A 72089-nucleotide genomic window follows, 5' to 3' on the forward strand; every position below is an offset into this window, starting at 1 on the left:
CACTGAAGATTGCATTGTGGTCTACTATGCTTTCATTGAAGCTTGCACTGTGCTGTATGTACTATGCTTTCACTGAAACATGCACTGGGCAATACTACAGTTTCACTGACGCTCATACTGTGCTGTACTAAGGTTTCACTAAAGCTTACACTATGCTGTACTGTGCTTTCACTGATACTCGCACTGTACTGTACCATGGTTTCACTGAAGATTGTACTGTGCTCTACTATGCTTTCATTCAAGCTTGCACTGTGCTGTATGTACTATGCTTTCACTGAAACTTGCACTGGGCAATACTACAGTTTCACTGACGCTCATACTGTGCTGTACTTCGGTTTCACTGGAGCTTACACTATGCTGTACTGTGCTTTCACTGATACTCGCACTGTACTGTACTATGGTTTCACTGAAGATTACACTGTGCAATACTACGGTTTTACTGATGCTCGCACTGTGCTTTACTATGGTTTCATTGAAGCTTACACTATGCTGTACTATGCTTTCACTGAAGCTCGCACTGTGCTGTGCTATCCTTTCACTGCAGGTCACGCTGTGCTGTACTATACTTTCACTGAAGCTTACACTGTGCTGAACTATGCTTTCACTGAAGCTCATGCTGTGCTGTACTATGCTTTGATTGGAGCTCACACTGTTGTACTATGCTTTCACTAAAGCACGCACTGTGCTATGCTATGCTTTCAGTGTGTTGTGCTTTAACTGAAATGTGCGCTGTGCTGTACTATGCTTTCATTGAAAGTTGCACTGTTCTGTTCTACACTTTCACTGAAGCTTACACTGTGCTGCATTATGTTTCACAGAAGCTTGGACTGTGCTGTACTTTGCTTTCATTGAAGCTTGCACTGTGCTTTATGTACTATGCTTTCACTGGAAGTTGCACTGTGCAATACTACAGTTTCCCTGACGCTCACACTGTGCTGTACTATGGTTTCACTGAAGCATACACTATGCTGTACTATGCTTTCACTGAAACTTGCACTGTGCTGTACTATGGTTTTAATGAAGCTCGCACTGGGCTGTACTGTGCTTTCACTGAAGCTTGCACTGTGCTGTACTATGCTTTCACTGAAACTTACACTGTGCTGTACAATGGTTTCACTGAAGCTCACACTGTGCTGTACTATGCTTTCACTGAAGCTCGTATTGTGCTGTCCTATGCTTTCACTGAAGCTTGCACTGTGCTGTACTATGCTTTCACTGAAGGTCGCACAGTGCTGTACTATGCTTTCACTAAAGCACGCACTGTGCTATGCTTTCACTGCGCTGTACTGTGCTTTAACTGAAATTTGCACTATGTTGTACTATGCTTTCATTGAAGCTTGCACTGTTCTGTACTACACTTTCACTGAAACTTACACTGTGCTGTATTATGTTTCGCAGAAGCTTGGACTGTGCTGTACTTTGCTTTCATTGAAGCTCACATGGTGTTGCACTATGCTTTCACTGAAGATTGTACTGTGCTCTACTATGTTTTCATTCAAGCTTGCACTGTGCTGTATGTACTATGCTTTCACTGAAAGTTGCACTGTGCAATACTACGATTTCACTGACGCTCACACTGTCCTGTACTATGGTTTCACTGAAGCTTACACTATGCTGTACTATGCTTTCACTGAAGCTTGCACTGTGCTGTACGATAGTTTCACTGAAGCTTATACTGTGCTGTATTATGGTATCACTGAAGCTCACAATGTGCTGTGCTATGGTTTCACTGAAGCTCATGTTGTGCTGTACTATGGTTTTGCTGAAGCTTACACTGTGCTGTACTATGCTTTGCTGAAACTTGGACTGTGCTGTATTATGGTTTCACTGAAGCTTACACTGTACTGTGCTTTCACTGACGCTTGCACTGTGCTGTACTATGCTTTAACTGAAACTCATGCTGTACTGTGCTTTCACTGAAGCTCGCACTGTGCTGGAATATGCTTTCAATGAAGTTCTCACTGTGCTTTACTAAGCTTTTAATGAACCTCGCATTGTGCTGTACTATGGTTTCAATGAAGCTCGCGCTGTGCTGTACTGTGCTTTCTGCTTTCACTGAAGCTCGCACTGTGCTGTACTATGTTTTCACTGAAGCTTGCACTGTGCTGTACTATGCTTTCACTGACGGTCGCACTGTGCTGAACTATGCTTTGACTGAAGCTTGCACTCTGCTGTACTATGGTTTCACTGAATCTCGCACTGTGCTGTACTATGGTTTCAATAAAGCTCATGCTGTGCTGTACTATGCTTTTACTGAAGCTCGCACTGTGCTGTACTATGCTTTCACTAAAGCACGCACTGTGCTGTGCTATGCTTTCACTGTGCTGTACTGTGCTTTAACTGAAATTTGCACTGTACTGTTCTATGCTTTCATTGAAGCTTGCACTGTTCTGTACTACACTTTCACTGAAGCTTACACTGTGCTGTATTATGTTTCTCAGAAGCTTGGATTGTGCTGTACTGTGCTTTCATTCAAGCTCACACGGTGTTGCACTATGCTTTCACTGAAGATTGCATTGTGGTCTACTATGCTTTCATTGAAGCTTGCACTGTGCTGTATGTACTATGCTTTCACTGAAACATGCACTGGGCAATACTACAGTTTCACTGACGCTCATACTGTGCTGTACTAAGGTTTCACTAAAGCTTACACTATGCTGTACTGTGCTTTCACTGATACTCGCACTGTACTGTACTATGGTTTCACTGAAGATTGTACTGTGCTCTACTATGCTTTCATTCAAGCTTGCACTGTGCTGTATGTACTATGCTTTCACTGAAACTTGCACTGGGCAATACTACAGTTTCACTGACGCTCATACTGTGCTGTACTACGGTTTCACTGGAGCTTACACTATGCTGTACTGTGCTTTCACTGATACTCGCACTGTACTGTACTATGGTTTCACTGAAGATTACACTGTGCAATACTACGGTTTCACTGATGCTCGCACTGTGCTTTACTATGGTTTCATTGAAGCTTACACTATGCTGTACTATGCTTTCACTGAAGCTCGCACTGTGCTGTGCTATGCTTTCACTGCAGGTCGCGCTGTGCTGTACTATGCTTTCACTGAAGCTCGTACTGTGCTGTAGTAAGCTTTCACTGAAAGTCTCACTGTGCTCTACTATGGCTTAACTGAAGCTTGTACTGTGCTGGACTATGCTTTCAATGGAGGTCACACTATGTTGTACTCTTGTTTCACTGAAGCTTGCACTGTGCTCTACTATGCTTTCACTGAAGCTCGCACTGTACTGTATTATGTTTTTACTGAAGCTCGCGCTGTGCTGTACTATACTTTCACTGAAGCTTACACTGTGCTGAACTATGCTTTCACTGAAGCTCATGCTGTGCTGTACAATGGTTTCACTGAAGCTCACACTGTGCTGTACTATGCTTTCACTGAAGCTCGTATTGTGCTGTCCTATGCTTTCACTGAAACTTACACTGTGCTGTACAATGGTTTCACTGAAGCTCACACTGTGCTGAACTATGCTTTCACTGAAGCTTGCACTCTGCTGTACTATGGTTTCACTGAATCTCGCACTGTGCTGTACTATGCTTTCAATTAAGCTCATGCTGTTCTGTACTATGCTTACACTGAAGCTCACACTGTTCTGTACTGTGATTTCACTAAAGCACACACTGTGCTGTGCTATGCTTTCACTGCGCTTTAACTGAAATTTGCACTATGTTGTACTATGCTTTCATTGAAGCTTGAACTGTTCTGTACTACACTTTCACTGAAACTTACACTGTGCTGTATTATGTTTCGCAGAAGCTTGGACTGTGCTGTACTGTGCTTTCATTGAAGCTCACACGGTGTTGCACTATGCTTTCACTGAAGATTGTACTGTGCTCTATTATGCTTTCATTCAAGCTTGCACTGTGCTGTATGTACTATGCTTTCACTGAAAGTTGCACTGTGCAATACTACGATTTCACTGACGCTCACACTGTCCTGTACTATGGTTTCACTGAAGCTTACACTATGCTGTACTATGCTTTCACTGAAGCTCGCACTGTGCTGTACCATGGTTTCACTGAAGCTTATACTGTGCTGTATTATGGTATCACTGAAGCTCACAATGTGCTGTGCTATGGTTTCACTGAAGCTCATGTTGTGCTGTACTATGGTTTTGCTGAAGCTTACACTGTGCTGTACTATGCTTTGCTGAAACTTGGACTGTGCTGTATTATGGTTTCACTGAAGCTTACACTGTACTGTGCTTTCACTGAAGCTTGCACTGTGCTGTACTATGCTTTAACTGAAACTCATGCTGTACTGTGCTTTCACTGAAGCTCGCACTGTGCTTTACTAAGCTTTTAATGAACCTCGCATTGTGCTGTACTATGGTTTCAATGAAGCTCGCGCTGTGCTGTACTGTGCTTTCACTGAAGCTCGCACTGTGCAGTACTATGCTTTCATTGAAGCTTGCACTGTGCTGTACTACGGTTTCACTGTGCTGTACTGTGCTTTAACTGAAACTTGCACTCTGCTGTACTATACTTTCAAGAAAGCTTACACTGTGCTATATTATGCTTTTGTAGAAGCTTGAGCTGTGCTGTACTATGCTTTTACTGAAGCTTACACTGTCCTGTACTATGCTTTCACTGTAGCTCACACTGTGCAATACTACGGTTTAATGACGCTCACTCTGTGCTGTACTATGCTTTCACTGAAGCTCGCACTGTGCTGTACTATACTTTCACTGAAGCTTACACTGTGCTGTACTATACTTTCACTGAAGCTTACACTGTGCTGTGCTATGGTTTCACTGAAGCTCAGGCGATGCTGTGCTATGGTTATACAGAAGCTTACACTGTGCTGTACTAGGATTTCGCTGAAGCTTGGACTGTGCTGTAGTGTGGTTTCACTGAAGCTTATGTTGTGCTGTACTATGCTTTCACCAAAGCTTGGAATGTGCTGTACAATGCTTCCATTGAGGCTTACGCTATACTGTGCTTCCACTGAAGCTCATGTGCTGTACCATGGTTTCACTGAAGCTCGCACTGTGCTCTTCTATGCCTTCATTGAAGCGTGTACTGTTTTGTACTATGCTTTCACTGAAGCTCGCACTGTGCTGTACTATACTTTCACTGAAGCTTACACTGTGGTGTGCTATGGCTTCACTGAAGCTCAGGCGATGCTGTGCTATGGTTATGCAGAAGCTTACACTGTTCTGTACTAGGATTTCGCTGAAGCTTGGACTGTGCTGTAGTGTGTTTCACTGAAGCTCGCACTGTGCTGTACTATGCTTTCACTGAAGCTTACACTGTGGTGTGCTATGGCTTCACTGAAGCTCAGGCGATGCTGTGCTATGGTTATGCAGAAGCTTACACTGTTCTGTACTAGGATTTCGCTGAAGCTTGGACTGTGCTGTAGTGTGTTTCACTGAAGCTTATGCTGTGCTGTACTATGGTTTCACCAAAGCTTGGAATGTGCTGTACAATGCTTCCATTGAGGCTTGCGCTATACTGTGCTTTCATTGAAGCTCATGTTGTGCTGTACTATGGTTTCGCTGAAGCTTACACTGTGCTGTACTATGCATTGCTGAGGCTTGGACTGTGCTGTATTATGGTTTCACTAAAGCTTATGCTGTGCTGTACAATGCTTTGCTAAAGCTTGGACTGTGCTGTACTATGCTTTCAATGACATTTTCACTGTGCTGTACTATGCTTTTAATAAAGCTCGCACTGTGCTGTACTATAGTTTCAATGAAGCTCGCACTGTGCTGTACTATGCTTTCACTGAAGGTCGCACTGTGCTGAATTAGGTTTTGCCTGAAGCTTGCACTGTGCTGTACTATGCTTTCACTGAATCTCGCACAGTGCTGTACTATGCTTTCAGTAAAGCTCACTCTGTGCTGTACTATGTTTTCACTGAAGCTCACTCTGTGCCGTACTATGATTTCACTGACGGTTGCGCTGTGCTGTACTATGCTTCCACTAAATCTGGCACTTTGCTGTAGCATGCTTTCAATGGAGCTCGCACTGTGCTGTACTATTGTTTCACTGAAGCTCGCACTGTGCTGTACTATGCTTTCACTGAAGCTCGCACTATGTTGTACTATGCTTTCACTTAAGCTTACACTGTGCTGTACTATGCTTTCACTGAAGTTCACGCTGTGCTGTACTATTCTTTTGTTGGAACTCGCACTGTGTTGTAATATTCTTTCACTGAAGCACGCACTGTGCTTTGCTATGCTTTCACTGAAGCCTACATTGTGCTGTATGTACTATGCTTTCACTGAAGCTTACACTGTGTAGTACTATGTTCTCACTAAAGATTACACTGTGCTGTACTATGCTTTCATTGAAGCTCGCACTGTGCTGTACTATGGTGTCACTGAAGCTTACACTGTGCTGTTCTATGGTTTCACCGAAGCTCACACTGTGCTGTGCTATGGTTTCACAGAAGCTCATGTTGTGCTGTACTATCCTTTCGCTGAAGCTTGCACTGTGCCGTGCCATGCGTCCAATGAAGCTCGCACTGTGCTCTTCTATGGTTTCACTGAAGCTCGCACTCTGTTGTACTCTGCTTTCAATGGAGCTCTCACTGTGCTGTACCATGGTTTCACTAAACCTTGCACTGTGCTGTTATGTTTTCACTGAAGCTCGCACTGTGCTGAACTTTGGTTTCACTGAAGCTCACACTGTGCTGTGCTATGCTTAAATGAAACTAGTACTGTGATGTACTATGGTTTTGCTAAAGCTCACCCTGTGCTGTGCTGTGCTATGCTTAAATGAAGCTCGCACTGTGCTGTACTATGCTTTCACTGAAGCTCGCACTGCGCTGTTGTCATGTAGTTCCTATAAACCTATACAGGATTTGCGCGTTTAGACAACATACACCATAGGATTGGTATCAGACTGATTCTAGACATCGCTACCAGGTAGGTTAGCCTGGATACCAGCTAGCTCACAGTGCCACTAGAAACCCCTCTTTATCAAGGAGAGAATAGTTTTTGGCAACTATCAAACATGACAACTCTGACCCCTCAAGATCGTGGAAACAGTGCACTACTTTTCGCTCAGTCGCTCGTGCTCACTTTGTCTCAGAGAGATACACAAAATAAATGGTGGGGACGTTTTCCAATAAGAATTTATTGAACCAGCGTCATTGTAGTGTAAATTAGGTGTGCTGAAACAACCATTAGACAATAACAGATATAAATGATTATAAGCAGCAACAATGTAAAAGGGTGATAGATTTCTACCAAAGTGCGAAATCAAAAATACAGTCAAGTATATAAAATACATGACAGTAGAATGCGTACTCCTACGATACGTCCCTAAATATATGTACCTAAGTGTACCTTGCATGCATGTGGGTGTAAAAGCCAAGAATCCCTCTAAGATAAAGTCAAACCCATTACCTTAAGTGAGAGACTGTGGGACCCCATCTTGATCTTGAGATGGACACCCCGCAAGGGATGTCAGACCACTGCGATCTGGAGTGTCTGCGCGCAGGAACCACAGGGTCTCACGTCAGTGTGTCGGCATGGAAGTCCTTATTCTCCTCTTTCTAACTTCAGCAATATATGGTGTATATATACCCAAAGTGGTACCCCCTGAGGATATACCTTGCTGTGTCATGTTGGACTAGGATGATGGAAGAAATGACCCTTGTACATAGTTATCATGTAGGAGATGGTAGGCCTGCTGTCCTGTTGTGATTCTGAGAATCCTCATGCATAATGAATGAGGCTTAAGCTTTTCGAAGAAAACCCCACGTCATCTCTGGACATTACCGTAACTAGGTAAAAGGTCAGTACTAAGAACCGTTATGTAGTGTAATATCAGGGGAATGTAGGTGAAAGGTGTATTCAGTACTTGAGCTGATATTGGGGTACCTATATGGAACATAACACCCACTCCTGATCCAACTGGACAACATACTAAAAATTCTAATGTACGGTTACATTTTTGTACACAAACTATTTAAAAAGTTCATTAAAAATAGTACTTAAAAATTTTACATTTCCAAAAAATGCTAATAAGGGAGAAGTATTGCACTGTACTAAATAGGTTCGTATATATGGTCCGAACACTGAGTGACTGAAAGCCATGCAGTTTAGCAAAAGTATTTCTTGTTTAAAATTCCAAATTTGGTTGTTTTTGAAAAAAGGCAAAATTTTCCCAGCACATGATGAGCCAAATGTTTATATGTCCTGGCTGGGATAAGCAACATCTCTGTTGCCTGCAATCGCAGACAACGGTCCCTGCAACACCTCGCAGATCAGGTTAATCGAGCACAGATGTTCCTCTGTATTCACCACAGCCGTTGCTGGGTATGTACTAGTGTCATCCAAGGCCTGAGTATTTGTTGAGGAGCCGGGATCCTTCCCGACAAGAGCTGAAAGCCTCCTGTGGTGGCTCTAAGAATTCAGATATCAACATTGGAATACGCTGAGGACACTGCAGATCATGGGCCGTTATCGGGTCCAGTAAAGTATCAATGTCCGGTGGCGCAATTGTCAGAAAGGCTAGACAGAGATCCAACAAGCGTTCTTGTCCGCAGAACAGGCATCAGAGGACAGGCAGAATACAGTCGATCCAGACTGGTCTAAATGACAAGAACCAAAACTCGCACAGTTCCCGAACACAAGGTGTGCCCAGATGGATTACCATGCGATCACGGTATTGGCGCTCCAAGAGTGTTTTTTTAATCTCCCTGGTGACTGGGACATCCATTGCGTAGCAGAAAAATGACAATCAGTATACCTGCTATTAGAAACAGGATCAGCGTAAACCCTCAAAAAATGCTTTCGAATACGGAGTGTATGTAATGTAATGTAAACAGAATTTCTAAAGCGTACTATCACCCCACGGGTATCCTGGTGCTGACTGACAGTGATTCCTCTACATGCACTTATTTACCCACCAGCTGAAAAACCTACACTACCTCCTAGGGAAAAGATACGTTTTATTTTTTTTCCTAAACTGAAGGTATTCTTCTATTTGTCTAATATCGGGCGGGAGTTTATTCCACAGGTGGGCAGCCGCCCAGCTGAAGGCTCTCCCCCCAACCATGGAGGTTCTTATTCCGGCGGAACAAACCAGGTGAGCCGTGGAAGAGCGAAGATTACGTGATGGAGCGTGCCAGGCAAACTTTTTCTTCAATGGCAGAGGTCCAGATCCATGAAGGGCCTTAAAAACAATACATAGTGATTTAAACTGTATTCTCTGAACTAGAGGGAGCCGGTGAAGATCACTAAGGGCCGCAGAGGCAGAATCGCCTCGAGTTCTCTTTAAAGCCAACTTAGCGGCGATTGTCTGTATTCTTTGTAGTTTCAGAATAAGGAAGTTGGCTGAACCGAGGAGCAGGGCGTTGCAGTAGTCCGACCGGTTTAAAATAACACTTCTGACTACTAGTGCCCTAGCTGCCAAAGGAAGCATGGGGAGAATTTTACGCAGGGCTTTTATGAGTGAGAAGCAGGTCCCAACTGTCTTATTCACGTCTTTCCAGGCTTAACTTATAGTCAGAAACTACCTCCAAATTGTGCACTGCAGCCGCTGGTATGGGAGGCGTGTCTGCCTGAATGGGCCAGAAGTTGTCTGGAAGCGGGCGAGGAATTTTCTTCACAGTGCAGTGTAAGAGTTCTGTTTTCCCACCATTAAACTGCAGAGAGTTGTCCATCAACCATCTAGCTGTCTTCTGCATGCATTCATGGAAGTTACTAAGTGAAGTCAGCTCTCTGCCTTCTAGCGACAAGTTAAGCTGTGTGTCGTCTGCATAGTTCACCAGCTTGATGTTGTATGATTTAATAATGGGAATCAATGGTCCCAAATAAATATTAAAAAGGATCGGGCTAATAGATGAACCTTGAGGAACCCCATGTTTGCCCGTTCTAAATTTAGATCGAAAATGGGGAGGGCCACAGCTTGTTGCCTATTCTCCAGGTAAGACTGAAGCCAGTTAAAGGCCGTGCCTTCCAGCCCCAGGTCAGCAAGCCGCCTCAGTAATATTTTATGATTAACCGTGTTGAATGCGGCCGACATATCTAAAAGAATCAGGACGGTCGACTGGCCGTTGTCTGCCCGCATTCTAAGCTCATCTAAGACGACTACTGGAGCTGTCTCCGTCCCATGGCCAGGTCTAAAACCAAATTGCTCATCTTCCAGTCCCCTGTTGGTTTCCAGAAACTGGGATAGGGTTTTACTGACCATGCGTTCAAGAATTTTTACCGGGTATGGGAGGAGGGAAATAGGTCGATAATTATTAGGGCATTGAGGGTCGAGGGTGGGTTTTTTCAGCAAACGTGTCACCATCGCCTGTTTCCAGCAGGAAGGAACTATCCCGCTGTTCAAAGATTGGCTACATATCTGATGAAGCTGAGGTAATAACTCCCTGCCATACTCTTTCCAGACCTTGTGGGGGAGGGGGTCCATCGGGCACCCAGATTTAGTACTCATGGCAAGCTTGAAAAACGCTTCTTCTGAAGGTATACTAAACTGACTAAGAGTAGCGAGTCTAGTCTCATGTGTCCCATTCTCTGTATAATAGGCTAATGGCTGTGTACATGCCTCAGATACAGAGTCACATGAGTTTTCCTTACTTTCCGATAACCCGATGATTATTTTTGAAATTTTCTTCTCAAAGAAAGTGGCTAGGCTTTCACATAGTTCTTGGGTCGCGATAGTTTTATTTTTAGAACAATCAGGATTGATTAATTCATCTACTATCTTAAAGACCCTCCAGATTTTGATGGGAGCCTCAAGAATTGAGTTGGCAAAAAACTCTGCTTTGGCTTTTGAGATTTCATTTTTATATTTACTCATTGTAGTCTTAAGAGCATCTTTATTAGCTGTATCATAGCCCTTCCTTCATTTCATTTCTGCCAACTTACAGGTCTTTTTAAGAATTTTTAGCTTCTCATTAAACCAAGGGGCAGAAGGCTTGAGCTTAATCTTCAAACTTTTTACCGGAATGGTTGAAGAAAGGGCCTTAATGATCTGTTTACAGAATTCCAGATAGTTTGTTTCCACAGCTTTGTTTACATCAAACATATTAGTACCAGTAAATATAGGCGCTACTTTGGCAATACCAGGCAGTTTACTCCATTCTCTGCCTTGGTGAAAGTTAGGCATGGTAGCATGGTCTGGGTTTTTTCTAAAGATGGCCAGTGTAAAAGTAACAAGAAAATGGTCCGTCCAGCAAAGAGGTAAGATGGCCTCTATTTTGGAAGTGTTATCCTTGGCGAAAATAAGATCCAAAATGTGACCACCCTGGTGAGTAGGATCCAGTACCAATTGCTGTAGGTTCAAACTCTCGCAAGATTGCAGGAGATCATTAAGTGTCGACCCCGTATTCCCATTGGCCCAGAGATTAAAATCTCCCACAATAACCATACGTGAATGGGTAAGAGCAACATTAAACAGGATATTAATAAAATTCTGAAAAGAAGTTGGGTACAACTCCGAGGATTGTCTGAAAGGTGCTTAACAGCCCAGAACCTATGGCCTTACATAGCTGGACAATACCCGACGTATCAGACATGTTAAAGATACGTTGTACTAATTCTGTGAAATGGAAGGGCAGTTTATTCGTATTAGTGCCCGTATCTCAGCCGATGACCTTGCAACCTGGCGATCATAAGTTTTTCGGGCGGAGGTTAAGGGCACGGTTTGCTGTAGAAGCATGGCTTTTATTCAGCTCAGAGTATCAAACTGTATAAAGGAAACATTCAAGGAAGGCCATAACAGTGCCTCCCATACTGCACTGTGCTCTACTATGCTTTCACTGAAGCTCGCACTGTACTGTACTATGTTTTTACTGAAGCTCGCGCTGTGCTGTACTATACTTTCACTGAAGCTTACACTGTGCTGAACTATGCTTTCACTGAAGCTCATGCTGTGCTGTACTATGCTTTGATTGGAGCTCACACTGTTGTACTATGATTTCACTAAAGCACGCACTGTGCTATGCTATGCTTTCAGCGTGCTGTGCTTTAACTGAAATGTGCGCTGTGCTGTACTATGCTTTCATTGAAAGTTGCACTGTTCTGTTCTACACTTTCACTGAAGCTTACACTGTGCTGCATTATGTTTCACAGAAGCTTGGACTGTGCTGTACTTTGCTTTCATTGAAGCTTGCACTGTGCTTTATGTACTATGCTTTCACTGGAAGTTGCACTGTGCAATACTACAGTTTCCCTGACGGTCACACTGTGCTGTACTATGGTTTCACTGAAGCATACACTATGCTGTACTATGCTTTCACTGAAACTTGCACTGTGCTGTACTATGGTTTTAATGAAGCTCGCACTGGGCTGTACTGTGCTTTCACTGAAGCTTGCACTGTGCTGTACTATGTGTTGTATATGTATGAATTGCATTGTCAGTGTAGCGTGACCTTCACGAGCGTGTTGTTTGTGCTCGTGGAGATCACGCGGGGTTGTATTGATTCAAGTATGGAGGGTTGGTGTAGAAAACGTTGGAATCAGTTGGGGGCATTGATGCGATGCACTGGAGGAGTAAAGACTGGAAATAAACTACTCCGTTATTACAACTCTGTCGTCTCTCTTTTGATTACTTCCGTGGGTGGATAAATGAGCACTTCTCAACACTGGCGACGATTGGGGAAGAACAGAAGCAATATCGGAAGATCTTCGGAAAAAAAGATTAAAAGATAATTTTTTTTTTTTTTTTTTTTTTAAAAAGAGAAGAAGCTATTTTCAAATCCACCCATCGACGCTGTAAGGGCGAGATTGAGTAAGCGAAGACGGATACAATTTAAAAAAAAAAAGAAGAGAGAAATTTACTTGGAACGGAGGATAAGTAGTAAACATTTTTGTCAAAGTACAGCTGCAAGTAACAACGGTACCGTAAAGGAGTTGATCATTGTTCAATCCAGCATAAATTTGAAATCGGCGTGTCCTTCGAGACTTCGGTGATTTTCAGCTACGGAGGGGTGTTGTGGTCACGTGAAGTCTCGCGTAGACGTCATTCCGTGTTACCATCACAACACGCTGTAAACATCACCGTGAAGCGTGTTGTAAACATCACCGTGATTGGAGGGTCAGATTTCTGACGTCCTTGTTTTTTTTTCCTGTTCTGGTGATTGCGATTAAATTTAGTTATGCGCAAGGTCATCTCGCGTTATCTGCAACATCGGAAAAACGAGGAGTAAAAGAAGGAAACCACCGCTTTGCTTAGGACAAACGTGGAGCAATCTTCACACTTCAAGAAACGAGGTAAAATACAATTGAAGTGATTGTGAAGCGTGTGAGAGGAAAGTGACTTGATTTAAAAATGTCAGGAATTGTTCCGCCCCCTTCCTTTCTATCATCATCAGGTGATCCCCCTATGCCATGGGAGGTTTGGGAGCCTGTGTTTTTGGCTTATGTAGAAGTCCTTGAAGGAGATGACTGTGAACCAGAAAGGAAATTGTCATTGTTAAAACATTGTCTTGGGGGTTTTGGTTTGAAAGAGTTTGCAACACTTCCAGCCTTAATAAATCCTGGCAGAATAAATGCATACCAGTATGCTTCATCGCAATTGAATATTCGTTTTGGGAAGAAAAAGAATGTAGTAATGGAAAGATTCATCTTTTATTCACGGAAACAACGCCAAGATGAGACAATTGAAGATTATGTATCTGCTTTAAGGTCATTGGCGAGTTCGTGTGCTTTTGAACGAATCTCATATGAGCAAGTTTTAAGAGACCAAATATTAATGCGAACAAACAGTAAAAAAGTCCAAGAGAAGTTATGGTCTACCTCTGACTTATCATTGAATGCTGCCATTGACATTGCGAAATCTATTGAACATTCAGAAGAATTTGTTAAAGAGATCAGAGGCAATGAAAAGGGAGATGTATTCAGCATAAACAAAAATGAAAAAGAACATGTCAGAGAAAAAAAAGAAATAAGTCAGAGGCCAGTTAATACAAGTAAATATGAGAACAAGAATAAGAGTCAAGGCACCGGCCAAGAAAAAAGGAGCTATTCATTACTATGTTTTAGGTGTGGTAGCTCAAACCATTTAGCGAATTTCAAGGGGTGTCCAGCTTTTGACAAAGTGTGTTCAAAGTGTAATAAGAAGGGACATTTTAGTAAATATTGTAAAACTGTCATGAAGAAAGTAAACCATATACAGTGGTTAGACGATGAGTACAATAGTGATGAAAATGAAAAGGAGATAAATACTGTGATTAATATGTGTAATGAGGTTGGGAAATCAACATTTCCATCAGGTATAATTAAGGTTGATGGGAAAGATTTGAGATTTCTTGTGGACTCATGTGCGCTGTATTCTATTATTTCAGCTAAGGTTTTCAATGAGAATTGGCCCAACAGACCACTAACTAATCCTGATGTATCTCCAGGAGGTTACACCGGCCATAAAATTGACCTAATAGGTTACTTTAATGCTGACTTAGCGTTCTCTGGCCAAGTTACTGTAGGGAAGATTTATGTAGCAAAGTCAGGAGAGTCTTTACTAGGGTGGCCACATCAATATGAATTGGGCATTAAACTTGACCCGAGAGCAAACCCTCCCGTGTTTGCAATAGACATTAGTCCCAGGCAAGGGGCAAATTTTGTAGATAAATTGATTAGTGAATTTCCAGGGGTTTTTAGTGGAAAACTGGGGAAATACGTGGGGTTTGAACATGTGATCAAACTCCATGAGAATACAGTTCCCATTCGACATAAGGTAAGGAATGTTCCTCTTTCTTACAGGAATAAATTGAGTGACATGTTGAAAAATTTATGTAATGAGGGTATTATAGAACCCATAGAGTCTTCCCCATGGGTTTCTCCCATAGTTATTTCGCTAAAATCTTCAGGAGAACTTCGTTTATGTGTTGACTTACGCAGTCTGAATCGTGTAATCTGGGTAGACGCTCATCCTCTTCCCAATTTACATGAAATGGTATCCAGCCTAGGCAATGCACAGGTTTTTTCATGTATTGACTTAGCAAGCGCGTACCATCAGGTAGTTCTGGCAGAGGACTCTAAGAATTTCACAGCTTTTATAACTCCTGATGGGTTATTTAGATACTGTCGCATGCCATTTGGACTTGCTAGTGCAGCCTCTGTATTTCAGAGATTAATGAAGGAAACCTTGGAGGGATTATCTGGGGCAATAGCCTTTCAGGACGATATCTTGGTTTATGGGAAGGACGATGAGGAGCATGATAGAAATCTTTACAATGTGATAGCAGCATTAGCTAAGAAGGGTCTTACTCTGCGATTGGACAAATGCAAATTGAAAGCCAAGGAAGTAGAGTACTTAGGGCATACGATTAGCGGTAAAGGGATTAAACCAAAGCAAAAACATATTCAAAGTGTTGTTAAGGCTCCAGTACCATCATCAAAAGAACAGTTAGTTGCTTTTCTGGGGCTCACCGAATTTTATGCAAAGTTCATTCCAAATTACTCAGTCAAGGTTGATCCTTTTAGATGTTTAATGAAAAAGAATGCAAAATTTGTGTGGACAGAGAACATGACTCAGGCTTTTGAGAATCTTAAAGAATTCATAGTAAATGCACCCTGTTTGAAACCGTTTGTTCCAGGGGCAAAGTGCATAGTCATGGTGGATGCTAGCAATCTGGGATTAGGAGGTGTGTTGATACAAAAGGACGATTGCAATGAGTGGATTGTAGCGTATGCATCTAGGGCATTAAGGGATGCTGAAAAAAACTATTCGGTGATTGAGAGAGAACTTCTTGCCTGCGTATGGGGTGCAGAACATTTCAGAAGTTTTCTATGGGGGAACGAATTTATCATCAAAACTGACCATAAACCTCTCGTGTACTTAATGTCTCCTGGGGGTGGAAGATCAATGTCAGCACGATTAGCAAGATTATCATCAAGATTACAATCATTTAGATTCAGCATTGAGTATGTTCAAGGTAAAGCAAACATGCATGCGGACTGTATGTCAAGGCTACCCATCGTTGGTGAGGAACATTACCAATGTGATGACTGTGAGGTAGCTTTCACTACACATGATTTGAATGTAATACACGGTTCGGGGAAACATCTAAGAGAGGAAGATTGGATGATGGAAATGGGGAAAGATAACGAATTGAAGGTGTTAAAGGAATACATTGTACAAGGTTGGCCAGAGATAAGGAAGGTGTCGGGTGATATGATGAGTTTTGCGAAAATTCAAGAAGACTTAGCGCTTGAAAACGGATTGGTTATGAGGGGTGACAAAATAGTTCCACCTTTTGGCCTCAGGAATGTAATTATGGAGATTGCTCATGAGGGACATCTTGGAATTTCATTCACTAGAAGAAGGGTTAGGGAAGCATTTTGGTGGCCTGGAATAGACTCTGCCATTGAGCAATATGTGAGTAAATGTAGTATTTGTGCTAGCAGTGATAAGTCTGCTGTACCGTTACGGGTGGAGTCACATCCTGTTCCTTATCCCAGTGGTCCGTGGAGGAAATTGGGTATTGATATCATTGGGCCTTTTCAAGTGTTGCCAAAGGATAAATGTTTTGGTATTGTACTCATTGATTATTTTTCTAAGTGGCCAGAAGTTAAGATGGTTAAGGAAGTCACCTCACAAAGTGTCATTGAATTTTTAGATGAGACATTCTGTCGGGAAGGTATTCCGCAGGAAATAGTCACAGACAATGGACCACAATTTGTTAGTAAGGAGATGGAAGCATTTTTACAGAAATGTAATGTAAAACACAGAAGAATTGCTGTTTTCCATCCAGAGGCAAATGGTCAGGTGGAACGATTTAATCGTGTCGTGAAGGAAGCTATACAGTTGTCCCTTAAAGGGGGGTTGAATTGGAGCAATGCATTACAATCTATGCTTTTATCTTATAGGACGTCACCAAATTCAGTAACTCTTGTCAGTCCTTTTGAATTGTTGAGGGGACGAAAACCAAGCACTAGTTTGGTACCATGGTGGTTAAAGAAAAATTGGAGTGATAAGGAATTTAATGCTGTTGATTATGATGTTGTTAAGCAAAGAGTTAGTGAGCAGAAAGGGAAAATGAAATCTATAATGGACAAGAAAAGAGGCACTTGTAGCAAAGTAAGGATTATTGTTGGTGATTTTGTTCGGGTGAAGAGGAAGGAATGTGTTTCCAAAGGTTCACAGTGCTGGTCGGATCCTAAGAGGGTAATAGAAGTGTTAAGTAATGCTGTACGTGTTGAGGGAGGAAGTGTTTGGAATTTGAACAGGATTTCATTGTTTAAAGGGAGTGCTCATTTAGAAAAGAGTGTTGAGGTGAGTCCAAGTTCAGTTGAAGATCACAATGGACAGCAACCCCACTGCTCAAAATGGGGTGGTGAATCAAGGGGGAAACGTGAACATCATTATCCAGGGAGTTTCAAGGACTATGCTATGTGTTAAAAAAAAAAAAAAAAAAAAAAAAGGGGGGAGATGTGTTGTATATGTATGAATTGCATTGTCAGTGTAGCGTGACCTTCACGAGCGTGTTGTTTGTGCTCGTGGAGATCACGCGGGGTTGTATTGATTCAAGTATGGAGGGTTGGTGTAGAAAACGTTGGAATCAGTTGGGGGCATTGATGCGATGCACTGGAGGAGTAAAGACTGGAAATAAACTACTCCGTTATTACAACTCTGTCGTCTCTCTTTTGATTACTTCCGTGGGTGGATAAATGAGCACTTCTCAACACTATGCTTTCACTGAAACTTACACTGTGCTGTACAATGGTTTCACTGAAGCTCACACTGTGCTGTACTATGCTTTCACTGAAGCTCGTATTGTGCTGTCCTATGCTTTCACTGAAACTTACACTGTGCTGTACAATGGTTTCACTGAAGCTCACACTGTGCTGAACTATGCTTTCACTGAAGCTTGCACTCTGCTGTACTATGGTTTCACTGAATCTCGCACTGTGCTGTACTATGCTTTCAATTAAGCTCATGCTGTTCTGTACTATGCTTACACTGAAGCTCACACTGTTCTGTACTGTGATTTCACTAAAGCACACACTGTGCTGTGCTATGCTTTCACTGCGCTTTAACTGAAATTTGCACTATGTTGTACTATGCTTTCATTGAAGCTTGAACTGTTCTGTACTACACTTTCACTGAAACTTACACTGTGCTGTATTATGTTTCGCAGAAGCTTGGACTGTGCTGTACTGTGCTTTCATTGAAGCTCACACGGTGTTGCACTATGCTTTCACTGAAGATTGTACTGTGCTCTATTATGCTTTCATTCAAGCTTGCACTGTGCTGTATGTACTATGCTTTCACTGAAAGTTGCACTGTGCAATACTACGATTTCACTGACGCTCACACTGTCCTGTACTATGGTTTCACTGAAGCTTACACTATGCTGTACTATGCTTTCACTGAAGCTCGCACTGTGCTGTACCATGGTTTCACTGAAGCTTATACTGTGCTGTATTATGGTATCACTGAAGCTCACAATGTGCTGTGCTATGGTTTCACTGAAGCTCATGTTGTGCTGTACTATGGTTTTGCTGAAGCTTACACTGTGCTGTACTATGCTTTGCTGAAACTTGGACTGTGCTGTATTATGGTTTCACTGAAGCTTACACTGTACTGTGCTTTCACTGAAGCTTGCACTGTGCTGTACTATGCTTTAACTGAAACTCATGCTGTACTGTGCTTTCACTGAAGCTCGCACTGTGCTTTACTAAGCTTTTAATGAACCTCGCATTGTGCTGTACTATGGTTTCAATGAAGCTCGCGCTGTGCTGTACTGTGCTTTCACTGAAGCTCGCACTGTGCAGTACTATGCTTTCATTGAAGCTTGCACTGTGCTGTACTACGGTTTCACTGTGCTGTACTGTGCTTTAACTGAAACTTGCACTCTGCTGTACTATACTTTCAAGAAAGCTTACACTGTGCTATATTATGCTTTTGTAGAAGCTTGAGCTGTGCTGTACTATGCTTTTACTGAAGCTTACACTGTCCTGTACTATGCTTTCACTGTAGCTCCCACTGTGCAATACTACGGTTTAATGACGCTCACTCTGTGCTGTACTATGCTTTCACTGAAGCTCGCACTGTGCTGTACTATACTTTCACTGAAGCTTACACTGTGCTGTACTATACTTTCACTGAAGCTTACACTGTGCTGTGCTATGGTTTCACTGAAGCTCAGGCGATGCTGTGCTATGGTTATACAGAAGCTTACACTGTGCTGTACTAGGATTTCGCTGAAGCTTGGACTGTGCTGTAGTGTGGTTTCACTGAAGCTTATGTTGTGCTGTACTATGCTTTCACCAAAGCTTGGAATGTGCTGTACAATGCTTCCATTGAGGCTTACGCTATACTGTGCTTCCACTGAAGCTCATGTGCTGTACCATGGTTTCACTGAAGCTCGCACTGTGCTCTTCTATGCCTTCATTGAAGCGTGTACTGTTTTGTACTATGCTTTCACTGAAGCTCGCACTGTGCTGTACTATACTTTCACTGAAGCTTACACTGTGGTGTGCTATGGCTTCACTGAAGCTCAGGCGATGCTGTGCTATGGTTATGCAGAAGCTTACACTGTTCTGTACTAGGATTTCGCTGAAGCTTGGACTGTGCTGTAGTGTGTTTCACTGAAGCTCGCACTGTGCTGTACTATGCTTTCACTGAAGCTTACACTGTGGTGTGCTATGGCTTCACTGAAGCTCAGGCGATGCTGTGCTATGGTTATGCAGAAGCTTACACTGTTCTGTACTAGGATTTCGCTGAAGCTTGGACTGTGCTGTAGTGTGTTTCACTGAAGCTTATGCTGTGCTGTACTATGGTTTCACCAAAGCTTGGAATGTGCTGTACAATGCTTCCATTGAGGCTTGCGCTATACTGTGCTTTCATTGAAGCTCATGTTGTGCTGTACTATGGTTTCGCTGAAGCTTACACTGTGCTGTACTATGCATTGCTGAGGCTTGGACTGTGCTGTATTATGGTTTCACTAAAGCTTATGCTGTGCTGTACAATGCTTTGCTAAAGCTTGGACTGTGCTGTACTATGCTTTCAATGACATTTTCACTGTGCTGTACTATGCTTTTAATAAAGCTCGCACTGTGCTGTACTATAGTTTCAATGAAGCTCGCACTGTGCTGTACTATGCTTTCACTGAAGGTCGCACTGTGCTGAATTAGGTTTTGCCTGAAGCTTGCACTGTGCTGTACTATGCTTTCACTGAATCTCGCACAGTGCTGTACTATGCTTTCAGTAAAGCTCACTCTGTGCTGTACTATGTTTTCACTGAAGCTCACTCTGTGCCGTACTATGATTTCACTGACGGTTGCGCTGTGCTGTACTATGCTTCCACTAAATCTGGCACTTTGCTGTAGCATGCTTTCAATGGAGCTCGCACTGTGCTGTACTATTGTTTCACTGAAGCTCGCACTGTGCTGTACTATGCTTTCACTGAAGCTCGCACTATGTTGTACTATGCTTTCACTTAAGCTTACACTGTGCTGTACTATGCTTTCACTGAAGTTCACGCTGTGCTGTACTATTCTTTTGTTGGAACTCGCACTGTGTTGTAATATTCTTTCACTGAAGCACGCACTGTGCTTTGCTATGCTTTCACTGAAGCCTACATTGTGCTGTATGTACTATGCTTTCACTGAAGCTTACACTGTGTAGTACTATGTTCTCACTAAAGATTACACTGTGCTGTACTATGCTTTCATTGAAGCTCGCACTGTGCTGTACTATGGTGTCACTGAAGCTTACACTGTGCTGTTCTATGGTTTCACCGAAGCTCACACTGTGCTGTGCTATGGTTTCACAGAAGCTCATGTTGTGCTGTACTATCCTTTCGCTGAAGCTTGCACTGTGCCGTGCCATGCGTCCAATGAAGCTCGCACTGTGCTCTTCTATGGTTTCACTGAAGCTCGCACTCTGTTGTACTCTGCTTTCAATGGAGCTCTCACTGTGCTGTACCATGGTTTCACTAAACCTTGCACTGTGCTGTTATGTTTTCACTGAAGCTCGCACTGTGCTGAACTTTGGTTTCACTGAAGCTCACACTGTGCTGTGCTATGCTTAAATGAAACTAGTACTGTGATGTACTATGGTTTTGCTAAAGCTCACCCTGTGCTGTGCTGTGCTATGCTTAAATGAAGCTCGCACTGTGCTGTACTATGCTTTCACTGAAGCTCGCACTGCGCTGTTGTCATGTAGTTCCTATAAACCTATACAGGATTTGCGCGTTTAGACAACATACACCATAGGATTGGTATCAGACTGATTCTAGACATCGCTACCAGGTAGGTTAGCCTGGATACCAGCTAGCTCACAGTGCCACTAGAAACCCCTCTTTATCAAGGAGAGAATAGTTTTTGGCAACTATCAAACATGACAACTCTGACCCCTCAAGATCGTGGAAACAGTGCACTACTTTTCGCTCAGTCGCTCGTGCTCACTTTGTCTCAGAGAGATACACAAAATAAATGGTGGGGACGTTTTCCAATAAGAATTTATTGAACCAGCGTCATTGTAGTGTAAATTAGGTGTGCTGAAACAACCATTAGACAATAACAGATATAAATGATTATAAGCAGCAACAATGTAAAAGGGTGATAGATTTCTACCAAAGTGCGAAATCAAAAATACAGTCAAGTATATAAAATACATGACAGTAGAATGCGTACTCCTACGATACGTCCCTAAATATATGTACCTAAGTGTACCTTGCATGCATGTGGGTGTAAAAGCCAAGAATCCCTCTAAGATAAAGTCAAACCCATTACCTTAAGTGAGAGACTGTGGGACCCCATCTTGATCTTGAGATGGACACCCCGCAAGGGATGTCAGACCACTGCGATCTGGAGTGTCTGCGCGCAGGAACCACAGGGTCTCACGTCAGTGTGTCGGCATGGAAGTCCTTATTCTCCTCTTTCTAACTTCAGCAATATATGGTGTATATATACCCAAAGTGGTACCCCCTGAGGATATACCTTGCTGTGTCATGTTGGACTAGGATGATGGAAGAAATGACCCTTGTACATAGTTATCATGTAGGAGATGGTAGGCCTGCTGTCCTGTTGTGATTCTGAGAATCCTCATGCATAATGAATGAGGCTTAAGCTTTTCGAAGAAAACCCCACGTCATCTCTGGACATTACCGTAACTAGGTAAAAGGTCAGTACTAAGAACCGTTATGTAGTGTAATATCAGGGGAATGTAGGTGAAAGGTGTATTCAGTACTTGAGCTGATATTGGGGTACCTATATGGAACATAACACCCACTCCTGATCCAACTGGACAACATACTAAAAATTCTAATGTACGGTTACATTTTTGTACACAAACTATTTAAAAAGTTCATTAAAAATAGTACTTAAAAATTTTACATTTCCAAAAAATGCTAATAAGGGAGAAGTATTGCACTGTACTAAATAGGTTCGTATATATGGTCCGAACACTGAGTGACTGAAAGCCATGCAGTTTAGCAAAAGTATTTCTTGTTTAAAATTCCAAATTTGGTTGTTTTTGAAAAAAGGCAAAATTTTCCCAGCACATGATGAGCCAAATGTTTATATGTCCTGGCTGGGATAAGCAACATCTCTGTTGCCTGCAATCGCAGACAACGGTCCCTGCAACACCTCGCAGATCAGGTTAATCGAGCACAGATGTTCCTCTGTATTCACCACAGCCGTTGCTGGGTATGTACTAGTGTCATCCAAGGCCTGAGTATTTGTTGAGGAGCCGGGATCCTTCCCGACAAGAGCTGAAAGCCTCCTGTGGTGGCTCTAAGAATTCAGATATCAACATTGGAATACGCTGAGGACACTGCAGATCATGGGCCGTTATCGGGTCCAGTAAAGTATCAATGTCCGGTGGCGCAATTGTCAGAAAGGCTAGACAGAGATCCAACAAGCGTTCTTGTCCGCAGAACAGGCATCAGAGGACAGGCAGAATACAGTCGATCCAGACTGGTCTAAATGACAAGAACCAAAACTCGCACAGTTCCCGAACACAAGGTGTGCCCAGATGGATTACCATGCGATCACGGTATTGGCGCTCCAAGAGTGTTTTTTTAATCTCCCTGGTGACTGGGACATCCATTGCGTAGCAGAAAAATGACAATCAGTATACCTGCTATTAGAAACAGGATCAGCGTAAACCCTCAAAAAATGCTTTCGAATACGGAGTGTATGTAATGTAATGTAAACAGAATTTCTAAAGCGTACTATCACCCCACGGGTATCCTGGTGCTGACTGACAGTGATTCCTCTACATGCACTTATTTACCCACCAGCTGAAAAACCTACACTACCTCCTAGGGAAAAGATACGTTTTATTTTTTTTCCTAAACTGAAGGTATTCTTCTATTTGTCTAATATCGGGCGGGAGTTTATTCCACAGGTGGGCAGCCGCCCAGCTGAAGGCTCTCCCCCCAACCATGGAGGTTCTTATTCCGGCGGAACAAACCAGGTGAGCCGTGGAAGAGCGAAGATTACGTGATGGAGCGTGCCAGGCAAACTTTTTCTTCAATGGCAGAGGTCCAGATCCATGAAGGGCCTTAAAAACAATACATAGTGATTTAAACTGTATTCTCTGAACTAGAGGGAGCCGGTGAAGATCACTAAGGGCCGCAGAGGCAGAATCGCCTCGAGTTCTCTTTAAAGCCAACTTAGCGGCGATTGTCTGTATTCTTTGTAGTTTCAGAATAAGGAAGTTGGCTGAACCGAGGAGCAGGGCGTTGCAGTAGTCCGACCGGTTTAAAATAACACTTCTGACTACTAGTGCCCTAGCTGCCAAAGGAAGCATGGGGAGAATTTTACGCAGGGCTTTTATGAGTGAGAAGCAGGTCCCAACTGTCTTATTCACGTCTTTCCAGGCTTAACTTATAGTCAGAAACTACCTCCAAATTGTGCACTGCAGCCGCTGGTATGGGAGGCGTGTCTGCCTGAATGGGCCAGAAGTTGTCTGGAAGCGGGCGAGGAATTTTCTTCACAGTGCAGTGTAAGAGTTCTGTTTTCCCACCATTAAACTGCAGAGAGTTGTCCATCAACCATCTAGCTGTCTTCTGCATGCATTCATGGAAGTTACTAAGTGAAGTCAGCTCTCTGCCTTCTAGCGACAAGTTAAGCTGTGTGTCGTCTGCATAGTTCACCAGCTTGATGTTGTATGATTTAATAATGGGAATCAATGGTCCCAAATAAATATTAAAAAGGATCGGGCTAATAGATGAACCTTGAGGAACCCCATGTTTGCCCGTTCTAAATTTAGATCGAAAATGGGGAGGGCCACAGCTTGTTGCCTATTCTCCAGGTAAGACTGAAGCCAGTTAAAGGCCGTGCCTTCCAGCCCCAGGTCAGCAAGCCGCCTCAGTAATATTTTATGATTAACCGTGTTGAATGCGGCCGACATATCTAAAAGAATCAGGACGGTCGACTGGCCGTTGTCTGCCCGCATTCTAAGCTCATCTAAGACGACTACTGGAGCTGTCTCCGTCCCATGGCCAGGTCTAAAACCAAATTGCTCATCTTCCAGTCCCCTGTTGGTTTCCAGAAACTGGGATAGGGTTTTACTGACCATGCGTTCAAGAATTTTTACCGGGTATGGGAGGAGGGAAATAGGTCGATAATTATTAGGGCATTGAGGGTCGAGGGTGGGTTTTTTCAGCAAACGTGTCACCATCGCCTGTTTCCAGCAGGAAGGAACTATCCCGCTGTTCAAAGATTGGCTACATATCTGATGAAGCTGAGGTAATAACTCCCTGCCATACTCTTTCCAGACCTTGTGGGGGAGGGGGTCCATCGGGCACCCAGATTTAGTACTCATGGCAAGCTTGAAAAACGCTTCTTCTGAAGGTATACTAAACTGACTAAGAGTAGCGAGTCTAGTCTCATGTGTCCCATTCTCTGTATAATAGGCTAATGGCTGTGTACATGCCTCAGATACAGAGTCACATGAGTTTTCCTTACTTTCCGATAACCCGATGATTATTTTTGAAATTTTCTTCTCAAAGAAAGTGGCTAGGCTTTCACATAGTTCTTGGGTCGCGATAGTTTTATTTTTAGAACAATCAGGATTGATTAATTCATCTACTATCTTAAAGACCCTCCAGATTTTGATGGGAGCCTCAAGAATTGAGTTGGCAAAAAACTCTGCTTTGGCTTTTGAGATTTCATTTTTATATTTACTCATTGTAGTCTTAAGAGCATCTTTATTAGCTGTATCATAGCCCTTCCTTCATTTCATTTCTGCCAACTTACAGGTCTTTTTAAGAATTTTTAGCTTCTCATTAAACCAAGGGGCAGAAGGCTTGAGCTTAATCTTCAAACTTTTTACCGGAATGGTTGAAGAAAGGGCCTTAATGATCTGTTTACAGAATTCCAGATAGTTTGTTTCCACAGCTTTGTTTACATCAAACATATTAGTACCAGTAAATATAGGCGCTACTTTGGCAATACCAGGCAGTTTACTCCATTCTCTGCCTTGGTGAAAGTTAGGCATGGTAGCATGGTCTGGGTTTTTTCTAAAGATGGCCAGTGTAAAAGTAACAAGAAAATGGTCCGTCCAGCAAAGAGGTAAGATGGCCTCTATTTTGGAAGTGTTATCCTTGGCGAAAATAAGATCCAAAATGTGACCACCCTGGTGAGTAGGATCCAGTACCAATTGCTGTAGGTTCAAACTCTCGCAAGATTGCAGGAGATCATTAAGTGTCGACCCCGTATTCCCATTGGCCCAGAGATTAAAATCTCCCACAATAACCATACGTGAATGGGTAAGAGCAACATTAAACAGGATATTAATAAAATTCTGAAAAGAAGTTGGGTACAACTCCGAGGATTGTCTGAAAGGTGCTTAACAGCCCAGAACCTATGGCCTTACATAGCTGGACAATACCCGACGTATCAGACATGTTAAAGATACGTTGTACTAATTCTGTGAAATGGAAGGGCAGTTTATTCGTATTAGTGCCCGTATCTCAGCCGATGACCTTGCAACCTGGCGATCATAAGTTTTTCGGGCGGAGGTTAAGGGCACGGTTTGCTGTAGAAGCATGGCTTTTATTCAGCTCAGAGTATCAAACTGTATAAAGGAAACATTCAAGGAAGGCCATAACAGTGCCTCCCATACTGCACTGTGCTCTACTATGCTTTCACTGAAGCTCGCACTGTACTGTACTATGTTTTTACTGAAGCTCGCGCTGTGCTGTACTATACTTTCACTGAAGCTTACACTGTGCTGAACTATGCTTTCACTGAAGCTCATGCTGTGCTGTACTATGCTTTGATTGGAGCTCACACTGTTGTACTATGATTTCACTAAAGCACGCACTGTGCTATGCTATGCTTTCAGCGTGCTGTGCTTTAACTGAAATGTGCGCTGTGCTGTACTATGCTTTCATTGAAAGTTGCACTGTTCTGTTCTACACTTTCACTGAAGCTTACACTGTGCTGCATTATGTTTCACAGAAGCTTGGACTGTGCTGTACTTTGCTTTCATTGAAGCTTGCACTGTGCTTTATGTACTATGCTTTCACTGGAAGTTGCACTGTGCAATACTACAGTTTCCCTGACGGTCACACTGTGCTGTACTATGGTTTCACTGAAGCATACACTATGCTGTACTATGCTTTCACTGAAACTTGCACTGTGCTGTACTATGGTTTTAATGAAGCTCGCACTGGGCTGTACTGTGCTTTCACTGAAGCTTGCACTGTGCTGTACTATGTGTTGTATATGTATGAATTGCATTGTCAGTGTAGCGTGACCTTCACGAGCGTGTTGTTTGTGCTCGTGGAGATCACGCGGGGTTGTATTGATTCAAGTATGGAGGGTTGGTGTAGAAAACGTTGGAATCAGTTGGGGGCATTGATGCGATGCACTGGAGGAGTAAAGACTGGAAATAAACTACTCCGTTATTACAACTCTGTCGTCTCTCTTTTGATTACTTCCGTGGGTGGATAAATGAGCACTTCTCAACACTGGCGACGATTGGGGAAGAACAGAAGCAATATCGGAAGATCTTCGGAAAAAAAGATTAAAAGATAATTTTTTTTTTTTTTTTTTTTTTAAAAAGAGAAGAAGCTATTTTCAAATCCACCCATCGACGCTGTAAGGGCGAGATTGAGTAAGCGAAGACGGATACAATTTAAAAAAAAAAAGAAGAGAGAAATTTACTTGGAACGGAGGATAAGTAGTAAACATTTTTGTCAAAGTACAGCTGCAAGTAACAACGGTACCGTAAAGGAGTTGATCATTGTTCAATCCAGCATAAATTTGAAATCGGCGTGTCCTTCGAGACTTCGGTGATTTTCAGCTACGGAGGGGTGTTGTGGTCACGTGAAGTCTCGCGTAGACGTCATTCCGTGTTACCATCACAACACGCTGTAAACATCACCGTGAAGCGTGTTGTAAACATCACCGTGATTGGAGGGTCAGATTTCTGACGTCCTTGTTTTTTTTTCCTGTTCTGGTGATTGCGATTAAATTTAGTTATGCGCAAGGTCATCTCGCGTTATCTGCAACATCGGAAAAACGAGGAGTAAAAGAAGGAAACCACCGCTTTGCTTAGGACAAACGTGGAGCAATCTTCACACTTCAAGAAACGAGGTAAAATACAATTGAAGTGATTGTGAAGCGTGTGAGAGGAAAGTGACTTGATTTAAAAATGTCAGGAATTGTTCCGCCCCCTTCCTTTCTATCATCATCAGGTGATCCCCCTATGCCATGGGAGGTTTGGGAGCCTGTGTTTTTGGCTTATGTAGAAGTCCTTGAAGAAGATGACTGTGAACCAGAAAGGAAATTGTCATTGTTAAAACATTGTCTTGGGGGTTTTGGTTTGAAAGAGTTTGCAACACTTCCAGCCTTAATAAATCCTGGCAGAATAAATGCATACCAGTATGCTTCATCGCAATTGAATATTCGTTTTGGGAAGAAAAAGAATGTAGTAATGGAAAGATTCATCTTTTATTCACGGAAACAACGCCAAGATGAGACAATTGAAGATTATGTATCTGCTTTAAGGTCATTGGCGAGTTCGTGTGCTTTTGAACGAATCTCATATGAGCAAGTTTTAAGAGACCAAATATTAATGCGAACAAACAGTAAAAAAGTCCAAGAGAAGTTATGGTCTACCTCTGACTTATCATTGAATGCTGCCATTGACATTGCGAAATCTATTGAACATTCAGAAGAATTTGTTAAAGAGATCAGAGGCAATGAAAAGGGAGATGTATTCAGCATAAACAAAAATGAAAAAGAACATGTCAGAGAAAAAAAAGAAATAAGTCAGAGGCCAGTTAATACAAGTAAATATGAGAACAAGAATAAGAGTCAAGGCACCGGCCAAGAAAAAAGGAGCTATTCATTACTATGTTTTAGGTGTGGTAGCTCAAACCATTTAGCGAATTTCAAGGGGTGTCCAGCTTTTGACAAAGTGTGTTCAAAGTGTAATAAGAAGGGACATTTTAGTAAATATTGTAAAACTGTCATGAAGAAAGTAAACCATATACAGTGGTTAGACGATGAGTACAATAGTGATGAAAATGAAAAGGAGATAAATACTGTGATTAATATGTGTAATGAGGTTGGGAAATCAACATTTCCATCAGGTATAATTAAGGTTGATGGGAAAGATTTGAGATTTCTTGTGGACTCATGTGCGCTGTATTCTATTATTTCAGCTAAGGTTTTCAATGAGAATTGGCCCAACAGACCACTAACTAATCCTGATGTATCTCCAGGAGGTTACACCGGCCATAAAATTGACCTAATAGGTTACTTTAATGCTGACTTAGCGTTCTCTGGCCAAGTTACTGTAGGGAAGATTTATGTAGCAAAGTCAGGAGAGTCTTTACTAGGGTGGCCACATCAATATGAATTGGGCATTAAACTTGACCCGAGAGCAAACCCTCCCGTGTTTGCAATAGACATTAGTCCCAGGCAAGGGGCAAATTTTGTAGATAAATTGATTAGTGAATTTCCAGGGGTTTTTAGTGGAAAACTGGGGAAATACGTGGGGTTTGAACATGTGATCAAACTCCATGAGAATACAGTTCCCATTCGACATAAGGTAAGGAATGTTCCTCTTTCTTACAGGAATAAATTGAGTGACATGTTGAAAAATTTATGTAATGAGGGTATTATAGAACCCATAGAGTCTTCCCCATGGGTTTCTCCCATAGTTATTTCGCTAAAATCTTCAGGAGAACTTCGTTTATGTGTTGACTTACGCAGTCTGAATCGTGTAATCTGGGTAGACGCTCATCCTCTTCCCAATTTACATGAAATGGTATCCAGCCTAGGCAATGCACAGGTTTTTTCATGTATTGACTTAGCAAGCGCGTACCATCAGGTAGTTCTGGCAGAGGACTCTAAGAATTTCACAGCTTTTATAACTCCTGATGGGTTATTTAGATACTGTCGCATGCCATTTGGACTTGCTAGTGCAGCCTCTGTATTTCAGAGATTAATGAAGGAAACCTTGGAGGGATTATCTGGGGCAATAGCCTTTCAGGACGATATCTTGGTTTATGGGAAGGACGATGAGGAGCATGATAGAAATCTTTACAATGTGATAGCAGCATTAGCTAAGAAGGGTCTTACTCTGCGATTGGACAAATGCAAATTGAAAGCCAAGGAAGTAGAGTACTTAGGGCATACGATTAGCGGTAAAGGGATTAAACCAAAGCAAAAACATATTCAAAGTGTTGTTAAGGCTCCAGTACCATCATCAAAAGAACAGTTAGTTGCTTTTCTGGGGCTCACCGAATTTTATGCAAAGTTCATTCCAAATTACTCAGTCAAGGTTGATCCTTTTAGATGTTTAATGAAAAAGAATGCAAAATTTGTGTGGACAGAGAACATGACTCAGGCTTTTGAGAATCTTAAAGAATTCATAGTAAATGCACCCTGTTTGAAACCGTTTGTTCCAGGGGCAAAGTGCATAGTCATGGTGGATGCTAGCAATCTGGGATTAGGAGGTGTGTTGATACAAAAGGACGATTGCAATGAGTGGATTGTAGCGTATGCATCTAGGGCATTAAGGGATGCTGAAAAAAACTATTCGGTGATTGAGAGAGAACTTCTTGCCTGCGTATGGGGTGCAGAACATTTCAGAAGTTTTCTATGGGGGAACGAATTTATCATCAAAACTGACCATAAACCTCTCGTGTACTTAATGTCTCCTGGGGGTGGAAGATCAATGTCAGCACGATTAGCAAGATTATCATCAAGATTACAATCATTTAGATTCAGCATTGAGTATGTTCAAGGTAAAGCAAACATGCATGCGGACTGTATGTCAAGGCTACCCATCGTTGGTGAGGAACATTACCAATGTGATGACTGTGAGGTAGCTTTCACTACACATGATTTGAATGTAATACACGGTTCGGGGAAACATCTAAGAGAGGAAGATTGGATGATGGAAATGGGGAAAGATAACGAATTGAAGGTGTTAAAGGAATACATTGTACAAGGTTGGCCAGAGATAAGGAAGGTGTCGGGTGATATGATGAGTTTTGCGAAAATTCAAGAAGACTTAGCGCTTGAAAACGGATTGGTTATGAGGGGTGACAAAATAGTTCCACCTTTTGGCCTCAGGAATGTAATTATGGAGATTGCTCATGAGGGACATCTTGGAATTTCATTCACTAGAAGAAGGGTTAGGGAAGCATTTTGGTGGCCTGGAATAGACTCTGCCATTGAGCAATATGTGAGTAAATGTAGTATTTGTGCTAGCAGTGATAAGTCTGCTGTACCGTTACGGGTGGAGTCACATCCTGTTCCTTATCCCAGTGGTCCGTGGAGGAAATTGGGTATTGATATCATTGGGCCTTTTCAAGTGTTGCCAAAGGATAAATGTTTTGGTATTGTACTCATTGATTATTTTTCTAAGTGGCCAGAAGTTAAGATGGTTAAGGAAGTCACCTCACAAAGTGTCATTGAATTTTTAGATGAGACATTCTGTCGGGAAGGTATTCCGCAGGAAATAGTCACAGACAATGGACCACAATTTGTTAGTAAGGAGATGGAAGCATTTTTACAGAAATGTAATGTAAAACACAGAAGAATTGCTGTTTTCCATCCAGAGGCAAATGGTCAGGTGGAACGATTTAATCGTGTCGTGAAGGAAGCTATACAGTTGTCCCTTAAAGGGGGGTTGAATTGGAGCAATGCATTACAATCTATGCTTTTATCTTATAGGACGTCACCAAATTCAGTAACTCTTGTCAGTCCTTTTGAATTGTTGAGGGGACGAAAACCAAGCACTAGTTTGGTACCATGGTGGTTAAAGAAAAATTGGAGTGATAAGGAATTTAATGCTGTTGATTATGATGTTGTTAAGCAAAGAGTTAGTGAGCAGAAAGGGAAAATGAAATCTATAATGGACAAGAAAAGAGGCACTTGTAGCAAAGTAAGGATTATTGTTGGTGATTTTGTTCGGGTGAAGAGGAAGGAATGTGTTTCCAAAGGTTCACAGTGCTGGTCGGATCCTAAGAGGGTAATAGAAGTGTTAAGTAATGCTGTACGTGTTGAGGGAGGAAGTGTTTGGAATTTGAACAGGATTTCATTGTTTAAAGGGAGTGCTCATTTAGAAAAGAGTGTTGAGGTGAGTCCAAGTTCAGTTGAAGATCACAATGGACAGCAACCCCACTGCTCAAAATGGGGTGGTGAATCAAGGGGGAAACGTGAACATCATTATCCAGGGAGTTTCAAGGACTATGCTATGTGTTAAAAAAAAAAAAAAAAAAAAAAAAGGGGGGAGATGTGTTGTATATGTATGAATTGCATTGTCAGTGTAGCGTGACCTTCACGAGCGTGTTGTTTGTGCTCGTGGAGATCACGCGGGGTTGTATTGATTCAAGTATGGAGGGTTGGTGTAGAAAACGTTGGAATCAGTTGGGGGCATTGATGCGATGCACTGGAGGAGTAAAGACTGGAAATAAACTACTCCGTTATTACAACTCTGTCGTCTCTCTTTTGATTACTTCCGTGGGTGGATAAATGAGCACTTCTCAACACTATGCTTTCACTGAAACTTACACTGTGCTGTACAATGGTTTCACTGAAGCTCACACTGTGCTGTACTATGCTTTCACTGAAGCTCGTATTGTGCTGTCCTATGCTTTCACTGAAACTTACACTGTGCTGTACAATGGTTTCACTGAAGCTCACACTGTGCTGAACTATGCTTTCACTGAAGCTTGCACTCTGCTGTACTATGGTTTCACTGAATCTCGCACTGTGCTGTACTATGCTTTCAATTAAGCTCATGCTGTTCTGTACTATGCTTACACTGAAGCTCACACTGTTCTGTACTGTGATTTCACTAAAGCACACACTGTGCTGTGCTATGCTTTCACTGCGCTTTAACTGAAATTTGCACTATGTTGTACTATGCTTTCATTGAAGCTTGAACTGTTCTGTACTACACTTTCACTGAAACTTACACTGTGCTGTATTATGTTTCGCAGAAGCTTGGACTGTGCTGTACTGTGCTTTCATTGAAGCTCACACGGTGTTGCACTATGCTTTCACTGAAGATTGTACTGTGCTCTATTATGCTTTCATTCAAGCTTGCACTGTGCTGTATGTACTATGCTTTCACTGAAAGTTGCACTGTGCAATACTACGATTTCACTGACGCTCACACTGTCCTGTACTATGGTTTCACTGAAGCTTACACTATGCTGTACTATGCTTTCACTGAAGCTCGCACTGTGCTGTACCATGGTTTCACTGAAGCTTATACTGTGCTGTATTATGGTATCACTGAAGCTCACAATGTGCTGTGCTATGGTTTCACTGAAGCTCATGTTGTGCTGTACTATGGTTTTGCTGAAGCTTACACTGTGCTGTACTATGCTTTGCTGAAACTTGGACTGTGCTGTATTATGGTTTCACTGAAGCTTACACTGTACTGTGCTTTCACTGAAGCTTGCACTGTGCTGTACTATGCTTTAACTGAAACTCATGCTGTACTGTGCTTTCACTGAAGCTCGCACTGTGCTTTACTAAGCTTTTAATGAACCTCGCATTGTGCTGTACTATGGTTTCAATGAAGCTCGCGCTGTGCTGTACTGTGCTTTCACTGAAGCTCGCACTGTGCAGTACTATGCTTTCATTGAAGCTTGCACTGTGCTGTACTACGGTTTCACTGTGCTGTACTGTGCTTTAACTGAAACTTGCACTCTGCTGTACTATACTTTCAAGAAAGCTTACACTGTGCTATATTATGCTTTTGTAGAAGCTTGAGCTGTGCTGTACTATGCTTTTACTGAAGCTTACACTGTCCTGTACTATGCTTTCACTGTAGCTCACACTGTGCAATACTACGGTTTAATGACGCTCACTCTGTGCTGTACTATGCTTTCACTGAAGCTCGCACTGTGCTGTACTATACTTTCACTGAAGCTTACACTGTGCTGTACTATACTTTCACTGAAGCTTACACTGTGCTGTGCTATGGTTTCACTGAAGCTCAGGCGATGCTGTGCTATGGTTATACAGAAGCTTACACTGTGCTGTACTAGGATTTCGCTGAAGCTTGGACTGTGCTGTAGTGTGGTTTCACTGAAGCTTATGTTGTGCTGTACTATGCTTTCACCAAAGCTTGGAATGTGCTGTACAATGCTTCCATTGAGGCTTACGCTATACTGTGCTTCCACTGAAGCTCATGTGCTGTACCATGGTTTCACTGAAGCTCGCACTGTGCTCTTCTATGCCTTCATTGAAGCGTGTACTGTTTTGTACTATGCTTTCACTGAAGCTCGCACTGTGCTGTACTATACTTTCACTGAAGCTTACACTGTGGTGTGCTATGGCTTCACTGAAGCTCAGGCGATGCTGTGCTATGGTTATGCAGAAGCTTACACTGTTCTGTACTAGGATTTCGCTGAAGCTTGGACTGTGCTGTAGTGTGTTTCACTGAAGCTCGCACTGTGCTGTACTATGCTTTCACTGAAGCTTACACTGTGGTGTGCTATGGCTTCACTGAAGCTCAGGCGATGCTGTGCTATGGTTATGCAGAAGCTTACACTGTTCTGTACTAGGATTTCGCTGAAGCTTGGACTGTGCTGTAGTGTGTTTCACTGAAGCTTATGCTGTGCTGTACTATGGTTTCACCAAAGCTTGGAATGTGCTGTACAATGCTTCCATTGAGGCTTGCGCTATACTGTGCTTTCATTGAAGCTCATGTTGTGCTGTACTATGGTTTCGCTGAAGCTTACACTGTGCTGTACTATGCATTGCTGAGGCTTGGACTGTGCTGTATTATGGTTTCACTAAAGCTTATGCTGTGCTGTACAATGCTTTGCTAAAGCTTGGACTGTGCTGTACTATGCTTTCACTGAAACTCGCACTGTACTGTAATATGCTTTCAATGACATTTTCACTGTGCTGTACTATGCTTTTAATAAAGCTCGCACTGTGCTGTACTATAGTTTCAATGAAGCTCGCACTGTGCTGTACTATGCTTTCACTGAAGGTCGCACTGTGCTGAACTAGGTTTTGCCTGAAGCTTGCACTGTGCTGTACTATGCTTTCACTGAATCTCGCACAGTGCTGTACTATGCTTTCAGTAAAGCTCACTCTGTGCTGTACTATGTTTTCACTGAAGCTCACTCTGTGCCGTACTATGATTTCACTGACGGTTGCGCTGTGCTGTACTATGCTTCCACTAAATCTGGCACTTTGCTGTAGCATGCTTTCAATGGAGCTCGCACTGTGCTGTACTATTGTTTCACTGAAGCTCGCACTGTGCTGTACTATGCTTTCACTGAAGCTCGCACTATGTTGTACTATGCTTTCACTTAAGCTTACACTGTGCTGTACTATGCTTTCACTGAAGTTCACGCTGTGCTGTACTATTCTTTTGTTGGAACTCGCACTGTGTTGTAATATTCTTTCACTGAAGCACGCACTGTGCTTTGCTATGCTTTCACTGAAGCCTACATTGTGCTGTATGTGCTATGCTTTCACTGAAGCTTACACTGTGTAGTACTATGTTCTCACTAAAGATTACACTGTGCTGTACTATGCTTTCATTGAAGCTCGCACTGTGCTGTACTATGGTGTCACTGAAGCTTACACTGTGCTGTTCTATGGTTTCACCGAAGCTCACACTGTGCTGTGCTATGGTTTCACAGAAGCTCATGTTGTGCTGTACTATCCTTTCGCTGAAGCTTGCACTGTGCCGTGCCATGCGTCCAATGAAGCTCGCACTGTGCTCTTCTATGGTTTCACTGAAGCTCGCACTCTGTTGTACTCTGCTTTCAATGGAGCTCTCACTGTGCTGTACCATGGTTTCACTAAACCTTGCACTGTGCTGTTATGTTTTCACTGAAGCTCGCACTGTGCTGAACTTTGGTTTCACTGAAGCTCACACTGTGCTGTGCTATGCTTAAATGAAACTAGTACTGTGATGTACTATGGTTTTGCTAAAGCTCACCCTGTGCTGTGCTGTGCTATGCTTAAATGAAGCTCGCACTGTGCTGTACTATGCTTTCACTGAAGCTCGCACTGCGCTGTTGTCATGTAGTTCCTATAAACCTATACAGGATTTGCGCGTTTAGACAACATACACCATAGGATTGGTATCAGACTGATTCTAGACATCGCTACCAGGTAGGTTAGCCTGGATACCAGCTAGCTCACAGTGCCACTAGAAACCCCTCTTTATCAAGGAGAGAATAGTTTTTGGCAACTATCAAACATGACAACTCTGACCCCTCAAGATCGTGGAAACAGTGCACTACTTTTCGCTCAGTCGCTCGTGCTCACTTTGTCTCAGAGAGATACACAAAATAAATGGTGGGGACGTTTTCCAATAAGAATTTATTGAACCAGCGTCATTGTAGTGTAAATTAGGTGTGCTGAAACAACCATTAGACAATAACAGATATAAATGATTATAAGCAGCAACAATGTAAAAGGGTGATAGATTTCTACCAAAGTGCGAAATCAAAAATACAGTCAAGTATATAAAATACATGACAGTAGAATGCGTACTCCTACGATACGTCCCTAAATATATGTACCTAAGTGTACCTTGCATGCATGTGGGTGTAAAAGCCAAGAATCCCTCTAAGATAAAGTCAAACCCATTACCTTAAGTGAGAGACTGTGGGACCCCATCTTGATCTTGAGATGGACACCCCGCAAGGGATGTCAGACCACTGCGATCTGGAGTGTCTGAGCGCAGGAACCACAGGGTCTCACGTCAGTGTGTCGGCATGGAAGTCCTTTTTCTCCTCTTTCTAACTTCAGCAAGATATGGTGTATATATACCCAAAGTGGTACCCCCTGAGGATATACCTTGCTGTGTCATGTCGGACTAGGATGATGGAAGAAATGACCCTTGTACATAGTTATCATGCAGGAGATGGTAGGCCTGCTGTCCTGTTGTGATTCTGAGAATCCTCATGCATAATGAATGAGGCTTAAGCTTTTCGAAGAAAACCCCACGTCATCTCTGGACATTACCGTAACTAGGTAAAAGGTCAGTACTAAGAACCGTTATGTAGTGTAATATCAGGGGAATGTAGGTGAAAGGTGTATTCAGTACTTGAGCTGATATTGGGGTACCTATATGGAACATAACACCCACTCCTGATCCAACTGGACAACATACTAAAAATTCTAATGTACGGTTACATTTTTGTACACAAACTATTTAATAAGTTAATTAAAAATAGTACTTAAAAATTTTACATTTCCAAAAAATGCTAATAAGGGAGAAGTATTGCACTGTACTAAATAGGTTCGTATATATGGTCCGAACAATAAGTGAATGAAAGCCATGCAGTTTAGCAAAAGTGTTTCTTGTTTAAAATTCCAAATTTGGTTGTTTTTGAAAAAAGGCCAAATTTTACCAGCACATGATGAGCCAAATGTTTATATGTCCTGGCTGGGAGACGCAACATCACTGTTGCCTGCAATCGCAGACAACGGTCCCTGCAACACCTCGCAGATTAGGTTAATCGAGCACAGATGTTCCTCTGTATTCACCACAGCCGTTGCTGGGGATGTACTAGGTCATCCAAGGCCTGAGTATTTGTTGAGGAGCCGGGATCCTTCCCGACAAGAGCTGAAAGCCTCCTGTGGTGGCTATAAGAATTCAGATATCAACATTGGAATACGCTGAGAACACTGCAGAACATGGGCCGTTATCGGGTCCAGTAAAGTATCAATGTCCGGTGGCGCAATTGTTGGAAATACTAGACAGAGATCCAACATGCGTTCTTGTCAGCAGAGCAGGCATCAGAGGACAGGCAAAATACAGTCGATCCAGACTGGTCTAAATGACAAGAACCAAGACTCGCTCAGTTCCCGAACACAAGGTGTGCCCAGATGGATTACCATGCGATCACGGTATTGGCGCTCCAAGAGTGTTTTTTTAATCTCCTTGGTGACTGGGACATCCATTGCATAGCAGAAAAATGACAATCAGTATACCTGCTATTAGAAACAGGATCAGCATAAACCCTCAAAAAATGCTTTCGAATACGGAGTGTATGTAATGTAATGTAAACAGAATTTCTAAAGCGCACTATCACCCCACGGGTATCCTGGTGCTGACTGACAGTAATTCCTCTACATGCACTTATTTACCCACCAGCTGAAAAACCTACACTACCTCCTAGGGAAAAGATCTGTTTTACGTTTTTTCCTAAACTGAAGGTATTCTTCTATTTGTCTGATATCGGACGGGAGTTTATTCCACAGGTGAGCAGCCGCCCAGCTGAAGGCTCTCCCCCCTAACATGGAGGTTCTTATTCTTGCGGAACAAACCAGGTGAGCCGTGGAAGAGCGAAGATTACGTGATGGAGCGTGCCAGACAAACTTTTTCTTCAATGGCAGAGGTCCAGATCCATGAAGGGCCTTAAAAACAATACATAGTTATTTAAACTGGATTCTCTGAACTAGAGGGAGCCAGTGAAGATCACTAAGGGCCGCAGAGGCAGAATCGCCTCGAGTTCTCTTTAAAGACAACTTAGCGGCGATTGTCTGTATTCTTTGTAGTTTCAGAATAAGGAAGTTGGCTGAACCGAGGAGCAGGGCGTTGCAGTAGTCCAACCGGCTTAAAATAACACTTCTGACTACTAGTGCCCTAGCTGCCAAAGGAAGCATGGGGAGAATTTTCCGCAGGGCTTTTATGAGTGAGAAGCAGGTCCCAACTGTCTTATTCACGTCTTTCCAGGCTCAACTTATAGTCAGAAACAACTCCCCAAATTGTGCACTGCAGCCGCTGGTATGGGAGGCGTACCTGCCTGAATGGGCCAGAAGTTGTCTGGAAGCGGGCGAGGAATTTTCTTCACAGTGCAGTGTAAGAGTTCTGTTTTCCCACCATTAAACTGCAGAGAGTTGTCCATCAACCATCTAGCTGTCTTCTGCATGCATTCATGGAAGTTACTAAGTGAAGTCAGCTCTCTGCCTTCTAGCGACAAGATAAGCTGTTTGTCGTCTGCATAGTTCACCAGCTTGATGTTGTATGATTTAATAATGGGAATCAATGGTCTCAAATAAATATTAAAAAGGATCGGGCTAATAGATGAACCTTGGGGAACCCCATGTTTGCCCGTTCTAAATTTAGATCGAAAAGGGGGAGGGCCACAGCTTGTTGCCTATTCTCCAGGTAAGACTGAAGCCAGTTAAAGGCCGTGCCTTCCAGCCCCAGGTCAGCAAGCTGCCTCAGTAATATTTTATGATTAACCGTGTTGAATGCGGCCGACATATCTAAAAGGATCAGAACGGTCGACTGGCCGTTGTCTGCCCGCATTCTAAGCTCGTCTAAGACAACTACTAGAGCTGTCTCTGTCCCATGGCCAGGTCTAAAACCAAATTGCACATCTTCCAGCCCCCTGTTGGTTTCCAGAAACTGGGATAGGGTTTTACTGACCATGCGTTCAAGAATTTTTACCGGGTATGGGAGGAGGGAAATAGGTCGATAATTATTACGGCATTGAGGGTCGAGGGTGGGTTTTTTCAGCAAAGGTGTCACCATCGCCTGTTTCCAGCAGGAAGGAACTATCCCGCTGTTCAAAGATTGGCTACAGATCTGATGAAGCTGAGGTAATAACTCCCTGCCATACTCTTTCCAGACCTTGTGGGGGAGGGGGTCCATCGGGCACCCAGATTTAGTACTCATGGCAAGCTTGAAAAACTCTTCTTCTGAAGGTATACTAAACTGGCTAAGAGTAGCGAGTCTAGTCTCATGTGTCCCATTCTCTGTATAATAGGCTAATGGCTGTGTACATGCCTCAGATACAGAGTCACATGAGTTTTCCTTACTTTCTGATAACCCGATGATTATTTTTGAAATTTTCTTCTCAAAGAAAGTGGCTAGGCTTTCACATAGTTCTTGGGTCGCGATAGTTTTATTTTTAGAACAATCAGGATTGATCAATTCATCTACTATCTTAAAGACCCTCCAGATTTTGATGGGATCCTCAAGAATTGAGTTGGCAAAAAACTTTGCTTTGGCTTTTGAGATTTCATTTTTATATTTACTCATTGTAGTCTTCAGAGCATCTTTATTAGCTGTATCATAGCTCTTCCACCATTTCCTTTCTGCCAACTTACAGGTCTTTTAAAAAAATGTTACCTTCTCATTAAACCAAGGGGCCTTAATGATCTGTTTACAGAATTCCTGATAGTTTGTTTCCACAGCTTTGTTTACATCAAACATATTAGTACCACTAAATATAGGCGCTACTTTGGCAATACCAGGCAGTTTACTACATTCTCTGCCTTGGCGAAAGTTAGGCATGGTAGCATGGTCTGGGTTTTTTCTAAAGGTGGCCAGTGTAAAAGTAACAAGAAAATGGTCCGTCCAACAAAGAGGTAAGATGGCCTCTATTTTGGAAGTGTTATCCTTGGCGAAAATAAGATCCAAAATGTGACCACCCTGGTGAGTAGGATCCAGTACCAATTGCTGTAGGTTCAAACTCTCGCAAGATTGCAGGAGATCATTAAGTGTCGACCCCGTATTCCCATTGGCCCAGATATTAAAATCTCCCACAATAACCATACGTGAATGGGTGAGAGCAAAATTAAACAGGATATTAATACAATTCTGAAAAGAAGTTGGGAACAGCTCCGAGGATTGTCTGAAAGTTGCTTAACAGTCCAGAACCTATGGCCTTAAATAGCTGGACAATACCCGTCGTATCAGACATGTTAAAGATACGTGGTACTAATTCTGTGAAATGGAAGGGCAGTTTATTCGTATTAGTGCCCGTATCTCAGCCGAGGACCTTGCAACCTGGCGATCATCATTTTTTCGGGCGGAGGTTAAGGGCACGGTTTGCTGTAGAAGCATGGCTTTTATTCAGCTCAGAGTATCAAACTGTATAAAGGAAACATTCAAGGAAGGCCATAACAGTGCCTCCCTGGCTGTGTGGGTCTGTGGAAACAATACTGGCATACAGCAAGTAACCCTGGAGCTTACAGTGACAAGATATGCGATGCCCGGGAGAATCACACAACAACCTTGATCATTCATCAAGTATCTCCCATTTGAAAGCAACTTGAACACCGGAGTAATCACGGCAGCTGGGGAACCTTTCAAGTGACAGGATAAGTTAGCAGCCTAACCATTATAGGCCCCGTGAAGCATGATATCCTGGCATCTGAGAGATCCACTTAAGGAATTCTTGTAGTTGGTCCCGCTAAGGAACACTTCCATGTCTCCATTTCTACATCGAAATCTGTAAGGTAATTCCCAAGATTCCAGGATGAATTCCCTACCTATCGCTTCATATCTGCCTGCGTGTTGTTGTTCTAGACAATATTGAAACTTGAAAGTTGTGACCAGTAGTGTTATATGGCCATGGATTAACCAATCTGTGGATGATGACTCTGCCACAGTAAAAGGTAACTTGTCTAGTTTTTCAATACGCAGCATTGTATATTTTGCTCCCTTTTGTGTCATCGTTATCTGCTTTTCAGTTAGATTGTATGCAGAAAATTACGACGTACTGTTGATAAATCGCCAAGGCACAGCACGCAATGATTGCAGCGTCCAGCTTATTAGCATGATAGAACGAAGTTGGGATTGTCCGTGTTGTAGTATGGACAAGTCTTGTTCTAGTATGTCTATAGCAGAAGATACAATGTTGCCCAGTGAATCCTGCATATTAATGTAGTCATACCATTGTCAACTACAGCTAACACCTTTTCTAGGTTAATTTTATTTATTTCACAGAGTCTCTCCGCGACTTCCTGCTGAGAGATTTTTTCCAGATTTCATTATAGACTGCGTAATAGAAATGTTTCTCACGTGGCTTTCGGGGACCTACAAAAAATCCCTTAGATCCACCTCATTTGAGAGTAACGATAAGTGCTGTTTCACCTGGGACAGTGTTGAGGTTTTTAGCCAATCGAGGCACAACTTCCCAACACTGTATGATGTCACTACCCCCGAATGTTGGCTTTGAGCATATCGTGGGTCTGGCCAATAGATACTAAACCCATCGGTTGTACCCCTGAATCTTGATTGACATCCGTTGGTGTCTGTGGGCCAAACTAACCATCCCTTTAAATTTGGGTCTGAAGTGTTGTACTGCATGATGTCATCTATTGTATCCCCTCCATGTGATCTAAAATTGATGTGTGAAGGTGTAGGAAACCGAGGTGTGTTCAATTCCTTGTTCTTTTTTAGTCCAGGACAGGAAGTAAAATTGTAAATTGTAAATTGATACTTGTATAGCGCACTACTCACCCGCAAGGGTCTCAAGTCGCTTGTACAAATACCGCTGTGGAACCCATCCTGGCTTTCCCTGTGAGGGGTCCATTCCTTTGCACCCCCAAGGTGGAGGCCAGGCATCCTTAGCGTTGTGGGGGCCGTTGTGGAGATTAAGCAAGCTATTGCCCAGAGTTGCAGAGTGGGACTCCATGATTGGAATGGCACCGAGGCGAGAATTATCAGGTCCGTGGAATTTTTGAGCCCAAGACCCGCCGAGGCGGGGAATTGAACCCTGGTCCCGGGCTAGACCTCTGCATCAGGGTCTGCCGCTCTAATCATTGAGCCACACTTCTCCACTGTCTGTTGCACAGTTTCATTTAGAAATATTATCTGTTGCGGAATGAGGCACACTCTAAATAGTGCTTCTGTTCCCTGAACTTGCCAATCTTTAGAACCCCAGAAGGATTTGGTGTCTACAGTGTCCTTCCATAAGTGGAGACCCTGTTATTTCGTATTGATGACTCTTCGAATGTTATGAGTCTTTCTGTCTGAACTTCCTGCATGGTAGCGAGAGTAGAGCATTGGCTACCCAGAAGTCCAGTAGGTCTACTATTTAGTATCGGTCAAATAGCGTGGTTTGATCAGATCAATGGAGATTAATCTCTTTCCTTTTTTTCCGGCAAGAGGCAGAAGAAGTATTGTTCTTGTTCCTTCAACATCCAGGATAGGCACAGGCTTTCTGTACGATGGCCCAAATTCTTTCTTGTCCTCAATCTTTTCTCTGACCAGATCCCCGACTTTTGAGATTCAGACAGGTCTTGCCGTGGCTGATTTGACTTCCCCAGTGGCGGTGCGTTTTACTTACACTTTGCTTAGTAGTGCCCGGGATTAATTTAGCTTTCATAATCGAGATCAGGTACCTACATTCTTGTCTCAAATAGGACCTCGTAAGGAGTGACACCCACTAGAGAACTTCTTGGCAGATTGTTAAGGGCTCTTTGTACCCCTTATAAGTGATTGACCCAACTACCACTCAAACCTAATACTCTTGCTGGTAAAGATTGGTTTAAGTCTCAGTTTTTCCTCTCCACAACCAAATTTCCCTCAGGATGGTATGGAGAGGAGTAGTGCAATGCTACACCCAAACCTTCCATGGCTTCTTTGTAAGCCCTAGAGCTAAACGCAGGGCCACGGTCAGAATGTAATGTGCCAACTGCGTATGTCCCTATAAAGACTCGCAAATCCTTTATAACAGTTCGAGCGTCAGCCGAGCGCTGAGGTCATGCCCAAAGGAATCTTGAGCAGGAATCCACTGCAACCAAGATATACTTGTAAGCCTCATCTGAGTGTAAGGGGCTGCAGTGGTCCAAATAGACACAAGTGAGTGGTCTGTCTGCTATTAGTAGTGGTGTCTGCGCTGGACGCGCCACGGTGGAACCCTTCATCTGCTTGCAGATATCGCAATTTAGTACAAAATTCTTTGTCTGTTTTGTTAACCCTGGCCTCCAATAGCGCTGTTTCAATAATGAAACTGTTGCGGTAATCCCTGCATGTGCAGAACCTAGACCCTCGTGTGCGGCTAGTATTAAGCCTAATCTGCGATCCATATTTGGTATTACTCTATCCCCCACTCCTGGAATTTCAGCATACAGAATGTTGTTTGCATCTAACTTGTAGGAGTACTTGAGTGGAAAACCTTTCGGTAAGGCTGGGCTGTTATTGGGTGAAGCAATGACAGCTACCATTATCTGTCCGTCTAGTCTAATTTTTGAACGAGTGATTGCAGCTACGGCAGCAGTACGTACTGCCCCCTTTACGGCTTAATCGGCCAATGAATTCTCTTTAACGTGAATGCAATCACATTGATGACTCAACGTGTGTATCACGTGAACTCTTGGTAGTATGTTTTTCAACTCAGCTACCTGTTCCCAAAGCATTTTATGCCTAATTGTGCCACCTTTTGAGTCTTTAAACCCATTCTGACCGCAGTAGTGGAGATTTTCATTGTATGAATGGACACAATAAAAAGAATCGCACGCGATTAGTGTGGGGAATTCTCGATCCATATTTCTTAGTGCCAGTAATAGGGTTTTTAGTTCTGCCAGCTGAGCAGTGCAGTCTCCTAGAGACTGTGTCTTCATATCGCTGGGATGGAACTTGCCATCCTGCATACGACCTTTTACAGTCCCGCATGCGGTGCTGTATTGTTGTTTACTTTGTATGGCCGGCTGAGCAGATCCGTCAGTATAAATAATGTGTATTTATTGATCTAGAGGCATTATTTCATTTGGGAGAGGAAATTCTTGTTCCTATTGCAGAAATGCTTGTGTTTTTAGCCTTAGGTCATATCTGTATTCTACATCTGTTGCAGTGAGAGAATAGGCCCATTGTATCATCCTGGATGTAAGGCTTTAGCATTAGGAAAACTAGCCTTTGTAGCAGCCTCTAAGGCTGGTACTGGAGTTACGACAATTATTTGTTTCCCCTGAGCCAGTGCTCTTTCTCTTACTACAGCAGTCTGTACTGCTGTCAGTATTTTTTCTGTAGAAGCAAACCACATTTAAGCGCTTGTGTACAAATGTGATTTGTATGCTATGGGTACCGTTTTGCCTTCATTGAAGGTTAGGTAAGTGTATCCAGATGGACCTGATATTACACGGATCACTAGATTGCATACGTTTACGCGTGTCTGCAAATGTTTTGAAGCTATCATGTCAGCTTGTAGGTAATTCCAAGTAGCCTGGCTGATGAGGGCTGTTAGCCCAAAACCAGTCCCAGGATGCTTGTTTCCGGTCCAGGGAAGACATGGCTTGGCAGTTCAGGCTGGACTGTACCCATGAGGTACAGGTCAAGACTGATTTGCCTATAGCTGTGTCTGAACTGAGGTGGTGAAGTGAGCTTATGAACGATGATGGATTCAACCCAGATCTGTGACTGTCGGTGAGTGTCTGAAAAGTTTCAGGGCTCTGTCAATCATCTCCTTGTATTTGCTTTGTTTGCCCAAAGTTGGCAGGGTATGCCCAGACGTGGGTCCCTTTCTCACTTTGCCACTGGATTCAAGCTAACCTGGCTGATGAGGGCTGTTAGCCCAAAACCGGTCCCAGGATGCTTGTTTCTGGTCTAGGGAAGACATGGCTTGGCAGTTCAGGCTGGATGATGGATTCAACACAGATCTGTGACTTGGGGTGAATGTCTGAAAAGATTTAGCCCTCCGTCTATCATCTCCTTGTGTTTGCTCATATCTGTATTCTACATCTGTTGCAGTGAGAGAATTATACCATTGTATCCATCTTGGATGTAAGGCTTTGGCATTAGGAACTCTAGCCTTTGTAGCAGCCCCTAAGACTGGCACTGGAGTTACGACAATTATTCGCTTCCCCTAAGCCAGTGCTCTTTCTCTTACTACAGCGGTCTGTACTGCTGTCAGTATTTTTTCTGTAGAAGCAAAGCGCATTTCAGCGCTTGTGTACAAATGTTTCAATTTTAATTAAAGGTTAGGTAAGTGAACCCAGATTAACCCACTATAATGCGAATCACTAGATTGCATACTTTTACGCGTGTCTGCAAATGTTTTGAAGCTATCATATAAGCTTGTGGGGAACGAAGGATATCTGTGTGTTACTGTGTCCAATGCCTAGAAATCATGTCTGATTAAGTTGTAGAAAGGTTTTACTCTTTCTAAGTAATCCAAAATGTATTTTCTGCCAAAATTAAAAAATCTCAATATGGATGGTAAATTTTTCAAAGATTTAGGAGGTTGGAGCAGCGTAAACTTTTCTAAAAAGTTAGCTGCCAGGCTTTTCCCTTCACTTGATAACTCGTATCCCAAAAATAGAACATTGAGGTGGGCTATTTTTGATTTTTTAAGTTGAATTTGTAGCCCTCAGAGGCGAACCCCAAAATTAGGTTGCTCACCCTGGTCAAGTGATCCTGTAAATCATCATCCATCAGATAAATATCATCTACAAAAGATAATGCCTCTTCATCCAAATTTTGAAGTAATTCTGTTACCCTAGCGCTGAACAACCCGGGGCTATTCTTATACCCTTGGAGGAGTCGACAAATTGATGCTGTGAACCTAGCGCAGAGAAAGTGGTTAGATACCTGCTTTCAGGCGCTATATTTTGACAGAAGAATCCATTTGAGATATCTAGTGTTGTTTTGTATTTTTTCCGCACAATGTTATTCATTAATGCGCCACTATGTGCATTCTGTACTGCAAACGCCTTTGTGCATGTGTTCAGATGTTGGTAGTCTAAAACTAGACGATATGAATTATCAGGTTTCATTCCGGAATTCAAAGGATTGTTCATTGAGGAGGTGCAAGTTTCAATTATACCTTGGTATTCAAGTTGATCTAAGACCTCCCTGACCTTTTGTTTCGCTTCGTGTTTTATTGGGTACTTTCTCTGTGGAGTTGGAGTAGTTTTTACAGGGATTACATGGTGAGGTGACTCTGCATCCCACCCAACATGGTTGTGATACAGTGCTGGAGCAAGGGCTACCGCCCACTCCTGTGCGTATGTGTGTTTTAAGTATATTGGAACATGGTCGGTAAAATCTGGTAAAATTACCATTCCTCCCTTCGAGCAATCCATAACAATTTCAGGTGGCCAATCATTTTCAGCTAAAAGGATGTCATAGCAAAAAGTCAGGTCCTCCTAAAAGAGACCTTTAACTTTTCAGGGTTTGTCTCCCTCCATTTGGAGTGTTACCTCATGTAATCTATGTGGGACACATCCTCGTATCAGGTGTTTCCACCGTGATGTGCTCATTCAACTCCGCTGTCACCAGAAATTCCATCAGCTTCTGGCAAGCTATTGTTACTTCTGCTGTGTTGTCTAGCATCATCATAGCCCATTCCCTGTTCAGAAGTTGAGTCCTCAGAATTCTGGGCATGTCCAACTTTGAGACCTGCCACTTTCTTCTTTTTTAAATTGCGGTTTTGATTTTTGCTTGTCTTCTTATTTAGAAGTGTAGTATGAAGCATGTTGCGTGTCTCTGGACTTTCTACGCTCTTGTTGTCTGTGTTCTGACCATCATTCTCTCCCGGAGTTTCTTGGTGAACACTGAAAGGAACGAGAGGAACGCGTATCAGTATCCTGATACCTGTCAAGTATTTTAATGTTATCTCTATTCCTAAAGTTGTATTTCTGTTCAGAGGGTTCCTGTTAAGGAAACCCACTCGTGGATAGAGATTTAATCTTCGGTTTTTTATTGTTGTTATCCCATTTCCTCTTGGAAAAATCAGATGCTTAGTTGGAGTTATCCTTTTCAGGACCACCCATGAGTTGAGATTTAGTTGCTCTAGCTCTCAAACTATCTCTAGCTAATTCAGCATAGGTGTCTGTGATAATTTTAGGTAATTCACGTTCCTGTTGTAAAAGAGTGAAATCCCTCAGGCGTTGGTGTATTGCCACTGCTGTTGCCTCCCCTTTTATATTTGCTAATATTATAGTTGATACCTGGGCAAAATTAACTAATAATTTCATCCCTAGGTTCAGAGCAGGTTCTGCTCCATACTCAGTTTGTACTTGTCTTAATACGTCTGGAATTACTGCTAATGACGGGATACCATGAGATCTGGTATATATGGCAGCGAAAACTGCACCCCAAGTGGTACAATCCTCTTTCTGGGGAGCTATCCCCATTGGCAAGCAGATTGTTAGCATTCTGTTCTTTTCTTGAGGGCTTGTGTGTGGAAATACTGCCTCTAGCGGTGTTATTTTCTGAGCTATCCAGAATGGCATTTGCTCACGTTTAGCGGGCATTTTACCTATAACAGCGTATAGCGTTTGTAGAGTAATTTTAGTTGTATAACTCTGAATTTGACTTGTTTGTGTAGCTCTTGTTGGCTGAAGTGTAAGTGTTCTCATAGCGAACTGTGTCAAGTTTCTGTAAAGTTTTAATATTTCTTTATTAAGTGGACATACGTCTGCCACTGGCATTGAGTCAATGTCTGGATGCGATGTATAAGCCGCTAAGACTGGCCAAGTGGCTCCGTCTCTTCCAAATAGACCTAGTCTTATTTTATCTTTTGTGTGGGGGAGGGCACCTTTAAACCAGTTTATGTGCACTTGGTAGGTGAGCAGAATTTCAATATCCTCTACGGACATTGTTCATTTGGTGTTTCATCTTCAGTGTAAGAATGAAATGTATTTGATTGTGCATATCCTTGTGGGAATTTAACCCATGAATAGAATACCTCTGTTCTATATGATTCGTGAGCCTCAATCACAAATGTTACTGTCCCACCCCTAGCTGTGACTCCGTGGTCTGTTAGCTTTTGAGTAAGGGCATTTCTAACATATTCTGAAATGTTAATTTCACCTTCCTCTTCTTCTTCCCTAACTTTAACAGGCTGTGTTTGCACAGCGGCGTTCCCTTCAGTCATTGTTGAATTTCCAAGGAAGAGTTTCAAGGAAACTGAGATAAGGTTTTATGCACAATAGGAACTGTTTGTCCTTCAAGCTTGATCAACCTACAGCCAATACGTAGGATATTGCCTACTTCAGCTGTGGCGGATAGTTCCCATCCCACTCCAGACATCTCTGGTGAATTGTGAGTAGGGGTCTCTGAGAATAGCACGACTGAACTACTCAGATTTGACTGTTCAATAAGTACCAAACCAACGTTGGCGGCGCCATGTCGTGTAGTTCCTATAAACCCATATAGGATCTGCATGTTTAGATAATATACACTATAGGATTGGTATCAGACTGATACTAGACACCCCTACCGGGTATGTTAACCTGGATACCAGCTAGCTCACAGTGCCACTAGAAACCCTTCTTTATCAAGGAGGGAATAGTTCTTGGCAACTATCCAACATGACAACCCTGATCCCTCAAGATCGTGGAAACAGTGTACTACTTTTCGCTCAGTCACTCGTGCTCAGTTTGTCTCAGAGAGATACACAAAATAAACAGTGGGGACATTTTTCAATAAGCATTTATTTAACCAGCGTCTTTCTAGTGTGAAATAGGTGCGCTGAAACAACCATTAGACAATAACAGATATAAATGATTGTAAGCACCAACACAATAAAAGGATGGTAGTTTTCTACATTCATGCTAAAACAATGAATACAGGCAAGTATATAAAATACATGACAGTAGAATGTGTACTCCTACGATGCATCCCTAACGAGATGTACCTAAGTGTACCTAGCATGTATGTGGGTGTAAAAGCCAAGAATCCCTCTCGGATAAAGTCAGCCCTATTACCCGAAGTGAGAGACTGTGGGGCCCCGTCTTGGTCTCGAGATGGACACCCCATAAAGGATGTCAGACCACTGCGAGCTGGATTGTCTGCGTACCGGAACCTCAGCATCTTGTGTCAGTGTGTCGGCATGCAAGTCCTTTTTCTCGTCTTTCTAACTTCCGCAAGATATGGTGTATATATACCAAAAGAGGTACCCCCTGGGGATATACCTTGCTGCGTCATGTCGGACTAGGATGACGGAAGGAATGATCCTTGTACACAGTTATTATGCAGGAGATGGTAGGCCTGCTATTCTGCTGTGATTCTGAGAATCCTCATGCATAATGAATGAGTCTTAAGCTTTTCGGAGAAAACTCCATGTCATCTCTGGACATTACCCTAACTAGGTAAAAGGTCAGTACTAAGAACTGTTATGTAGTGTAATGTCAGGGGAATGTAGGTGAAAGGTGTATTCAGTACTTGAGCTGATATTGGGGTACCTACAGCGAAATAAAACTGTACTATGCTTTCAATGAAGCTCGCACTGTGCTGTTGTATGGTTTCACTGAAGCTTACACTTTGCTGTATTATGCTTTCAAATAAGCTTGCACTGTGCAGTACTATGCCTTCACTGAAGCTCATCCTGTGCTGTCCTATGCTTTCACTGAAGCCTGCACTGTGCTGGACTATAGTTTCACTGAAGCCTGCACTGTGCTAGACTGTGCTTTCACTGAAGCTCACACTACCCAGTACTATGCTTTCCCTGAAGCTTGCACTGTGCTGTACTGTGCTTTCACTCAACTCACACTGCCCAGTACTATGCTTTCCCTGAAGCTTGCACTGTGCTGTACTGTGTTTTCACTCAACTCACACTGTGCTGTGCTAAAATGTCACTGAAGCTCACACTGTGCTGTACTATGGTTTCACTCTGCTTTCAATAAAGCTCATGCTGTGGTGTACTATGCTTTCACTGAAGCTCGCACTGTGCTGTACTATTCTTTCACTGTAGGTCACAATGTGCTGTACTATGCTTTCACTGAAGCTCGCACTGTGCTGTAGTATGCTTTCACTGAAGCTCGCACTGTACTGTAGTATGCTTTCACTGAAGGTCGCACTGTGCTCTACTATGGCTTAACTGGAGCTTGCACTGTGCTGTACTATAGTTTTGCTGAAGCCAGCTTTGTGCTGTACTATGCTTTCAATTAAGCTTGCGCTGTGCTGTACTATGGTTTAAATGAAGATTGTGCTGTGCTGTAGTATGACTTCTTTGAAGCTTGCACTGTGCTGTACTATGTTTTCACCAAAGCTTGAACTGTGCTGTGCTATTCTTTCCCTGAAGCTCTCACTGTGCTGTACTATGCTTTCAATGAAGCTCGCACTGTGCAGTACTATGCTTTTAAATGAAGCATGCACTGTGCTGTACTATGCTTTCACTGAAGCTCACACTGCGCTGGACTATGCTTTCACTGAAGCTCACAATGTGCTTTACTATGGTTTCACTGAAGCTCGCAGTGTGCTGTACTATGCTTTCAATGAAGCTCGCACTGTGCTGTTGTATGATTTCACTGAAGCTTACGCTGTGCTTAAATATGCTTTCAGTGAAGCTCACACTGTGCTGCACTATGCTTTCATTGCTATGGTTTCTCTGAAGCTCACACTGTGCTGTACTATGCTTTCAATAAAGCTCGCACTGTGCTGTTGTATGATTTCACTGAAGCTTACACTGTGCTGTATTATGCTTTCAATCAAGCTTGCACTGTGCTGTATTATGCTTTCACTGAAGCTCACACTATGCTGTCCTATGCTTTCAATCAAACACACACTGTGCTGCACGATGCTTTCACTGAAGATCGCACTGTGCTGGAATATGCTTTCTATGAAGCTCGCACTGTGCAGTACTATGCTTTCACTGAAGCTCACACTGCGTTGGACTATGCTTTCACTGAAGCTCACAATGTGCTTTACTATGGTTTCACTGAAGCTCGCAGTGTGCTGTACTATGCTTTCAATGAAGCTCGCACTGTGCTGTTGTATGATTTTACTGAAGCTTACGCTGTGCTTAAATATGCTTTCACTGAAGCTCGCACTGTGCTGTACTATTCTTTCACTGTAGGTCACAATGTGCTGTACTATGCTTTCACTGAAGCTCGCACTGTGCTGTAGTATGCTTTCACTGAAGCTCGCACTGTACTGTAGTATGCTTTCACTGAAGGTCGCACTGTGCTCTACTATGGCTTAACTGGAGCTTGCACTGTGCTGTACTATAGTTTTGCTGAAGCCAGCTTTGTGCTGTACTATGCTTTCAATTAAGCTTGCGCTGTGCTGTACTATGGTTTAAATGAAGATTGTGCTGTGCTGTAGTATGACTTCTTTGAAGCTTGCACTGTGCTGTACTATGTTTTCACCAAAGCTTGCACTGTGCTGTGCTATTCTTTCCCTGAAGCTCTCACTGTGCTGTACTATGCTTTCAATGAAGCTCGCACTGTGCAGTGCTATACTTTTAAATGAAGCATGCTCTGTGCTGTACTATGCTTTCACTGAAGCTCACACTGCGCTGGACTATGCTTTCACTGAAGCTCACAATGTGCTTTACTATGGTTTCACTGAAGCTCGCAGTGTGCTGTACTATGCTTTCAATGAAGCTCGCACTGTGCTGTTGTATGATTTCACTGAAGCTTACGCTGTGCTTAAATATGCTTTCAGTGAAGCTCACACTGTGCTGCACTATGCTTTCATTGCTATGGTTTCTCTGAAGCTCACACTGTGCTGTACTATGCTTTCAATAAAGCTCGCACTGTGCTGTTGTATGATTTCACTGAAGCTTACACTGTGCTGTATTATGCTTTCAATCAAGCTTGCACTGTGCTGTATTATGCTTTCACTGAAGCTCACACTATGCTGTCCTATGCTTTCAATGAAACACGCACTGTGCTGCACGATGCTTTCACTGAAGATCGCACTGTGCTGGAATATGCTTTCTATGAAGCTCGCACTGTGCAGTACTATGCTTTCACTGGAGTTCGCCCTGTGCTTTACTATGTATTCAATGAAGCTCGCACTTTATTGTAGTATGGTACTGATGCTTACACTGTCCTGTATTATACTTTCAGTAAAGCTTACACTGTGCTGTATTATGCTTTCAGTAAAGCTTACACTGTGCTGTATTATGCTTTCACTGAAGCTCACACTGTGATGCACTATGTTTTCACTGAACCTCACACTGTGCTGTCCTATTCTTTCAATGAAGCACGCACTGTGCTGTACTATGCTTCAATGAACATCTCACTGTGCTGTACTATGTTTTCACTGAAGCTCACACTGTGCTGGACTATGCTTCCAATGAATCTCACACTTCGCAGTACTATGCTTTACCGAAGGTCGCACTGTGCTTTACTATGCTTTCAATGAAGCTCGCACTGTACTGTAGTATGGTACTGATGCTTACACTGTGCTGTAGTATGGTTTCAATGATGCTTACACTGTGCTGAATTATGCTTTCAATGAAGCTCACACTGTGCTGTACTATGCTTTCACTGCTCTGGTTTCCCTGAAGCTCACACTGTGCTGTGCTATGCTTTCAATGAAGCTTGCACTGTGCTGTCCTATGCTTTCAGTGAAGCACACACTGTGCTGTACTATGCTTTCACTGAAGCTCACGCTTTACTGGAATATGCTTTCAAGAAAGCTTGCACTGTACTGTAGTATGGTACTGATGCTTACACTGTGCTGTAGTATGCTTTCAGTGAAGCTTACACTGTGCTGTATTATGCTTTTAATGAAGCTCGCACTGTGATGTACTATGATTTCACTGAAGCTCACACTCTGCTGTCCTATGTTTTCAATGAAGCTCGCACTGTGCTGTACTATGCTTTCACTGAAGATTGCACAATGATGTACTATGCTTTCACTGAAGCTCACACTGTTCTGGACTACGCCTCCAATGAAGCTCGCACTGTGCAGTACTATGCTTTCACTGAAGCTCGCACTGTGCTTTACTATGCTTTCAATGAAGCTCGCAGTGTACTGTAGTATGGTACTGATGCTCACACTGTGCTGTATCATGCTTTCAATTAAGCTTGCACTGTGCTGTACTCTGCTTTCACTGCTATGGTTTCACTGAAGCTTTCACTGAATCTCGCACTGTGCTGGCACTATGGTTTCACCGAAGCTTGCACTGTGTTTTCAATGGAGCTTGCTTATCACTAGCAGTCTTTTATTATTTATATTTATGTATATATATATAAATAGAGAGAGAGAGAGAGAGGGAGAGAGAGAGGTTCACTCCCCGTGCCTTAAAGGAATCACAGGCAGGTAGTGAAGCATCCCTTGTCTCTGCAAACACGGAAGTCTGGTACTTCGATGACTGTTTTTGACAAAATAGGCTCTCCTTGTAAAGACAGGGTTAAGGCTGCTTTTACATCTTGCACAGGGGGGAGCGAGTGCTTTAAGAAGAGTGTATCCGATTCTACACCCTCCTGGGACCATCTGCCCCTGCTTCCCTGATCTCGTCTGCTCCTCTTTCTCAGGGTTGCAAAACCCCTCTTCACGCTCAGAGCACCTTCCGTCATGGCGATCTCAACAGCCTCCTGGCTTCGCCTCCTCTTCCAGAAATTGACAGCCGCTGAAGGCTGTCATCTTCTGAGACATTGCCAACCGCCTGTGGAGCTTGTTATGCTTACCTGGCCAACATACCGGTGCCCAGTGCTTAATTTGAACAGGTGGATGTTGGTTCCATCGCGCGTTTTTTTGGACAGGACTTATTTCAGTCAGTCAGTCAAAAAGCTTTATTTCGATAAAAATTGTATCATAAAAGCATTAACATGCAGACATAAAAGGTACAATTTATCGAAGGAGCGACATTTGAAACAGATGTCAATGACTGTAGAAGGGCTCTCCATCTAATTACTTTATGACTTATCTAAAAAGGTTACAATATTAAAAAATTTCGAAGAGTTAAAAATTTAAAATGTAGTTAAAAATCATTTCACATGTGATAAAATCAGGAATAAAAAACATTAAACAAAATCATGTGGTAGGACAAACAAGTTTACTTCTGATGATCCATGACCACCCCAGAAATACTTATTCTCATTTTCTATCTTCGGTCCGGAGAAGGCAAGATAAAAGGCACAAAAAGGGAAAAAGAAGGGAGAAAAGAAAGACAGGAAAACAGTGAGAAAGGGAAAATGAAGGGATGAAAAATGCCCTACAGGAATGAAATAAAGGGAAAGGAAGTGTAGGGCGCGGGAAGCAAGAGGTATGAACTTGAACTAAGACTAGATAATCTTGGTTTTTCGCCCGCCGTGACATTGACAAGGTGACAACGTCGCAAGGGGCTCCTAAGAAAATCTCTGAGCCCCTGCACTTAATGTCCTAATATAAATAAAGCACTGCCCCTGTTCTCATCCATCGAGGCATGCAGCAGGTTTCTTTGGCTATTGTGAGTGGGGTAAGGGTGCACTGGTGCCATTCTTTTCCTTAGATCACTTCATTCCATAGGAACACCTCTGCGTGGTGGTGGTGGAGCCAGCGTTATCCCTGGCTTATGCTCCTCCTGGCCTGGGGCAGCAGAGAATCTACACTGGGGATCACTAGCTGTCCACCTTGCTGGTACACAAGGGACCAGGTGCATCTCTGCATCGACTCGCCCAATAAAGACACACATTGATAAAGCCAATAGGTCTGCCCTTGGCACGTGTAGATTTAAAAAAATATTTGTTTCGATTTTTTTGCAAACATATGGAGTAGGCGTTTAAAGTGTAAAAATGATGAAAATTAAAAATGCTGCCATTTAATGTAAAATGTTTATGTCTGCAAATGAAAAATGAAAAATGTACCCATCACAAAGCGAATTAAAGAGAAACATTGAATGGAAGCAGAAATAGCAGGTGTGAATGCTCTGCCAGCCATGGCACTGAAGTGGACTACTGTTTTTGTGGATTTGCATATATATGTGCAAGAAACATGCCATCACCCATAGTGAAAAGAAAGAATGGCTGAAGAAGGCTGAGCCATTATTGCCCCAGAGCCCTCCCCCTGCATTGCTGGAGTTGTGTCATGCTTCAGACACAACTCCAGCAATGCTTCAGTTTTGTGCCGACAGATATGTCAGTAATACTGACGTATTCTGTCATTCCTTGTGACATGACGCGTCATACAGTAAATATGACGCATCCATCATGTCGCAAGGAGGGTGCAGTGAAAACTGTTGTACCGCTGTTTTACCGCAGCAATGCGACAGTTTCCATAAATAAGACCCAAAGTTTTCATTTTGGAATGAAATCATAGGGATGGGGGTCTGCTGTCCCTTGCAGGTCACCATCACTGTGATTACAGTCATTCACAGGGGATCGCACAGGGGGTCACAAATTGCAACCTTCTTAATGAATATTAATTAGGGAAGTGATCCTGGGACCTCCTGTGATTCAGTATGTGTGCTGATCTATTCGTACAAAAGTTGGTTCACAAAATACTATTCCATTCGCAAAGATCTTGTGTGCAATTTGCAATCACTGTTTGCGAATGGAAGAGTCGTACATGATGCTCTAAGTTCCTCACTGCCTTTGTGGTCCTTTGTGGTCCATTCTAGTACTGAATCACATCAAAACAGCTAAAGGAGGAACAGGTGTCTTTAAAAAGCACATTCATTTAGGATAACATTAGCAGGGTTATAGTTTAAATTAAACAATCCCTCTGTACTTTAAATATTTATTTTCTTGTTGTTATTTTCTAGCGCTTACCAGTCAGATAACCAAAAAGAATAAAGGTGCAACACTCACAGCTGATAACTCATTGGTGCTGTCTATAAATACCGCTGAGTTATGCACTACATCATGTCTGCTGCATACTTTTATCCAATCACAACGGAAGATGGCAATGGAGGGCAGGGTTTCCAACGGTAGACACGTCTGTCAACTTTGACAAAGGCATCCATCAACATACACCTGATCCAAATATACTCACCAATAATGCCTGCAGGTTCCACTCCAAAAAGCACTCCTCAAAGAACACAATACGAGTGTCAGCAGCAGAGCTACTTAATAAATATTGCTTAAAATGTCTGGAAGAAGGCAACCCAGATTCTCAGAAAATGAGTTAACTGTGATGGTGGATGAGATAATGAGGGTTGAGCCCTAGTTTTTGGGAGCAGAGGTCCAGACAGCAACCATGAGTCGTAGAAGGGAAATTTGGGCCAGAATTGAGGATACGGTGAATGCTGTTTCTAACACCTGATGCTCACAGGAGGACATCCACAGGCAGTGGAACAACCTGCAGGGAAGAGGCCATGCCCTTGTTTTCAGGGCACACCAAGAGGCCCTTGGAACTGGTGGTGGGTCTTCCAGGCTCCTCAATCTCATTTCCTGAGAGCAGAAGGTGTTGTCTATATTCCACTCTAAAGACATCATGGAAATAGGCTGAATGGAGACCGGTCAGTACAAGCTGTAGCTCTCTCACCCCCTCTGCATTCTGCCACCCCTAACTCATAATGCATATCTCTACAATACTGACAACCTAGTCATACAAATATGCTACCTGATGTCTGGCACAACTCACTACATGCCCTTTGTAAGCACAATCTAATTCCTCACTCTGTCACACCATTATCCTTAAAACAACTGATATTGGAAACACACTCAAACAAGCATGAAGTTACATTTGAAGCACAAATCACACACCTGTTATGTAGTGACAGCATCTATCAAGTTACTCATAACACTGTAAGTGCCACCCACTCTTATTATAATCACATGCCACATAATAACTCTCTTGATCCACAGCAATATCATATTAGAACTGTGAGTAGGTCAAATCGGAAGAGATGAGTGCATGTCACCAGGAGAAAAATATTTCAGTTCTGGGTTTTCACTACATTTTGTAAATTCAAATGCATGATTTTATATGGACTATTGAACTAACATGCAAAATTCAAATTATATGTAAAAGCCAAAAAATGGAAATGTGCTGTCACAGTGAAGTTGGTCCATTTTGTCAACTCAGTAACACACTGCTGTGAGACACACAATATCCTTACAAAACATAGAGTAGGTTGGGCCTTGAAAAGTGCAAGGACGTCATCCATTGGCTCATCTACATTGAAGTGGAAATTAAGTGATGTATATAAAGGTCACTCAAGAGCACTGCATAGTGGCCTGTGCCTGCTAGCCATAGTGATCCAGCTGCCTCTTTGAACTGTGCTACAACATACCTCTGCTAACAACAGATTGTAAATAGATGGGACACTGTTGACAGCTGATGCCCAGAGATTGTTTGTGGGTCTGTAGGAAAACTAGGGTCAAATAATTTATAAGGACCAGTGGGTACTGCTGCACCTGCACTGTGCATCTAGCTAATAGAACAGACTCTATGAATTGAGTTACAGGGAACCAGCACCCATACATGTCTTTGAATAACACCTGCATAAAACCTATAAAATATTTATTCAAGTTTAGAGGTTTAGAAATATTACAATACAGCACCATTTATTTGTTTTTAAATCAAAAGGAGTAATTGTGAAAGTCAATTATTTTAGTGCACTCTAGTCATTTTGCTACAAACCCAAGAAGTCTAGTATTTTTCAACATTACTAAAATTGATGAACCCGGTTACAGAAGACCCAAACAACTCTAGGTTCCACGGCTGACACATGCCAGTCCAGCCCTGCGCTGTAACCCCCAAATCATCTTACATCGCTCTGTAGAAACATTTCACAAAATATTTTTGTGTGCAATAATTTTACAATTTAAATCTGAATCCTTTATTTCATTGCTAGGCCGAGAACAATCTTGGATGAGAAATCTGACATTTTAAACATCAATGAAGTGCAAATGTAAAAAGAACAATTGATGGACAGAATGCAGAACAATGTCATACATTCACCCCAGTACAGAGATCTGGGCCTAAATCCATTGTTTTTTTGCTCACCATGCCATTCCAGTTTGGACCCAGCCATATGCAAATCAGTCTTGAACCTGCGCCCAATGGGAACAGTTCAGCCCGAACAGGCAGGCCAGGTGCTCCCTGGACTGGAAGCAAGCATATTATGACCGGTTTCGGGCTTTCAGCCCTCATCAGCCAGGATAGCTTGACTCCAGTGGCATGGAGAGCACGGGACCCACGTCTGGGCATACCCGTCCCACTCAGGATGACAAATGCAAAAAGAACAATTGGTGGACAGAATGCAGAACAATGTCATACATGCACCACAGTACATAGATCTGGGCCTAAATCCAAAGTTTATTTGCTCACCAAGCCATTCCAGTTTGGACCCAGCCATATGCAAATGAGTCTTGAACCTGCGCCCAATAGGAACGGTCCAGCCCGAACTGGCAGGCCAGTCCTTCCTGGACTGGAAACAAGCATCCTAGGACCGGTTTCGGGCTTTCAGCCCTCATCAGCCAGGATAGCTTGACTCCAGTGGCATGGGGAGCACGGGACCCACGTCTGGGCATACCCGTCCCACTCGTGGTGACAAATGCAAAAAGAACAATTGATGGACAGAATGCAGAACAATGTCATATATTCACCCCAGTACAGAGATCTGGGCCTAAATCCATTGTTTTTTTGCTCGGCATGCCATTCGAGTTTGGACACAGCCATATGCAAATCAGTCTTGAATCTGCGCCCAATGGGGACAGTCCATCCCGAACTGGCAGGCCAGGTCCTCCCTGGACTGGAAACAAGCATCTTAGGACCGGTTTTAGGCTTTCAGCCCTCATCAGCCAGGATAGCTTGACTCCAGTGGCATGGAGAGCACGGGACCCACGTCTGGGCATACCTGTCCCACTCGGGGTGACAAATGCAAAAACAACAATTGATGGACAGAATGCAGAACAATGTCATACATTCCATCGTTTTTTTGCTCACCTGTGCAAATGTTCAATAGCATACTACTGCAATTATATTGTAAAAACTATCATTTTTATAAGCTTAAAAATATTTTACATTTGTCTTCAAGGTGATGCAGCAAAACCACTGTCATCAGTCTCAACTGCATTGGCCTTTCTGCCTGAGGAGGAAACAATGGTGCCCTTAATCTAGGGGGTCCATAAAAATCTGCTGCCACACTAGACCACACAGCATCAGGTTTTATTGAACATGTGTAACTATTCCATTAGTTTTTTCTTTGTAGTTGATTGACATAGATGACATGTTCTTACCACTACCTCTACTTGACTATCTAGTCGTGGAAACCACATTTTTTCTCTCAATATGTTCTTTGTTGCTGACACACTTCTGTGACTTTCATGTGCCAGATCAATTGCATGTCGTTGTAAACTTTTTGGAATTATCAATTTATTTCCTCTTAGAAGCACTCCGAAAAATGCTATTGATAGCTTTGAATGTATATTCTTCAATGACAGGATGTCATTTCTTTTTATATTCACTTAGAACCATGTTGCAGTATTTATTAACTTCCATTTGTTTTCAAATCAAAAAAGTTACTTCTTGAATTTTTTCGTCTTTCTCAGTTAGTTTGTTTTCTGATATAATGCCTGAAGCTATAGACCTGATGATAAAACATATGTATTCTTCTGCCTTCAAATGTTCTTTTATCTCTATTTCGTTGAGGTGCCTAGACAAACAATCTGTTGTATTAAATTATTTTCCCAGCTTGTGAATGATCTTGAAATCATAATCCATCAGTCACATCCCCCATCTTTCAATATGTGGTGGCATTTTAATTTTTGGGTTTTCCATAAATTGCAGCTGGTGCTTGATGACCTTTATTTTAACAGATGGTTTACCATATTTAAAATCATGATACTTTTCACACGCTCAAACTACCACAAGGCTTTCTTTTTTCTGTCTGAGACTACCTCAGTTCCACATCAGACAAACTTTTACCAGCATGCGAAATCACATACTGAGGAGTTTCCCTGCCAGGTTGATGCTGTACCAACATTTCACCAAGCCCCACAGGACTGGCATCCACAACTACCTCAGTGCACAATTGCAGATCAAAATGCTTAAAATTGCCTGCAAATAATATGTCATGTTTTATTTGTTTAAATGCTTGTTTGCAGTTTGCATCTTAATTCTCTGAGTGGTGCACTTATAGTGGCTTAGGGACAGATGTACGACCCTTCCAATTCGGGAGTCGCAAGTTGCGTCGTTTTGCAACTCGCAATTTGGGACTCGCAAATTGGAATTTACATCAGTGTCTCAGACACTGTTTGCGATTCATAATAGGGTTGCAAATTGCCTGCCTCATTAGTATTCATGACACAGGTGCAATTTGCGACCCCATTGGGAATGGCTAGCACTACCAGGGATGGTGGCCTGCTGAGGCCAGCAGAGCACCATGTCTGTGACTGCTTTTTCAAGAAAAGAGTTATGTTTTACATGCAACCTGTTTTTCATTAAAAAACAATAGGATGCATTTAAAAAAGAAAAATGAAACGTTACTTTTTCATTTTTTAAGAGTAGGCAGTGGTCTGTGGGACCACTGCCTGCTCTTAAAAAATATTTTTAATGCCAACCACAAAGAGGAAGGGGTCCCCTGGAGGCCCCCTGCCGTTTGTGAGTGGCATACCACCCATTTGAAATGGGTGGGAAACTGCGAGTGTTGCAAAACAGTCTTACATTGAAGTGCAAGTCCCTATTAGGAAGGTACGCTCCTTCCTAATAGCGAGTCGCAAACTCTATTTTGCCAGTCAGTAATAGGTTACCGACTCGCAAAATAGGATTTGTAAATAGGGCAGTTCTATTTTGCGGTTGCAAACGTGCTGATTGCCCATTTGTGACTGCAAAAAATGGTCGTACATCTGGCCCATAGTCTTTTATGTACCACGAGCAGTAATGGCCATTCTCAAAAATGAACGCAGCTCAGATACATTGTTAGTAATAGCGACCAAGTTTAAAGATTATATCTTTTTAGGATCAGGTTTCATTCCTTTTTGAGAAAATATATTATCACAGAATATTAATTCAGATTTGTTCATCTCACACTTTCCTAAATTGAGTGTTAGACCTGCTGTTGCAAGTTGTTGCCACACCTCATTTAATGCCTGATCATGTTCTTCCTGCGTTTTCCCAGATATCAAGATATCATCACTATAGTTCACAGCGTTCCTCACTGGTCATAATACATTTGGTTTTGTTTCAGAAGCTCAGCATATGCCAAAATGCAATCTATTTTACCTAAATAGACTGAAACGCGCTGAAAATGTTGTTATGTAACGAGACTGATCATCAATTTCTAATTGACGGTATCCTTTATATAAATCCAATTTCGAGAAGATACTCACACCACTCATGTTACTTATCATGTCATTTAAATGTGATCTCGGATGCCTCTCTCTTTCGGTCGCTGTATTGGGCACTCTCATATCCACACAAACTCTTTTATCCTTTGTATCTTTTTTTGGAAATACCACAATCGGAGATATCCATGGTGTTGGCCTAGAAACTGGCTCAATAATGTCTTGCTGAAGAACTGAGTTTATCTATGTTTTCTACTTTTGTCTGTAAATATATTGCAACTCTTCTGTGAACTTACGCCACAAGTTTCACAGCCTGGTTAATATGCAAAATGTTTGCTTCATCTTTCAGCTTTCCTAGTCCTGTAAATAATTGTGGATAATGCTTTAGAACAGGATGCTCCATTGTGATATTACAAGTCATTGCTAGCAGACCAATAACTTGAGCAGTGACATTGCCCAACAAACAAGGACAAGGAACGTCACCTTCCAACACATGTATCTCTTCTTTTCAGGATTTTTCTCCGTACTGTAGTTTCCTCAAACTTTCCTAAACATAATCTGGATGTTTTGCTCCCCACTGGAAAACATTCACATGTGATGGACTTAGAGATGGCCATTTTTCCATGTTCTGATATTCAGTGATATGCATTATATTGCACGCTGCTCCACTATCTCTAACTTTGAACCCCTGAATTCTGTTCTCTGGGTTGGTGCACAGTGGCAAGTACCTGGAAATTCCGAGGATTGTTTTGTTGTCCCCAGCATGAGACTAGGACAAATGGTGGGAGAGAATGCTGTATTCATCAATTTAGAATGAAGAGACACTGACCTAGAACTCTTACAATTAAATAATCAAGCTAGCTTCACTCACTACCCTATTTTTATCAAGGGTTTGCATTTTATTTCTGACAGCTACATTAAATTGAAGATACCCCATTTGTATGTTATGTGTAAGGCCTGCATATAAGTGCGAGTCTTCTGGGGAGCCAAACTTTGAGATTTGCGGTTTAAAATTCATCACAGACTGCAACCCAGTTGTAAACAAACCTTTCAGCTTCAATTAACTTTTTTTTTTTTACTCTTTCCTAGTCTTACACTTTCATTTTTCAGAACTCTATACTCTGTTTCTCTCCAGAGTACAGCAAAGCTTTTGGACAATTTTACATATTATAAACTTTGTGCTCAATTTGCTCTGAAGCATTGTGCTTGGGTTCAGACCTACTATGCTATAGTTTGACAGACTATAACCTCAAAAGTAAGCTTGGAACAGTGTGTGATTGTGGAGACTATTATTAATAAATACATTGTGTAGAATCATATATGTCGGTTAATGATATTGTAAAGAAATCAATTGGCTTTATATTGGGGAGAGGATGTAGCCTTATGACTAGAGCGGTCGACTTTGAAGCTGGGAAACCAGGTTCAAGTCTCAGCAACGACGCTCAATATCCTGTGATTCTGGGCAAATCACTTAATCTCTTGGTGCCTAACCCCCCCAAAAAATTAATGTGTCCATCAGTAATGAAACTGATGCAAGCGCTCTGATATCTGATTTCTCGGGTCTAGTTTGGGCTATATAAAACTTTTTTAAAAAAAGAAAAAAAGTAACCATAGTTTAGGAACAGACCCCAATGGGTAATTGATTTGGGCTGCTGTTGTATGTGCCTTGCTTAGGTTATATGAGCCAGTGTGTTTAGAACCTCCTCCCACTAGTCTAAAGAGTTTCGTTAAATTATGTGTATTATATTACCATAAAAGCACATCTCTTCCTTTTTAAGTCGTCCTTTGTCTGTACTGACTGTGGTTGTTTCTGAGTGCTTTGAAAATCAGCATCCTGCCAAAGGCCAAAGTCGGGTCAGTATGGAGACCAGGCCTAATTACATTTCCTTCCTAGAAGGAACAGAAGATAATTAGCCTGGCACAACACCATTGGGGGAGGGAGGTGCTGAGTGAGTACTTTTACTAAAACCATTACATACAGTTTCCCGGCGTGCTTTGAGAAATGAACCAGAAAACCCACAGTGTGGAAATAAATATGTTTAGCATATGCCAGCGTTTCATGCATTTACGCATTTTAATAGAGTTGTAAATGTGCACATCATGCACATATCTTGACAGTACAACTCAGCCTTTAATCCTTCTGAGGTCATAACTCGAGTACTTTCAAAATGGAATCATTTTTACCCCTGTTATTTAGAGCTCCTAAAAACGGTGGATGTGTGGCATGAAGCGCTACATAAAAACACCAGGCATTAAAATTGTATGTGTGTTTGTGTCACAAATGTTTACTGCATACTCCCCATGTCTCTTCAATGGCAGAGAAAGTGCAGTTAAACCTTGCAGACACACCTTCAAAACTATACAAGCATTTGCAATACAATAGGTCTCGCATTTGCGAGAGTTTGAGCTATTGGCATTGTAAATGACAATGCCTTTTATTTATGCGTTTGAAAACTTGCAAGCTGTGCATAAACAAGCACTTTGTACATACAGTCCTTGCTTATGAGAAGCAAAGCTGGCAGTCTATTTTACTGACAGCCTTGCTTCTCGTAAGCAAGGACTATACGTACAAAGTGCGTGTTTATGCACCGGTTGCAGGTTTTCAAAACAAGTGAATAAAAGGCATTGTCATTTACAATGCCAATAGCTCCAACTCTCGCAAATGCGAGACCTATTGCATTGCAAATGCTTGTTGTAGCTGGCAACATGTCTCAGTCAGTTAAACGCTTTTTGCTGACATCTGGTGTGAGCTGAAGGTCACGCACTGGGAATTTCATTCTTCTGAGGTTTATAACTGAATTTCTACTAAATCACTTAACATTAATATAGCTCTGAAATAGTAATAATCGGTGGCCTCCTTTAAAAATATTTTATTACACATGCAGGTAATTCAAAGCGATATCTGCATTGTGAATGTGTACGTGTATTTTTTACCTTTATGGGTGTTATTTTACGGATTTCACCATATAAAAAAGGAAAAAAATTATCTTAAGGCATTTTCAAATGCATGCAAGGAAATCGTAAATTCAGAACGTTATAATGTTTCCACTGTATGTGTAAACTAAGGCATTGACTTGATGAAAAGAGGAGGCGTCGCTTGTCTGAGGTTCAGCACAGACAGTGGCCGTGTTTTAGTCTCTGGCTGTCACCGGATGTGAGTGTTATTCCCATGTTAATCACTAGAGGGAAGGGGTTTGCAGTTGATACGGCTGCCGTTGAGTTCGTATCTCGATGTGTCCTAGATGAGTGAAGAAACATCCATGTGTGACGCCAAAACTCTTGAGCAGGACCACTGAGCAGCTACTGGGGGGAGGGAGGAAAGGCCTTCCTAGAGGCACCCTGATAGGTGGTAGGCGCTGTACCGATATGAATGACACAAGGCGCTCCATCTCCTCAACACACAGGCCGATCTGTGATGCGTTATTCAGACAAGACCTCGCTATACTGGTGTGTAGAACAGAAGGTGCTCTGTCTCAGCGCACACCGGATGATCTGCTAGGCGCTATACCGATATGAATGACACAAAGTGCTCCGTCTTACCACACACACCTGATGATGCAGACGAGGCTGTACTGATGTAAAACACACACACGCCATGCTTTGCTGGTGGCAGTGCCACACCAGGAGAGAGGGCCCGAAGGCTGGGCCTGGCCTGGCTCACTGCCACCGTAGCCAGCCCACGGTACTCACACCCTCCCCCTTGGTGTCCCATTTCCTTGCACACTCCTGTGCTCACCACGTGCATGGGAAGGTTGCTGCCCTGCTCGCCAGTCTCTGCTTCCTGCTACAATGGCAGTGGTTGGCAAAATGAAAGCGCTCCAAAAATGTAGAAGCCCCAAACTAAAAGAAAAGTTCCGCGAATCGGCAAAATATTTCAAATAATGGACACCGCGACTTAGTGAAGGGCAAGCGCCACGAGCAACAGAGAAACTTCTGCTCCTCCCTTGCCAAAGCTGGCATCCCGATCCTGTGCACAAAGATGTCTACGTACTCACAGGACTGGAGCCAGCAACAGTAGGTAATGGTGGTGGGGTGCGCTCAGCCCACTCCAAAACATTCAACACTGAGTCTGGCAGCAAGCAGCACCGAGACGAGCAACAGAGATGCTGCTGCTCCTCTCTTGCCAAAGCTGGCATCCCGCGAGTGTGTGGTGCCGTGCGCGTGTCTATCCAGCTAGTGTGTGGTGCTGTGCGCATGCACAATATCTAGTCCAGGGGGGCGAGCCAGAAGGGAGACAGGGCGGTCACCAAAAAGCCTTGCTTTCAATAGAAAGCGAGGCTTTAGCATAAACTGTGACGCGTGCGTATAGAAAGCATAGGCGGAGCTTCGAGCCCACTTCCGAAGTCGACTTGACAACAATAGATCTCGCCGGAGCGAGCAGCGCATGCGCTGCGACGCTAGGAGAGACCTAAAAATAACATTATTGAAGGTTCCCCATTGCAGGCTGCTAAGCTGAAAACAAAACTGTTGTAACATGTGAAATAGGACAACTTACTTCTGGATGAGGAGGCCACCTCAGCCCAGAAAGGCCAGGGTAGTAAAGGAGAGGAGGGCTAGAGGTTAACCAGTGTTGGTAATATTTGGTTGATAGTTCACATATTTAAAAAGCTTTAGCATAGATGACATGCATCCCTTCAAGCTTTTTTACCGTTAAAAAAATATGAACCTTCCTTTTCTCCTTTTTCTCCTGAGGCTAGATGCACGAATATCTCTGCCACAGAATTTGGTTGCACTCTGGTCTAGAGGCCTGGTTCAATTCACGAATAGTAAGTTGGCTCTTTTTGGGGGATTTTTGGAGTTTTGACAACTCCACTGTGAAGCTAGCAGACTATAACCGCGGCCAGTGGAATCATTTGATTGAGTTTTTCACATAATTATAAGATTTGCCCCATCATCTGCCGTATAAACTGCTGTCTTCACCCAAAATAAAATAGAGGCATATGCACAAGAGTTTATCACCACAGGAACGTTACTTTTTATGATGTTCCTGTGGCGATAAACCCTTCGCCATATTTACAAGGTGGTATTGAGCCACTTAACGTGGCGTAAGGCCACCTTGTGAATAATGCCCCCTTTCATGCATCACTAAGCGTGAAAGGGGCGGGCAATGGGTGTTGTGGTGGGTGCTCCGTCGCAACACCCATTCCTTTTTTACGCTGCGTTCTATTTATAAGTGTAGAGTAAATATGGGGCAGCGCCAAAATTAAGACAAAACAAATCTTGGTCTTAGCCTCTCACAACAAGGAGAAGTTATTAATTTCTCCTCGTTTTTGCTGTTTCTATGTGTGCTGCATTGTGCAGCACACTTGGGGGCATATTATCAAGGAAAGTTTCGCCGCTTTTCCAGTAGATGTCGCCGGGAAAGCGGCAATTTTCCTATCACACTATCACCAAGGACTCGCAAACATGCGTTAGCGCTAGTATCCTTGCGATAGCTGCCGTTTATCATGCCGCTTTGCATGTCAGCGATATTTATCGCTAATGATATGCAAAGTAGGCGTTCCTCACTAAAATAACATGAAAACTGTCGCTAACACAACTCCCCTCTCTTATCAATCCGGCCCAGACCCGCATAGCGATAAAAAAAGCAGCGCTAACCGCGAATATCGCTGGTTTTTGAACGCCTGATTGAAACCTGACTTAGCCATCTAGTCAATGGGAGGTGAGTTGTCCGGATAAGTCCACCATGGCTTATTATCAACGATTTCCCTATCCCTGCTTTTTTATCGCTGGATTTCTAGCGATATTCAGGCATTTTGCCGCTATCGCTGGATTTTTTATCGCTTTGGAGTTAAGCGTTGATGATAATGTGCTAACTTGGCGATGTAATCCAGCGATAGCCGGCGATATTGAAAATCATCGCTGCCTGTTGATAATATGCCCCTTAGAATCAGCAAATCGCCATTCCCTCAATGCAGGCACCGTAGCAGTATGGTGCAAGGGTTCCAGGGTTAGCGCAAAGCAGCAGAATGTATCGCCAGCGCTAGGGAAAACGCTTGGGTGCTCCGTATCATTGTAAATACGGTGCATCCCTGCATTTTCAGAATGGCTGTACGCCAAGCTCTGCCCTTGGCATGTAAATATGCCCCATAGTTTCTAGTTCAAATGGCTCTAAAGTTACTAAAACACAGCAACCCCCATAACCACACAGTGAAAGACCCTTTCCAAAGGTTGAATGGTCAAATTTCTGTTGCTTATTGCTACATGTGTGAGTTAAACTGGTACTAACTGGTTAAAAAGTGTAAAAATTAAAAATAATTAAGTAAAACTATAGAAAATGTGCCTCATTATGCCGCATAATTTGCCTTTTCTCGGCACATAATTTACTAAAACCTGCTACATAATTTGGCCCTCCCCTGCCGCATAATTCCAGTGGCCCTGACTATAACTTAAGTGTGTTGCACACAGTGATTTTCCACAGACAACTCGATAACACTACACCCCAAAGAAGAATACGGCGAAGAACTGTTCCTGTCAACTGTATGTGATAGAAATATTTTTAGCAGAGCAATTTGTGACTTGCTTCAGTCCTTATAGAGATGAAAGCAGTTCTTGAAATGGAAATATAGAATATCCAATGTTCACTAACCCACAGTGCCTGTTTGGGACGAAGGAGTGCCGATACCCCCATTAACATTACACCACAGTTGAAAAGTGCTGGTGCTCTGCCTTTCGATAGTGCAGGTAGTCAGTATCTGGCAATGGCCGCCCATTTAAAGTGTGGTTGTGGGAGCATGACCCCCCTCGCTCTCTTACAGATTGCAAATGGGGAGGTAGGGTTGTCGAAACATTCTATGTATTTTATCAAAACTTGGTCCAGCGTTATCCTTCTGTTCTGTGCACTGGGTAATGAAACTTGAGTGGCCCCCGTGCAAGGTATGTGGAGGGGCCCCTCCAGACTAAATTGGGAGCTCTCGGGCCAGAGTACTGTGCTGAGGGGCCCCCCGGAGCTTGGGGGGTGCAGGGGCCTCTGTTATGTCACTGGTTCTGGGGCTCACAAACTGATCAGGAATTTCAGTGGCTGGTAATTAACAAAGGGCAAAGAAAGGGGGCGTGGGGTGGTCTGCTTGGGTGGCAAGAGTTTTGGGGACGAAGACCTCCCCCCTTACCTGCGGCAGACGTGGGGCAGCAGCCGCAGGTATCGCCAGCAACCCTCCCCCCACCCACGCAGGGACGGCTACACCACTTAATTAACGTTCCTAATTCAATGCTGGAAGTTTCAAAAATCAATTTTGCTAGCCTTGACACAGTACCAAGTGAGTCAAGTTTACACTGCCATATATTAACATGGCCATTTAGAGCTAGCATAAAATCTGACGTGAACATCATGTGTTCACTTTTCTACACTAGAGTCTATCAGGAAAACAACACAAATTGCACTCACTCTTGTATTTCCGGAGGCAAGTATACAGCGCTTAATTTGTAAAAATATACGTGTTAGGGACTGAGGTATTTCTCAGGAGGCCGCCATGGATGTCACTACGCACGGTCCCTGCCAGCACTACCAAATATTAACCTTCACACAATCCAAGTGTGATATTTTAGACTGTTCCAGGTCACCTCAATCTGTAAGGCTAAACTGGACGCCCTGGTTTTATCATTTATTTAAGTATATTGAACCCTTTGTTGATGAACTCTGCTCAATAATACACAGACAGTACCACATAAGTACCCGTGTTTAGAACTATGTGCCAGTGCCGAGCACCAGCAAACACCGGCTCAAATTGAGCAGAAGTTGTTCTTTCATTTTATTTTACAAGCCTAATCTTGGGTAAACCCGATTATAGTGCTATGCGCAAATTTCTTGTTGGAACTGTGAAACTGAATATGTGATACAGTCACTTGCAGCACCTACAACATTGCTGCTTGACTTTACGACTTCCAACTTGGTGTATGATTTTCACACAGCCAAGTGCCATTATGTAACACAAGTGAAATCTGTAACTTTCACCAGTTATGTCATAATACGACTACTATTGCTCCAGGATACATTATATCAACCATGACTATTCTTGTTCATCTCTATTTGTAGGTCTCGCCTGACCCAGCGCTTGCGCTGGTCTGGCGAGACTTATTGAGAGGGCTCCAAAAAGTGCTACCAGGCCAGCCTAGAGCCACAGTGCATGTGCGCGGGCGCCGCGCTATACCGCTATTACTTTCGCTTTGATGTTTGATCATGATCGCGATCACTTTCACTTTCGCGGCCCCGCGGCCGCTTTGCATAGCCAATAGGTCTCGCTTTTGGGACCTTATAAGTATTTAGTTATGCACCTGTTGCATGACTAAACACTTATAAGGTCCCAAAGGCGAGACCTATTGGCTATGCCAATGCTTGTTATTATAGTCTTGTGATAATTGCCGAAGCTTGCTTCTTCCAGGATGTGCACCACTCCCAGGGACTCATTTACAAGCCCATTGCACCGCTGATACATCACTTTTTTTGATGCACTGGTGGCGAAATATGGCCTTGTAAATATGGGCCCTTTCACACATTATTCTGCGTGAATGGGGCGTTCCATGGGTGTTGCTGTGGGTGTTCCCAAGCAACATCCATGGAACCTGGTACATTCCCAGATTTTCAACGTTTTGTAAAGCTGGGAATGCGTCAAAATCCTACTCCTACAAGGTGGCGCAAATAGGCAAAATACTTTTATTTCTACTTGTTTTTTCCTCTTTCTGTGAGTGCTGCATTCTGCAGCACACACAGAAAGAGGAAATTGACATCAATGATTATTTCTGTGCACTAAAACAATCATCTCTGCAACGCAGGTACCCTTGCAACATGACGCAAGGGCGCTGCTCTGGCACATGGCAGCCAATAGTGGGTCAGCACAGGGGAAAGCACACAGATGCGTCATATTGTTGTTAAACAGACGCATCCCTGGGCTTCTAAAATGACGCAGCTCGGCGCACCAAAATTGCTTGCTGTTCAGCGCTGTGTCATTTTGTAGTAAATGAGGCCCTCAGCCTTTTAGGGCAAAGCAATTCCTTAAAGTTTCTGCTCAAATATTGCAAAATGATACTTTATTGCTTTTAAAACTCCTTCTTTCCACAGACTGCCTGTCTTAGCTTCACCATACCCAGCCTACACCACAACTTAGCCATCCACAGCTTCCGTCTGCACTACCACTGACCCCGAAAAACACCAATATTGATTGTTGCACCACCAATAATATATGCAATATCATTTTATCTTTCTGGGTGAAGAGGGCATACACTTTTTCGGATGGACTTCGAAATATTATCACCTCTGGGCATTCTGCTATCCAAGAACCAGACACTTTTTCAATAGTATTAAGCAGTCGAGGCTGGAGGGTGGAGCAGTGGGGGGGGGCGCACCGGGAGGAGGGTGGGGAGCGTTAGTAATAAAGAAAAAACATACCTGTCTGCCGTCCGGGTCCAGTCCTGCTCGGCACCTGCTCCTGCTCTCCTGCCTCAGGAAAAGGAAGCAGGCAGCCTCCCTCTCCTAAGCCAATGACAATGGCAGCGTTGTTTATTGGTGGGAATGCCACCCAGTCAGGGGTTCACTGGGAGGCCATTTATTCCATGTAGGCTGCATTGCAGCCTGAATGTAGAAAGGGCAGAGTGCGCATGACTGGTTTGGGTGGCCCCAGAGAGCCAACCAAACCAGTCAGGTGTTCTCAGAAGTGGGCACACCACTCCTTCCCTGCCCAGCACTGCTCGCAGAGCAGCCCCGCCCAATCGCCCACCCGCAACCAAACCCTTCTGTTCTGCTTTCTCACAGTGTGAGAAGCAGAACCATAAAAAGGTAGTTATTACCATTTTATATTTTTGCTTCTCACACTGTGAGAAAGCAGTGGGGTGACGCTTCTCCACCCTAGAGGGGGAGCCGCAGCTGGTATTAAGCACACCTACTCAAAAGGAGCAATGTTTTATAGATGACCAAAATACATGCATCAGTGTACCGAACTCTCAGCATCCCTCCATGCCAATGAACCCGCCCTGGGGATCTATGCATCCCAGTTCTTCAGGGATGTATGATCATCTATGGAGTATTTTATAATGGGTTTCTTGTCCCCATGCATGCGTAGCCACACAAGTAGCCCTTCTTTGAATATTGTCCTATTTTATTTTATTTTTTTAACTTTTTTTATTGGCATTTGTAATATAAACAGTGCATACATTTTCACAATTGGAAATGCAGTAGGTAGGAGCCCATGAACATGAGTGTACGGACGCTGCTTTTGTGGTCATCGGGGCTTGCAGGCCTAGGGTTTTATGGTCCCCGTCCTATCTCCGAGATATTAACAGGCTGCCAAAGCCTATGCCTTGGCCCAGCTCACTAGTGCACTCTGTGGGTGCCGCCCCTTACGTGGGCTTCTTAATGTATCTATATCCCCTGTGTGGAGTTTCACATGGGTCATTGAAGTGTATTGAATATTGTCCTATTGCTTAGCATCAAGGCCTACTCCCAGTTTTTTTTTCTGGTCTCTGAAACTGTAGTTTTCCGGATATTCTTCCAGTCATAATATAATATGCCTCTCATCATCACAATTCAGGAGATATATTTCGAAGGGAATTAACGCTTGTGTCACTCTTTCTCTGAGGAGACAGCTTATTATCCAAAGCCGTACCTGGACATATCTATAGTGCTCCAACTCTGAGAACCAAATACCTCCTGTATAAGATTAACCTCACATCGTGCAATGTTTTGCACTCCCCTCCACCTAGGTCTGAAAGCACTGTCCATCCCTACTAAGTGCAAACTCTTTAGTACCACACAATGGGGTAAAGAGTTCGAAGTGAGGTCCAACTAAACCCCCACTGCATCCCAGACTCTCAAGGTGGCCCTTGTGATTGGTGATATCTATAGCAGGGGGTTTCTGTATCCATCAGGGTCCACAGTATTTCCTTAGAGGTAGCCTCCCCCAAGTGTGTGATCTATCATTCACAAGGTCTTTTCAATTTCTCTCCTTGTACATTCTACTTGATGACTCAAGTGGGCTGCCTGGTAATATCTAAGCCTCCTTGTTTAATGAGTATCATGCAGTGCTCTTTGTCAAGCCTGGACCAAGGTAAGAGTAAACAGAATTGGTGATAGGGGACACCCCTGCCTAGTTCCTCTGCCACACTGGATAGTTCTGGAGAAGGAT

Source organism: Triturus cristatus, chromosome 6 (genome assembly GCF_964204655.1).
Source record: "Triturus cristatus chromosome 6, aTriCri1.1, whole genome shotgun sequence".
Classification (NCBI taxonomy): Eukaryota; Metazoa; Chordata; class Amphibia; order Caudata; family Salamandridae; genus Triturus; species Triturus cristatus.